The following is a 57,982-nucleotide window of genomic DNA, read 5'->3' on the forward strand; positions in this document are numbered from 1 at the left end:
GCAGCCCTGGCCACGAGCAGGGACTTCTTCAGCCAGGCCAGGTCGCTCAGAGCCCCCTCCAGCCTGGCCTTGAGCGTTTCCAGGGATGGGGCATCCACCGCCTCCCTGGGCAACCTGTGCCAGTGCCTCACCACCCTTAGCATCAAACATTTCTTCCATCTGGCGGATGCTGGTGCTCCGGCAGAGCCGCGCTGAGGCGTGAGGCTCCGCCGGCCCAGGCCGCGCTGCCGCCGGCCCCTCTCAGCACGTCCCCGGGCGGGGGACGGGCCTGGGGGCGGGCAATTCCCCACCGTCCCGCAGCGGCAGGAAGGGGCCGGCTTTCAGGCACCAGCCGCCCCCCGCTCCCAGGGGATCCCCCCCTCCCCTCCCCGGCGCTGGCAGCGGCTCCCCGCTCTCGGCGCCCGCCATTCCGCGCCGCTCCGCTCCGCCCAGGAGGGCGGTCGCGGCCTGGTTCCGGCCGTCGCCGCGGTTTTTTCGGCCCGGGGCGGGGCGGGAGGAGCCATGGAGGACGCCGATTACTTCGAAGGCAGCGCGGCGGAGTGGGGGAACGAGGCGGACGGAGGGACGGTGAGCGCTTGGCGGCGCGGAGCTCCCCGGTCGTGCGGGGGGAGCCGGCGGCTCGGCGTCGGGCCCGAAAGCGGCCTGTGAGGGGGAGCGCTCTCCCTCCGCGCCGCGCCGGGGAGCGGAGGGCTTCTCCCGAGGGACGCCGCCTGCTCCCCGCTCCGGGGCTCCCCTCTCCGGGGCTCCGAGCCGAGGCGGGGAGGGAGGGCGGGCGGGCGGGGAAGGCTTCCCTGTGGTGGGGCCTTGGGGCTTTTAACGGAGGGGGTTAAAAAGGAGGAAAACAACTGCAAGGCGGCGCTTGTTTTTGCGCCTTCTCCGTTACGAAGTCGTATTTGTCTGGGGAGCAGGCGGCTTGGTGTGGTGAAGTGCGGCGTGTGAGCTTCTGTGGGCAAAAATAGCCCCAGTGTGGGAGTACGGGGGGAAGCGGGGCGAGAGCTGGCTGACCTGACTGTGCTTGCAACAGCAAGATGATGAAGATGGAGAGGGAGAAGATGATGCTGAAGTCCAGCAAGAATGCCTGAAGAAGTTTTCAACCCCAGACTATATAATGGAGCCGTCTATCTTTAACACGTTAAAGAGGTGAGCGTACCCTTATGTGTGTTACAGTGTATGTGTTATAGATGCAGTGTTACCGCTTTGTATGGAAGTGTGTGTGAAGATAGATAAATGATGCTATTGTTTTCCCTTTATTTAGCGTTCAGTTGGTTTTGGTTTTTTTAATATAACTTTCAAATAGTTCTTTTCCAATCCTTTCATCAGGTATTTCCAAGCAGGAGGTTCTCCAGAGAATGTTATCCAGCTCCTCTCTGAAAACTACACGGCAGTGGCACAGACTGTAAATTTGCTGGCAGAGTGGCTCATTCAAACAGGTATAAGTGATACAGTAGAATTTGGGTCTGTAGGCTTTCTTTTGTCAGAAATATCTGAATTGGTGGCAAATTTGATCATACTCGGGAAGTGGATCGTTATGAAGTTGTCATCCTGTATGTGACTAAATTCTTTATAGTAATAAGTTTATTCTGCTCAGAGAAAGAGTGATCTGTTGATGCACAGCTTGAAATGCCCATAGACTGTATTATGAAGGGTAATATAGTTGAAGCAACTGCATAAACTGTAATTTCTTTTTGTTTTCATGCACAAGGGCAAGGGTACTGTTACATAGATACTATTAGCGATGTTTGATATTTTGTAATAGTGTTATATAATTAATATTGAAAAGAACAATTACCTTATTACTAGTTACTATTCCCTTTCAGTGGGTCAGTGGTTAGATGGAAGGTTCTCATTTGGGTGCCTGTGTTACCAGTCTGCTTATGAATTCTTCAGCAGCCTCTTACAAGACATGTTCAGCATTAACTTGTGGTATCTTTGTCCCTGAGCTAGTATAATATCAGAAGTATTATACTCTGATCTCAGAAACATAGAACTACTTATTACTACTTTGTGTATTGTTTTGTAGTATACTATCAAACCTACTGATAGCCAATATATTAAAAGGATGGACTTTAGTCTGTAGTAAGTGTGTTTGTGCACCAATCCTGATAATCCCTTTTGTGTTTAAGTTATACACATTTTGCTATCGTGCCCAGTAGCAGTCTTGTGAGATGCCTGGCCTTGCTGTTTGCGTGACTGGTGAAGAGAGTAAGAGGAAAAGGACTAGTGTAACCTGCCTGTGATCCTAAACGGTCTGCATTTAGGGAAAAAAAGATTGAGAATCTCCAAATCTGTCTGTATCAGAGTGGCTTGGTAGCAGAACTGATGGCTCTCCTCTCATCTTCTGCATGTTGATAAATTTCTGAGTAGTTTCTGTTCTTGTTGAAAAATTTAAGATGTTGCTGCTATGTTTGATTGGATTGCACCTGCCAAGTTTTTTGTTCCTTCTATACAGGTGTTGAGCCAGTGCAAGTTCAGGAGACTGTAGAAAACCATTTAAAGAGCTTACTTATCAAGCATTTTGACCCTCGGAAAGCAGATTCCATCTTTACAGAGGAAGGAGAGGTGTGCATGGAATCCGTGTTGCTGTCTTTACATGAGTGGATCCTACATAGACGCCGTCATCTGATGGAGTAGTAGATGGTGGGGGAAGGGAAATTGTATCTTCAAAGCTCTTTTGTTAAGACACAACTGGTTTCAGAAAACCAACTGTATTTCACTGGAGTCTTCAGAGGCTTAGAGAACTTAGAAACTTTGACTGTATCCTCCTTTGTAATAAAGTCCTGTATAATGACTCGCAGGACTCCCGAGAGGTAAAAGGCTTACTTTTAATGATCTTGACAACTAGATATTCTTACGTTTCTCTCTATTGCTCTGATCTTTTCAGACTCCAGCCTGGCTTGAGCAAATGATAGCACACACTACGTGGAGAGATCTCTTTTACAAGTTGGCAGAAGCCCATCCCGACTGTTTAATGCTTAATTTTACTGTGAAGGTAGTATACTCAAGTCTAATAAATGAGAATATTCATAAAGGGCTAATTGTTCTGGCATCAAATATTGGGTGTGTGGTCTTGCCTGTATCTTTTTATGTATTCCTGCATAATACTGCTTATTCAAATGCCAGAACAGTACAAGTACATCTTGGTGGGAGGAATTGTGTTACAGGTTGCAAGTAGGAAGTATAGTTTTGCAGTTTGAAGGACTACTTTTTGAGTTTTTTGTTGAGCTTTTTTGTTTTGTTGTGGTTTGGTTTTTTGTTTTCTTTGATCTGTATTTGAAAATTCTGGATTTCCAGTGCAGTGGAACACTTCAGTCAGTTTTGTATGTTTCCGTGACAGGGAAAGAATATTATGATATGTTTTGGTGTGCTCTGAAGTTTTCTTAGATCATTATGGTTTACTTTCTTTTTGCTACATCTTTATTGGTTCCCTTCTCTGTAGTCTAAAAGATGAATGTGAATTCCAGTAAGCGTATGCAGAGGCAAATCTTACATTCTCTGTGTTCTTCTGGACTTGTTAGGATATCTAAAATATAAATGTAAATAATACAAGTTTTCTGTGATGTTTTTGTTTTTATAGCTTATATCTGATGCTGGATATCAAGGGGAAATAACCAGTGTTTCAACAGCATGTCAGCAACTAGAAGTATTTTCCAGAGTCCTGCGTACATCTCTGGCAACAATTTTAGATGGAGGAGAAGAAAACCTTGAAAAAAACCTCCCTGAGTTTGCTGTAAGTTTTTGTTTGTTTGTTTGTTTTATTTTTTCCTTTTTATGTGGTTTATGTGGAAAGAAAATAGTGTTTTCCTTTCTGGTTAGGATATACAAATCATTGTGGGATTGTAGAGAATCTTGACATCTTATCAAATCTTACAAAATCTTATGAAGGGAAGGTATATCTGAGTTCAAAAATAGAAATTTATGCTTTTTTGGTCATTCTGTGACCAAGAATTCCTTGGGTTGCTTATGTGACGTTTCTTATATTTATTAAATGGATTGTAAAAAGGTGAAGGCAGGCTGTTGTCTTTCACTTTTAATGCAAGATCTGAAGATCAGTCTAGTCAATCCCCTGGCAAATTAAAATAATTCTTTTATCATCCACGTCAGTGAGAAAGTTGCCATCTGAATCAGCCCAGCATATGCTCCATATTGTGAAATAGCATAATGACTTTTGGATGGCTATTTACTTCTCTCACTTTTTAAATATCGTGGAGAAAGTACTGAGTGTAAGTAGGATGGAATTTCCTCTCAATTTTGGCATTTAAGAAACAAAGTTCTCAATTTAGCCATTTCTTCTTGCATGGTATCAGTCCGTAGTGATACTATTCTTTTCTGTACTTTCTTCTTGGCTGTTGGGTTTTTGGTTTTCTTGTTTAGATGTTTGTGATATTTTGTGTTTTTGTTTTTTTTTTTTCTTTTGATTAGTAGATTTCAGTGAAATCTTTCTATTATGGCAATCACAGAAGCATACTTGGATGTTTCTTGTTGACTGATAAGATTTTTGATGTGTGCTTCCGCAGAAGATGGTGTGCCATGGAGAACACACTTACCTTTTTGCTCAATCTATGATGTCCATATTAGCTCAAGAAGAGCAAGGAGGGTCAGCTGTCAGACGGATTGCTCAGGAGGTTCAGCGATATGCTCATGAGAAGTAAGTGGGAGTTATTATTAGTGAAATGTAAGTCACCGGAATTTGTAAACTGCTGTCTTTTGCTCATTCTTGATTACTGTTTATCAGCAAAAGGAGAATTTTTAGCTGCAACAGAGCAGTTCTTGTAGCAAGCTTTAATTCATGGAACGACAGAAAAGTTCAATGTCCTGTACTGGGAGACCTGAAATAAGAAGAGCAAAGAATTGAAGTTTCTGTCTATTAAAAAATACATATTTTTGTTATTCTATGAACATTTTAGAAACAAACAAGGGAAATACAGGCCTGTATTTCTGTAATTACCCAGGATAAAGGGTTCTGCCCTGAGGCATTACATTCCATACATTTGCCCTGTTAACTCAGTGAGGCTAAAATGAAAATGTCCGAATTCAGAAAATAAGTCACTATGTATGTTTGCTCTTCATCTAGAGGCCATGATGCCAGTCAGATCACTTTAGCGTTGGGTACTGCAGCCTCCTATCCTCGAGCGTGTCAGGCTCTTGGTGCGATGTTGTCCAAAGGAGCTCTGAATCCAGCAGATATCACTGTCCTGTTCAAAATGTTTACAAGCATGGACCCACCTCCAGTAGAACTGGTTAGTAGTTATCTTTTTATAACCTCTGAAACTTACTTCTGTTACAGTAGCACTCGGAAATATGAGGTCGTCTTGTGTTAAGTGTTGTATCGACACAAAATAGAAGTTAGCACTCAGACTCATCCCTCTATAATTTGAAGTAATGTCTAAATGTGAAACTACTACTTGTATTCTATTTTGCATTAGCTTGTGGATTTATTTATTTACTTATTTTTAATCATTCCAAGTTGGTTTTTTACATATAATTAAATTAATTAAAGAACTTCTCAATAGGAGATAAAGATGGTAAGGAATTAATTAACTTCTTTTAATAAAAAAGCCCACCCAGTTTTGGAGTTTGTTATAAGTAGGCCTGAATTCGGATTTCCCACTGCCTCGTTCTAACATGGGTTCTGGTAACAAATGGTGGCATTTGGATGCTTTAGCAGTATAGTCTGTAGCTCTGTTGTGGGGTGCCGTTTTTGTTTGGTTTGGTTTTGTGGTTTTTTCTGTGTATGTGTCAAAAGTTTGGGTCTCTTCAGAAAACTAGCTAACCTACTCCCAAGGGGGAATGTGTAATATCTCATTCTATGCAAGGTATATCAGATGCAAAAATTATAGTTTTAGTCACCTCCCATAATTCTCAGGCTCTAATAAACCATTCGTTTTCTTCACAGATTCGAGTACCTGCCTTTCTGGACCTCTTCATGCAGTCATTGTTTAAGCCAGGTGCTAAGATCAACCAGGACCACAAACATAAATATATTCACATACTGGCATATGCAGCTAGTGTAGTAGAGATGTGGAAAAAGGTAATGTTCAGTTCTGTGAATAACATTATTTTTACCTACAGTGGCCTGACTGTGCTGAAGAATATATATGGTCATGAAGTTACTCAGTTTAAAATAATGCATTCAGCTTGATTTACATATTTTAATATGAAATGTTTCTGGCTTCAACTGAAATGACTAAAAAATGTTGATCTTGAAGATCCCTGAGGATCAAATAGTACTATAAAAGCCTGAGCGCACTGGGTATTTTTGCTCTTTTCCCTCACCACCCCCCAAAGGTTATCAGTAGCAGTTCTCTGCTACTAGAACCATATGTGCTTTCTCAGAGGAAGAGGAATTTAATTCTATGAAGTGGACAGAGCAAGTCTTAGGGAATTAAATAAAGCAAACATCCTTGTACTTTAGCTCATTGATACTTCGTTCTTCTGAAACTTGCATTTGAGTCTGAATTTTGAGAAATATGATGTAATCTTAGGCTTATCACAGGTTACAATTCCTTTCCTTAAATAACCGAAGGCATCCTGTATGTTCATGACTCTTGCATTCAAACTTTGCAATTTTTCAGAACAAGAGAGTCAGCATAAACAAGGATGAACTCAAGTCAACTTCAAAAGCCATTGAAACTGTTCACAATCTGTGCTGCAATGAGAACAAAGGAGCATCAGAGTTGGTTGCAGAACTGAGCACTCTTTATCAGTGCATCAGGTGAGCAGAGAGACTGGTCCCAGGCCTCAGTTGTTGGAAGGAAAGTATTATTTAGAGAGGCAATACTGCTAAAGGGAAATGCCTTTGTGGGCTACTCTGTGAGGACATCCTCGTTGTGGACTACATGAAGATGTGGTCTGAAAGCAGCTTTCAGAATTGTACATCTGACTTTTTGGAATCTCTTTCCTGAGGACATAGATTCTGCCTTTCACTGACAATTTGTCCTTGTGTCACAGAATATGCTCTTCTCTGCCGCTGGAAACAGATGTCAGATTACTTTGTCTTCCTAATAAAGCTTTCCTAGCAATAGAGGCTTTTAAATAGACGCTTTTTCTTCTCCTTTTAAAAGTATGAAATAGCAGACATTGAATAAACAGGAACAAACTCGGAGGGTACATGAATCTCGTTGCTTATGTTTTGCATTTTGTGCTGAGCAGGGAGTGTCTTTGTAGAAAGAATTTTGCTCTGGCCTATCCCACCCCCCCCGATGTGCTGGCAACTTTTCAAACAAAACTTTTGAGCTTTATTAATTCTGCTGTAAGTTAAACTGAAACTTGCAACCATTAGAATATACTGAAAGGTGATTTTTTTTAAATTTACTGGGAGTTTTTTGTTTTGAGGTTTGAGGGTTTTTTGTCTTTTGTTCTGGTGTGGGGTTTTTGGTTTTTGGTTTTTTTTGATGCTCCTGTGCTGAAGTGATCTCTTCTTCTGTAGGTTCCCAGTGGTGGCAATGGGTGTATTAAAGTGGGTGGATTGGACAGTGTCAGAACCACGATACTTCCAGCTGCAGACTGATCACACTCCGGTTCATCTGGCATTATTGGATGAGGTAAAAGCGCATATAAAATCTTGCTGGAGAGTAAAAACACTTTTGATGCTTGTAACTGGATGTACATCCAGTTCACTGGATGCCTAGCATTTGCAGTAAGTCAGTAAATATACAGAGATGAATCTGTTTCTGTTCAGAGTTAATTATTTGGTTTTGTCATCTCAGCATTATTTACACTAGGAAAACTTAGGCATCAAAGAAGGAAATGGTGGAATACTTTTCTAAAAGAATTTACATCTGGCACTGAACGTCAATGTAAACTTGTCTAATAAAGACTGGGGCATTGGTTTTTAAATCGAAGTTCTGAGGGTCTAACTTTATTCTCTTCTTTGCAGATCAGTACATGCCATCAGCTGCTTCATCCCCAAGTTCTGCAACTTCTTGTCAAGCTCTTCGAAACAGAACATTCGCAGCTTGATGTAATGGAGCAGGTAATTCTCAAAGGATTTGGTATTTGTGTTCCTTCATGTTAGTTACACTTCCTCAAGATAACAGCTTTCACTGTCACAGGGGTTTTAAGAGTTTAATTTAGGAATATGGTCACGGTTAAAAAGTAACGTAGCAGATATTGAATCAATAAGAAGGAGCACTAAAAATTGCACGCTTTTGAGAGGAAGTTCTAATCTGTTGTTTTCTTCTCCTCCCCCTCCCACCCCCCTGACCCTCGCCATCAGCTGGAGTTGAAGAAGACTCTCCTGGATAGAATGGTGCACTTACTCAGCCGAGGATATGTCCTGCCTGTTGTCAGCTATATCCGCAAATGCCTGGAGAAGCTAGATACAGATATCTCTCTCATCAGATATTTTGTTACAGAGGTCAGCAGCAAAAATTGTGTTTACTAACATACAGAAATAAACTTTAATATCAGTTGTATGTGTTTGGATATTAAATCAGCTTGCCTTCGATTCAAAAATATTTTAAGATATGAGATCAGGTTTTGAGCAATGTGTATGTAATATCAGTATTCACTAAGATGTGACTTCGTCCTACTGACTCCTGACTTCTGAGAGTGTTAAGGTACTGGGTAGAGCACCACAAGAATACATAATTAATTACTTGTATGGAGAACAAGAGGTCTCAAGTGCAACTACGTGTATGCTTTCAAGACTAGTATTGTGAATTAAATATTGTCCCTGCTACCCCTCTAACTGGAAGAATAACCCATTTTTGTCTGCTGTTTCAGGTGCTGGATGTGATTGCTCCTCCATATACCTCAGACTTTGTACAGCTTTTTCTTCCGATCTTGGAGAATGAAAGTATTGCAGGTACTATTAAAACAGAAGGCGAACATGATCCTGTCACTGAGTTTATAGGTAAGTCACATCTATTCATTGTGTACCTTCTTCCTCTTGTATTTGCTACAATTTGCAAATAAAGTTTAGGAGGAGGCGTGCTAAAAATAGGAATGCCTGCCAGATATTTCCACAGATTACTTCCCTTCCTATCCCTTCCTTATTACAGCGCTTGTTCTCAAAAAGCAGTATATATCTTCAAGTTCCTCACTACTACCCAGAGATTCTTGATTAAAGGAAAATTGTTAAACACAGGCCCTCAAAAGGGAAGTAGTCTGTCATAATACATTCCTATCCTAAAACAACATCTGTCCAGATTCTAAAATCCTGATTATTTACATAATGCAGAAATCTGCATGCAAACAGATAAATCAGAGTAATGTACTGAACACTTTTTTTTTCTTTTCTTTTAAGCTCATTGCAAATCTAACTTTATTATGATGAACTAAGCAGTGGAAAATATCAAGAAGGCAGAGCACATGATCACTACTTTGCTACACTCTCCACCAGTAAGGTTCTATAACTGGGCAACACAGCAGAAAAAAAACCCCCAAAAACCCAAAACAAGGAAGACAGGGCTGAAGGGCATCTGATTGACTTGCGTGGTGACCTTGAGCTTCATAGCAGAGGACTGTTCATGTACTTTGGAAGATTGAGTAATACTGACGGATTTTCTGTTGTTAGACAAATCAGTATAAATCTGAATCTTCTGATGGGGATAGCAGGAGAGAAACAGATTTATTTGCAAGAATGCTATTTTGGTTACTTGCAGAATGTGTCGCTGATACTTTGTGTAATATACAAAACCTGAAGAATGGGGAACGTAGTTCCTAGTAAAAATACTTTGCAGATAGTTCTCTGAAGACTAAATCTTGAATGCTCTAGCTTTTGATGTTACGCGTTGTAAAAAAGGAATTTGTTTGATTAGCTCTGTGCTGCAGAGAAGCCATAATGCCTCTTTCTCACCTTTGCATTGTATTAGAATTCTAAATATCCTACATATTTACTGCTATGAAAAAAACCTGTTTTGTGTAACACAAGTGGAGTTTTAACAATCAAGGTTAGTTTTGTATTAACAGGTGAATCCTATGTGTGTGTGTTATCTTTCAGAATCTATTTTTTTGTTAAATAGATGCATCAGACGTTACTGGTAAGTTTCATTACCATGTCAGAATTCGACTGCGGTCCAAAAACATGAATGTCTGCAGAGATTTCATTACTGCTTGTTGTGGCTTGGTTTTTATACTTATCTCCACTCTGTCCTGGTTGATGCCAAACAGTGGGGGATACACCCAAGATTATAATTTACCTTTAAATAAAGGTGTTTTTCTTTTCCAGAGATTTCTTTCAAAGTTTCATTAAGACTGCTCTTTCCGTTCATTGGGCTGGATTTGTCTTTGTACAGGCAAATAGCTTGTTTAAAAGTGAGGGGTATAGATAAGCCCATTGTGCTTTTCCAAGCACATCTGTTTTCTGAAGAGCCTGCTTTCTGAAAGGTAGTGACATGGATGTAAATTTAAAAAGGACATCACTTTGTTCTTCTCTGTTGTCACTGATCCATGAATGGGAACTCTAAAGTACCATAATTCTTGAGACAGCAGCCAGTTGTATAGGTTCTTAACTCCTTTTAAAAGGAGTGCATCTTCCCTTTCCTCAGCTGGTCCCTCACCTACGTACTCCACGGTGACTGAGCTTACCCTAACACCACTTACAGTGCTCTAACGAACTTAAAGCACAGCCTGAAAAGGGCAAAACTTGCTTCTGCAGAAGCTGTTCTGAACTTCTTTGTGTATCTTTGAATAGAAGATGTACTGTCATTCCAGCTAACTCTCACCATTCAAACCTGCATGAGACCTACTTTTCATAATATTTGAGTAGAATTAGCATACCTGTTTGGCTGTTTGTAGCCCCTGACTTCCTTTCTCTTGTGGGATTAGCTACAGAAACAATTCACCCTATAGGGCTTCATATCACCTGTATCATCTTTTAGTGATAAGAGCAGTTTGTTCCTCTGTCCATTGCAAATTTGCCAGCTGTTCAAAGTATACTTCTGCTTTCCTCTGCGTTCAGGCTTGGTATTGCTTCCTCTAAATGCTTGAGCTCCTCTGTACTTACCCACACAGATGACTTTTAACTAGTTAAAACTTCCGCGATGCTGTGATCAGTACTGTTACACTACCACGTTCATAGCTCAAAGGAACTTAAGTTACAGCAGGCACTGCACCTTGGCAGAATTAATCCTTATTGGCACTAGTCTGCCATGTGAGACTGCTTGTTAGGTACAACAACAGAAGATGACTAAAAACACATTAATAAGCATACAGTCATGTAAGAGAAAAAATGTCCGTTTATTAAGTGCAATTAACAATGCCAGTTCGTAACACTTTATATGGCACTGATTGGCCACTTCAAAACTGAGTCAGTTACCAAGAAGAGAATTTGCTACCTTTCTTTAAATCAGCAAAGAGTTCTGCCATTTTACGCTTGGCCTCTTTAGGAGAAATATGGCACAGCCAATCACAGATTAAAGCAGGGAATTTGAGCAAAGACTGATTAAATAACTGAGAAGTGTTTATACTTTGTCTTTTGATCAAAGTAATTCCTGTTCCATCATTGTGGTTGGACAAAAGCAACTGCATTACATGAGACTTCCAACCACAGTTTCACCAGGAGGCCAAGGAAACAACAGGAGATTTAGTTTTTGTATATAACGTGTCCAGACTTAGGGTTTTTTTTTCATCTGCATCATTCTGAGATGCTATTTGCTCAATATTGTCAGAGAATTTAATATAAGCTCTCAACCCAAATATTGAGTATACTTTTTCCTTCCCAGTATGTCTACATAATTTGTATTTTAAAAAAACCAGAAATCTACATATACAGTTTCTGTGACTAAGTCAGTATGATTTAAATAGTGTGCATTAAGGCAGACAACTTTTTCACGGGTAAATTACCTTTTCTTAAGTTGTAAATAATTATCTAAAGGCAGTTCTGTTTTTATTTTACTTTGAAGACATTGTGTGTTGCTATCTGGGCTAATTTTGCAGAGCTGCCTGATGGTGTTGAACTGTAAAAGAGTTTTAGACTGCAATCCTTTAAACAGAGAAAGGTGGTTCTGGGAAGCTTTGAAACAAAGTACTTCCGAAACAGAAAGATGTACAATGTAGAATCAAGGAAGTACAACATCTCCATATGCACAGTCCTCTTCAATAGCAAGGTTGTACTGTGCTCCTTTTCCACCTTTGTACGCGCTTGTCACAATTCTCAGCCACCCTCTTTCACCCTGTAAAGAATTAATTTGCATTGTGAGTTAGAAAAAATAACTACAGAAAATGCATGCTATTGAGTCTGTTCTGTCTTCTAAAGATGAATAATTTAAGGAAATCTAGGAATTCACTCAAGATGAAAGGTTGGACCAGATGATCCTTGGGGTCGCTTCCAACCCGGTATTCTATGATTCCATGAAGTGTAACGCTGGGTTCACAGGGCAGCCTTGTTTAAAGGGGCAATCTGCTTTGGCGAATTTACATCCCCCTCATCTATTCCAGGTATGCAACCTGATTTTTGCCTACAACTAACAGTAACTTACAGTTGCCCGTAACAGGAGCTGCATGTCCGTGGAAGGGCAGCATTTCAGATTGAGTTGACATTACTCAAATAACTTTGCCTGAATATCCTTGTCTTCAAATTAGTTAAGTTTCATTTTTTAATTGCTAGTCTAGTTCAAAGAAACTTTTACTTTTCCTGTCCACCGGCTTTGCAGCCTCCTGTTTGCAAGTGAAAACCCCCACCTTTCCTCTAAAGTCATTCTGCAAACACGTTTGTTCCCAAGTTTCCTTACCCAGGGTTCACCCCATGAGTTACGAACAATCCAGTATTCTACTCCATTTTCTACACCCCAGCCAGCCACAGATACAATGTGATTCACCACAGGCGAGGGGTTGTACTCTGTATAAAGTCCTCCAGTGTAAGCATCCAACTTTTCAGTAGCCATTATGCCGCAGCTGTAACAAAACAGAGAAAGCATTTTTATACAAGGGGATCGGGGCAGGGGCCTGGCTAAAAAACAATTGGTTTTCTTGCATTTTGACTTCAGAGCTCAATTTATCTACAAACAAGCTAAAGTCTGCACACTAGTGCAGAGCTGCTAACGTATGCTAGAGTGGAGAAGTACACTTCAGTCACTAGAATGAGTTTCAAGTATTTAAATCCCAATATTGCTAGTAAATAAACAACTATTCAAGATTTTTTTTATTACCTAATTGGTCCATTAGTATAGATTTCTGCCATCATTTTTTCTCTTCCCCTGACAGACCCGTAGTCAGCAACTTTCCAGAGAGTGTAGTTCTTTATCACATGGCATTCTCCAAAAGTGACACAAGTTCCACACTGGTTAAACTTCTTACACTCTACAAAACAAAAGTGAGATTAGCACTGCAAGAGAACGCTTTTCTTCACGTGAATTAATGATACCTCACTGTCGGGGTTTAACCCCAGTGGGCAAGAAGCACCACGCAGCTGCTCGCTCACCCTCCCTCCCCGCAGTGCGATGGGGGAGGAAATCAGAAAAAACAGAAGTAAAACCCATGGGTTGAGACAAAGACAGTTTAATAGGACAGCAAAAGAAGAGAAAATAATAATAATAGAATATACAAAACAAGTGATGCACGATGCAATTGCTCACCACCCGCTGACTGATGCCCAGCCCATCCCTGAGCAGCGATCGCTGCCCCCCGGCCAGCTCCCCCAGTTTCTGTACTGGGCATGACGCCATACGGTATGGAATAGCCCTCGGGCCAGTCTGGGCCAGCTGTCCTGGCCATGTCCCCTCCCAGCTCCTTGGGCACCGGGCAGAGCAGGGGAAGCTGAGAAGTCCTTGACTGGTGTAAGCACCACTTAGCAACAACTAAAACATCAGTGCGTTATCAACACACTCTCATGCTAAATCCAAAACATGGCACTACACCAGCTACTAGGAAGAAAATTAACTCTATCCCAGCCAAAACCAGGACATGCACCAAGCTTTTTTCCTTTTAACCTATTTGAGGCAGATATTAATAACTTAATTACTAACACATACTCTCTCTGGTGAACTAAATTCCTTTCTGGAAACCACATTTGAAATCTCTCCAATCACTAGTTACTGTTCTTTACTTCATAGGCACAAGCGCTTTAATGAGGAAACGTTTCAGATGTGCTTCTCTACAGATACAGACACTATTCCAGTCATACCTGACCAGACAAAGCTTACATTTCTCCTTTGTTTAGCTTGAGGCAACACTTGTAAATATTTCAGTACATTAGAGATCGTATATCACAGATGTAAGAGATTAAGTTTAAACAATTTAGCTGTGCAAACTTGTTTGGGCATGACTTAATGCTATGCTGTCTGGCTGGAGTAAGACAACACACACAGGTCTGTAAGGAAAACCTGTTCTGTCAGTCGAAGAGCAGGTACTGCACTGAAAGGCAGGAACCAGTACGCTGAAAACCCCCCAAAATATCTTTTATTTAATATCAAGATCTGCTAAACCTGGGATGAAGCCCTACAGCAAAGGAAATAATAGGCATCGTACTTTGATCCTTCGCTTGGTAGTTGTTGCAGGTCTCATCTGGAATGCCGTGGTCATGGGCATACATCCAGACACCTGAGTGGTCGCCGCCTTCACAGGATCCCGCGTCAGCACAATCAATCACATTCTGAACAGAGAGGTAGGCAGAAGGCCATGCACCTTTTCTCTTTATGTTGATTCGATCTGTAAGGATAAGAAATGGGTTTTCGTTAGTGGAATACGTGGGTGGTTACACATTGCAACTAGTGTTAAAACTGTCTCTCCTTCCTTGAGCCTGTAACTGTTTGCAGGCAACTGTACTTGCAGTTGGAAAAGCCTCTGCTGTCGACAGCGAGGCACATAGCACCACCCAACTCACACCGGCAGGCTGAGTTATTATCGTGGGTTTCCATTAGAAGTTTTTTCCATTAAAAACTCAGGAAAAACATGCAGATGAGTAAGATCTGTTGAAAGCCTTGAAGTGCCCTAGACCTCTTTTAATTCAAATCACTGCTTCTGAAAACTTCCAGATCTGTTTCCTGGCTTTGACTGCAAAGAGTTTTCAAATACACATCATAAAGCCAGCTCTCACTAGCCTCTTTTACAGGAGTCAAGATTTATGCATAAACCCATGCAGAGAGTCATAAGCCCACGCGGCCCAGGCTGAGAGACAGTCTTCAGCCACTTAAAGCAAGGAAAAGCTTTCAGAAATATATCCTTGTGGTTATGTCAGCATCTCGCTGTTATCCTGCCATCTCAGACAGGCATCGCCACCCTGCTGCCTTATTTTGTCAGAAACAACGAGCTTACGTGGCAGAAAAGCGTCCCGGTTTATAAATAAACCGCTTCTCACAGTGCATTAACAGTCTTAACTGATGCCGCTGTAGTACTTTTAATCCTATCAGTACTAACAACATTCCAATTATACGTGACAGAACTGGGAGGCATCATCCCAGCCTAGTCTTCCAGCAGCAAGAGGAGTGAATGCTTTAACTATTCACAGCAGTTAAAAAAATATTCTGATTATTAAAAATCAACCTTTTATCCTTACAAAGATGCACATACTGGCATACCTACCTACACAATTAAGTTTTAACTAAAGTTATATAAATGAAGAAGTTGATATATTTTATCTACCCTAGTACTTTACTACATCACAACAGGTTTGGTACACGTCTGTATTCTTGTACTGCTGAAGAACAGATCCTTCGCAATTCCTGCTGGCTGCTCACCCCTGCGTTCTCTTCCCATTTCTGCACAATTTCCTCTATTTCTCCTTCACAGCTAATCCTCTTACAGCCCCCCTGCACAGACAGCACTTCAGCACGTTACTGCTGCATGCAAATCATCGCATATTCTCTCTAGAGAAAATATTTCTCCAGCTGAAGCAAACACCTACTTCCCTTTCCCCAAGAAAAATGCTGATAGAAAGGCATCTGCTGCAACGGGATTTGTCTGTACGCTGTGGTAGTCAGTTCATTCGAATGACGGGGCTCTTGAAGCCGATACCCTGCAGGCCCTTCGCACGAGAGGCAGCTGCTTTCGTTTCCTCACATCCCGGCATCACTGGATCAGCCCCTTGCTGCTGCAGGCGTGGTGCAGCAGGCTGAGGTACCACAAAAAGGGAAGGAGACACGATAACTGCTTTCGCATCTGCTGCTACCAGCACCGCACCTCCAAGAGGAGGGGCAGAAAACCCAGTTCTTGCTCCAGGCCCCAGCCAGCAGCTTGGCAGGAGCTGTGAACGCATTCCCTCTGCAAGCAGCTGTTTAACCGTGCCAGCGTTCCCCCCTTGCGTGACTTTGAGAGGGTGGGGACAGCCTCCCTGATTGCTTTCTCTATTGAAACCAAACCGCCTTCAGCTGCCAGCTTGGGAATTCCCACTGTTCCTGGTGCATTCACAGACATCTCAACCTCGGTTTTGCTGCGTTAGTCACTGCAGTAATCTGGCGCCTCTTCTTTATACCGGCGATTTTGTAAGCTGAAGCTTACCGAAAACCACAAATCACGGGGGCAGCCGGCAGCAGGCGGCCCCACGCGCGGCGTACCTGCCAAGGCGCTGGTGCTGCCGTGGGCCCAGCAGGACCCGCAGTACTGGGGGATGTGCTGGTTCCGAGTGGTGCTGGCGTAGTTGATGCCGTTGACGTTCCTCCAGTCCCAGCTCGGGGGCAGCGCCGAGACGTCCAGGTACTCGTGCGGGCGGGGGTAGGTCCTGTGGCGGGGCACGAAGAGCTAGCTCCCCTGCCGCCATGCCTGTCTTTTCAGGCAAATGAGGGGATTTTTTTTTTAAAAAAAAAAACAGCTTTTATGGAGTTTCGCAACGAGGGACCGGCGACGGGCGCGGGTCACGTGACAGCAGGCAGCGTGACCGGTCCCGTGACCGCGGAGGACACCCCCCCCCCCCCCCCCGGGCCGCCCCGGGGACCGCGGGTTGCAGAGCCCCCGGGCCGGCGGAGCGGAGCGGCCCCGGCCCCTTCCCGCGGGCTCCCCTCCGCGACGCCGCTCCGAGGGGCGAACCTCACCTCAGCCCGGGAGCCTTGCGCGGGGCCGGCTTGTAGCAGCGCTGCCCTTCCCTGAAGTAGAGGCCGGCGCGGGCGGGCGGGCAGAGGCAGCCCCACAGCAGCAGCAGGAGGGAGGCGAGGCGCCGGCACGGCCCGGCCATGCTGGCGGCGGCAGCACCTTCCCTCGCAGCGCCGCCCCGGCCCCGCATTTAAGGGCGGCGGGGAGGGCCCGGAGGGGCGGGCGGCTGCGGGGCGGGGGCGGCACCGGCGGGCGGGGCGGGGCGGGGCGGGGCGGGGCGGGGCGGGGCGGGGCGGGGCGGGGCGGGGCGGGGCGGGGCGGGGCGGGGCGGGGCGGCGGAGCCTCCCGCGGCTGCCTGATGTCGCGTCTCTGTGTCCGGTGGAAGCTGGACTCAGTAGTGCCAAGTACAGCGTCTGCGTGGCGAGGTCCTTCCTAATGGTGTCTAATTAATTCCTTAGGGAACAAGGATCAAACGGAGCGGGGGACCCGGAATGGCCGCGTTCGCGCTCCCGGCCCTTGGGCCGTGGGGGCCGCGGCACCCACCCCGCGGGCAGCCGCCCCGCCGGGGCACGGCAGGGAAGGGAGGTGTCTGCTGGAGCCCCAGCTGAAGTCTCCATCTCACACGCTCAAAAATGAAAAAAATTTTGATCACATTCCCCCCCCCCCCCCCCCCCCGAAAGGAAAAGCAAAATCTATTAAAATATTGCGATGATTCAATACAAGCAGTTGCTGCCCGCACAGGGCCTGTGACAAGAGGGCTCGTACCCGGGACTGCCGCAGGCCCTGCGTGGCTGGGTTACAGGTTTCTTTACCTTTGGCCTAACACATCAGCATTGTGTGAGACTTCGCCCAGCGACTGCGTGATTGCATAGAGCAGGCAGGCTGGTTGTTTTGTTTGGTTGGGGTTTTTTTGCTAGTCCTAAGTTTTGAATTTCTCAAGCCCTTTTATGCTAGAATTTACAAGGGAATACAGGCCTGTGTCTATTTTTTAGGCTATTCTTTAGGGTTCCGGACGTTTGAAGATTCCTTATTAGCTGCTACAAGATTTAGTCAATAGTAAAAATAGTTTTCTAATTTTCCTGCAGAAGGTTTACGTATCCATGTGAGTCTCTTTTATCTTTTTTTTTTTTTTAAGTATCTGTTCCAGTCTCTTTTCTATATGTTGGCTAAAGCTTTCACGTTTGGTAAAACCTCAGCCCTTGTAGCGTCTCTTCCTTAGCTCTCAGCACTTATTAGAAAAGACATGAGGTTTATTAGCTCCACATTATGAACAGAGAAACCGAGGCACAGAGAACCAATGCCAACAAAAGGAAGAGCAGAGCAAGGACCCGGCCTGGCTGCTCTGCAGGTGGCCTTTTTGGCAATTCATCCCATGATCCAAAACCAGCAGCAACTGCGGTTGTGGCAAGGGGGCCCACTAAGGGCCCTACCCAGCACGTGAATTCACGTGCTGCAAGCCCCAGGTTTTTGCCTGGTCATAGATCTGCAGTGTGGGGAAGGTAACAAACTGCTCGGTTATCCACTTCGATTGTACCAAAACCTATTTGTTTAAACACACGGGCTCGTTACGCTGATGGTGACTTAAGGGAGTCCTGCCTTATTTCCTTCGGACTGCGTGCCAGACGGAGGCAGTCTTTAAATAGCTTTTCTTACTAACTGAAATGAAAATGTGAAGTAGGGAGTCTTTATTGCCTGTTGAATGCAACGTTTTTGGTAGCATTCCTAAGGACGATGCAGGTAGCCCAGATTAGCTGAGACTAGCATCCGCTCATCTGGTAGCCATTCACAGGTCTCTTTAAAATTATCTGGTGGCCTGTAGCCAGGCTTATCTCACACTGAATAGGCTTTCTTCTCAACAATCTTCTCTGCTACTGTGAAAAGCTAGTTCCTCCCAAGCAAACCATATTAAAAAAAAAAATACCCCAGAATGCCTCCCTGCACCATATGCGTATTTGGTGCTGGTGGGTACTGTGGTGGCATTAGAAAAAAACCAAACCAACCAAGAAAAACAGAAACAAACAAACAAACAAAACAGTAACAAAAAAAACCCTGGCGTGTTTGTGGTCTTAGCTTACGCCCATCGCCAGGGCTTTGGTATCTAGGGCCCACTCCGAAGGCGATGGCAGCAGTGGGCAGCCTGATAACAGGCACCGCGGGACAGGCTGGTGAGAGCTCTGCCCGGCGGCGGGCTGCTCCTCAGCTCCGCCGTGCCAAAAGGCCCTGGAAGCCAGCCCTGCCGCCACCGTCCCCTCGTCCTCTGGTGACGCTCGCGCCGCTAATCTGCAGTAGCACATGGTCGGTGGCTGTGCCTGGGGAGCGCGCTCGGGCAGTTCACAGGCTTGAGGTTTCGCAGAGCTGAGGAGCGCCAGGCCTGCAAACAAAATCTACAGAGAAACAGGCTTTTCATGGCCCAGGTTTGGTGTGAAGACAGACGGGGAGGTTCACAGACGTGCAGTTGGGGAGGAGAGGGAGAAGAGGCACAAGCCCACCTCTGTTTCACAAAGCGCCTCGGGTGCTTTGTGTCCTGTGCCATAATCTTTAAGACGCTATAAGGAAGTGCTTCAGAGGAGGCACATGATTCCGGGGAGCTACTTTTAGCAAGAGAAAAACCAATGTGAAGTGATTGCATGTTTCTTTCACTTCCTTTTTTTTTTTTTTTTTCTTTGCTTGTGAGATGCTCTCAGTGCGTATATTTATTGCTGAAATTATTTTGCCAATTTTTTGGATGGTGAATTAGCGTCTTCAGCCTCTTCGTAAGTTGTGGCTGTTGTAGATTAATACATTGCGTATTTTAAGCAGTATTTATTTAGTGTCAGTAGCTCTCTGACACATTGTGTCCATGCAGCTCCCGTTCAGAACGCAGCAATTGAATATACAACTCGGAAGCGCTCTATTACTTTTAGCTAAGCATAGTTGGAGAAAACAAATATGGAATGCACATGAATAAAATTAAATTTTATTACCAAATTACCAAACCAAATAACCTTCCCAGAGTTTTGTCTTAAGAAAGTGTAGAAGATACCCAATGCCTTTGTAGAAAATAGCTAGAACGTGGAAGTGGAACATAACTGTTACGTTGTCTTGCTGAGTAAACTAAACTGTTCAGAGAATACTTATTTTTTGGAAAATGATATAACTGTTGCGTTTTAAGGAAGCAAAATTAATCTACCTGAATTTTAAGTCTTGCTTTTATTGCTCCCGACTGAGGACAGCTCATGGCTTGGCAGAGCGTTTGCTAGCTGCTTTTTTTGCAATGCACTTCTGGTGCTAAACTTTGTCTTAAGAGCAGTTGTCTGTTCCTCCATTGGCTGGTGGAAGAAGTGGAAGTCATCTGTGGTGGGGAAGTCTGGGATAAGCTGATTTTTCTTCTGGAACAATATGGAAGCTCAGAGATTCCTTATCTCCAGCAACCCATGAAGTGGTAAAGTAGTTACTTTCAATGAGGCAAGTCCTTCCACTGTCGTCTTTTTATACAAAATAATTTAAGGTGCTTTCCTAATTATAGTTCATTTTCCTGTCCTTAAAAGGAACACTTGCAAAGCACTGATAGTCGTCTGACATGTAATAAAACTACTACAAGCTTCCAGAAGACAGTCCGTTCTGGGTTTCTGTTGCTGAGTGATATTAGCCCTGTTTATCAGCAGGCAACAGACTGGGTCGTGTTTTGCTCAGCCTTGCATTGTTTCCTTTAATGCAGCGAAACATTTCACACAGTCAACATTACAGTTAACTTCAGCCGAACTGGGTTTTCACCTCTAGCATTTTCCTGGCAAGTTCTGAAATGCTACATCTCAGATATAAGAAAATAAGAAATATAAGAAATACCGTATTTCTTAATGGCAGGAAAGGAAGAGAGAGAAAGAAAGAGAGGGAGAGCATCTGTGCCAGTTAGTCACAAGTCGATTCAGATTTTAGATTGGCTGAAATCGATGGTTTCTTATTAAGTGTTTAAGGAACATATATCACCGAGAGTGCAGTGTTATATTTATGTTTTACAAAGTATTTTTTTTTGTTACTGATCCTGTCCCCCTCCTTCATGCGGTTAGGCACTGAGAATGACGCTTATTAGTGAACTGCAAGTTTGCCTGGCAGTGCGCTGAATGTTGTGATTACAGGAGGCTACTGCTCAAAGCTGTTATCATCTTTATTATGGATGTTATCCTGTATGACTGATATGATGTTAAAATTCAAATTATGTGGCAGAAGCACATGTACTTAATAAATTAAGATCACTCACTTCTGGCTATAATGTCTATATGTGCATATATATTTGTATATATATTATGTATAAAATAATGAAACATGAATACAATGTGCACAGCTATTCATGAATCACACTGTTTGCTGCCCAGAGAACTGGAATTAATTGTAAAGGGATGCGTGTGACAGTTTTCTTTTCCAAGCCACTCAGTAATGTACCTGTGCTCTTGTGCCCTGTACACAGGCAGGGAATAGGCACTTTGCCTCCTTGTGAAATGCTTTGATGAGCAGCCGAGTTACTGGCTACTCCCCTTGCTGGCTGGGTGACCGTCCCAGTAGTATAAAAAGGCCCCTTGGGGCGGTCTGTGCTGGGCGTAGCTGATACAGCAGCAGAAAGAGGGCTTGTTCTGGGGACTGCAGCCAGAAAACCTGTGTTAGGTTGTAGCCACCAACAGGTCTAAGCTACGCAAAATGCGTGAAATTGTGCATCTTCAGATTGGCCAGTGTGGGAACCAAATTGGAGCTAAGGTAAGGTCTCTTTTCAATATTGGTCGTTAGTAGTAAGTGCTATCAGTGGTAGCAGGTCAAACGTCATTAACGGATGGGGACTTTTGGGGGGAATAATTACTTTGTTCACGCAATGGTAGGATGCATGGCACGCTAGCGAATGTGAGCATTTTGATGTGAAAGTCGTAAGATGGGCTTGCTCCTCGTGCGAAGGTTAATGCTAAGATTGTCAAAGAATGAAACATCTGCAAGAGCTACGGCACAGTGATTCTGTTAAGTGCTCCAGAACATCCCGCTGGGACTGACATTCCCGGGGCACTACACTAGTCTGCAAAATACTGGGACAAGGGAAGGAGCCGGTAATTCCAGGGTTGCAAAGTTGTGATGCCAGTGCTTTAGTTCAGCCATACGGCAGTAACTCCGCCACGTTATAATCATTACTATGGGACTGTATCAGTCAACAGAATGACCTGTGCTATCAGTGACCAGTTCGGTTTTTCCAAGAGTGGCACAAAGTGCAGTTAAGGATTCTGCCTAACTGGCCTCCGGCGAGAGGCAGTCATGTTCAGTTGTAGGGTTCAAATACTGGCATGCTGTTACTTAGAAGTCGCTCATTGCCGACTTTGTGTGCTAGGAGAAAAAAAAGACCCAAACATTGCTTTTTGCTGTGTGATGCCTATCTTTTTTTTTTTTTTTTTAATTGATTAGTAGGAAGTTGTCAAAAAAAAGTATCTGGGTTAATTTGGATCTGGGAGGTCTTTGAGGACACATGGTAACCGAAGAATTGTTGTTGTGTTCTTCGTCCATTCCTTGCTCCCACAAATCTCACCTTGATTCCTTTCATTGGAACATGAAGCTGTGGATGGCCAGGGAATGTCATGTTAGACCCAGTGTGATAGTTGAAAGGTCTCTATTTTTTCTGTTTGTCTAATAAGACCCGTAGACAAGCGCACACACGCGCTAAACCACCATGCACATGTTGGCAATGGTGTATTTGTACACTCAAAATGAGACTGGATGCTAAACCAGAAGACCTTTAAAATTAAAATAGCCTGGTCATTATAGCAGGTGGGTGTGTCTACATTAACACTGCTGTGGCTGCTGCCTAGATAAGAGCCCCAGTACAAGACATCCATATGAATGTCAAGATAGGACATTTAGGACCAACATCTGTTTGTGGAAAGCATTGCTCGCATACAAATTTGTCGGAGCCAGCTTTGCCATGCCACAGTCCCATTTGTGCATGACAGGCCTCAACGCAACCCTCCCCAATCCACCCCCTGCCCCGACTTTTTTGTTAAGCTCATACCAACCAGCACCTGTGTTATTTAAACTAATATAAATTTTCCTTTGCTATAGAGGGAACAAATTGAGGGTCTCCACCTGTTAGTGCATGGGTGATAGCTGAGCAGCATAAATGGTCTACTAAACTTTTCCCTTGAACTTATTTGGGGAGGGGGGAGAGGAGGATCCCCGCTCTGATCTAATACGTAAATGGCAAAACATCCCCCGCTCCAGGCACGGTTCCCACTTTATGTGCCATCAGGCATGAGCACAGCAGAGCTGATGCTGAACACATCATGCTGGGGAAAAAAATGTTTGTGAACCTCTTTTTCAGTTCTGGGAGGTGATAAGTGATGAACATGGGATCGACATCGCTGGAAACTACCGGGGAGATGCATCGCTGCAGCTTGAGCGAATTAACGTGTACTTCAACGAGGCTTACTGTAAGTGCTCCGCACTGTTAGAGTGTTGGTAGAGCAATTTGCAGAGCCAACATGAAGGTTAAAATAACTACTTTAAAAAAAATAATATATCCCCAAATCACTGTAGGTGGGTTGGATTTTTCAGAGTAGATGATAAGCCTGTCTCTTTGACTTCTAACAGTAACTGTTCGCATTCATTTTCTTTTGTCCTAGCCCATAAATACGTGCCCCGTTCTATCTTGGTGGACCTGGAACCTGGTACGATGGACAGTGTACGGTCTAGCAAAATAGGCCCACTCTTTCGACCTGACAATTTTATTCATGGTATGTACAGCATGCTGTCAGCAAACTAACTAGAGTCAACTGTCCCAAAATGGCCTTTTAACTCCCATCTTTGTAGCCTTTAAAAATTCTCGTTAACTTTGTGGCTGTTCTTTCTGTAATTCTGTTTACAGGTAATTCAGGCGCTGGAAACAACTGGGCCAAGGGCCATTACACAGAAGGCGCTGAACTGATTGAAAACGTCATGGATGTGGTCAGGAATGAGTGTGAGAGCTGTGACTGTCTTCAGGGATTCCAGCTCATCCATTCGCTTGGAGGTGGTACAGGCTCAGGTATGGGCACGCTCCTCATCAACAAAATCAGAGAAGAATATCCCGACAGGATTATGAACACTTTCAGTGTTGTGCCTTCACCCAAAGTATCCGACACGGTCGTAGAGCCGTATAATGCCATCCTCTCCATCCATCAACTAATAGAGAATACAGATGAAACCTTTTGCATTGACAATGAAGCTCTATATGATATATGTTTTAGAACTTTAAAGCTCACCAATCCCACCTATGGTGACCTCAACCACTTAGTGTCCCTAACAATGAGCGGTGTCACAACCTCACTCCGTTTTCCTGGTCAACTGAATGCAGATCTGAGGAAGCTGGCTGTTAACATGGTGCCCTTTCCTCGCCTGCATTTCTTTATGCCAGGCTTTGCTCCACTGACAGCTCGAGGTAGCCAACAGTACAGAGCCCTCTCAGTGCCAGAGCTTACTCAACAAATGTTTGACGCACGCAACATGATGGCAGCTTGCGACCCTCGTCGTGGACGTTACTTGACCGTGGCATGCATCTTCAGAGGCCGAATGTCTACCAGAGAAGTGGATGAGCAGTTGCTGGCTGTTCAGACCAAGAATAGCTCCTACTTTGTGGAGTGGATCCCTAATAATGTCAAAGTGGCTGTGTGTGACATACCGCCGCGAGGACTGAAGATGGCAGCTACCTTCATCGGCAATAACACAGCCATTCAGGAGCTCTTCATCAGGGTTTCTGAACAGTTCTCAGCTATGTTCAGAAGAAAAGCATTTCTCCATTGGTATACTGGTGAAGGTATGGATGAGATGGAGTTTTCTGAAGCAGAAGGTAACACCAATGACCTTGTGTCCGAGTACCAACAGTACCAGGATGCCACTGCAGATGTAGAGGAATATGAAGAGGTAGAAGTGGAAGCCAGCCCAGAAAAGGAAGCACCGTAAAGGCAATGGTAATATCAAAAAATTCTCCAAATAAGCCTATTGACGCTCACTAAAGAGAAAGCAGTAGCCATCATCTGCACACCAAAAATAACACCTTTCTTAAGAATTTTTTCTCTGCATCTGGCCAAAGTATATCCAATATTACAACACAATGCTTTTGAAATTAATAGCAGTTATGCTTTACTTTCCTAAACAACTGTTGACACTGAATCTCTCCCAAAAAAAGAGCAGCTATGAAGACAGAGTGTCTCATGTCTCAGAGGTCTTTTCCAAATGATTCTATGATTCTATTCCATAACAGCCTTTCTTGTAAATGTATTCACTTTTAGGATATTATCACCAGACATTGAATGTACTATGTAGCCTCTCTGTATCAGGATCATAAGCAACAGCAAAATATGCTGTCAACTCATCAAATTTATTTATTCTCAGGTGAACACAGGTCGTGTTTTCTTTGTGAACTTCTTACTGTTCTAGGAACACAGGCACCTCTGTAAGGCCTATACAGGCAGTATCTATTTTATTACACACCCCACAGACTGATCAAAATCTGCAGGCACGTTCAGTTCCTTAAGTTGCGAGGGGAGGGGAAAAAACATGGGGCAAAAGACTGAATACGTATATTCCTTTTTTTAAAGTAAGTACTTTAATAGTTCTATCGCATTGCTGGCTTATATTATTGCAGAGCTTGTATTCATTGTCATTGTGTGCTTTGTTTCTATTTCAAACTATAGACTGAGTTATATTAGCGTACAAAGTTGTCAAAATTGTGTAAAAGTTTTGGTGTGGTATTTTTTTTCCCATGTGCTAACTACTGTAAATTTTCTTCTTATCATTCAGTACAGCAAAATGGATGGAATGGTTTGCAGATATAAGTTCAATGGCAATCATTAAATCAAAAACATAGCTTTGCTTCAGGAAAAAAGTTTCTTGCCATTCACAGCCATCTACTTAAGACTGTATTTATAATATTATTTAAAATAAAAATTATATACCGTTCTATAAAATACTTTCATACTTGAAACATTTGATAGACAAAAATCATAGTTTATTCCTATAAGGACTAACTTCAGATTACATGAAAAAATTGAGCTTGTTTTATTATGCTCTTAGAAGAGAGAGTTTATTATACTGTCAAGAAAGCAATGCCTCATGTTTGAGCCAACAGCAGAAGTGTCTGGACGAACACAAACCTGAGGCCAATGCTGTAAGCATGCTGGAGTCCTTCCTGGGCGGTGGGACAGCATTAGACTCGCTGTGAAGACTCGCAGCAGCAGGAACATGCAAACAGTTCCCCCAACCCGATACAGCTGAAAGTACGACTTCCCCTGCCCCGGCCAAGAGCTGGTGGACAAACAGGACAACCAGGGGATCGGGCCAGTCGGCAGGGGTTTATTAGAGGCAGGTCCTGCTCGGCTAACCTGATCTCCTCCTATGACAAGGTGACCCGCTTGGTGGGTGAGGGGAAGGCTGTGGATGTTGTCTACCTGGGCTTTAGTCAGGCCTTTGACACCGTTTCCCACAGCATTCTCTGGGAGAAGCTGGCTGCTCATGGCTTGGACAGGCGTACGCTTCGCTGGGTAAAAAACCGGCTGGATGGCCGGGCCCAGAGAGTGGTGGTGAACGGAGTTAACTCCAGCTGGCGATCGGTCACGAGCGGTGCTCCCCAGGGCTCAGTACTGGGGCCGGTTCTGTTTAATGTCTTTATCAATGATCTGGATGAGGGGATGGAGGGCACCCTCAGTCAGTTTGCAGATGACACCAAGCTGGGTGGGAGCATCGATCTGCTGGAGGGCAGGAAGGCCCTGCAGAGGGACCTGGCCAGGCTGGGTCGATGGGCCCGGGCCAACTGTGTGAGGGTCAGCAAGGCTCAGTGCCGGTCCTGCACTTGGGTCACAGCAACCCCAGGCACTGCTACAGGCTGGGGGAGGAGTGGCTGGAGAGCTGCCTGGGGGAAAAGGACGTGGGGGTGTTGGTCGACAGCCACCTGAATATAAGCCAGCAGTGTGCCCAGGTGGCCAAGAGGGCCAATGGCATCCTGGCTTGCATCAGGAATAGTGTGGCCAGCAGGACTAGGGAAGCGATTGTCCCCCTGTACTCAGGACTGGTGAGGCCGCCCCTCAAATCCTGTGCTCAGCATTGGGCCCCTCACCCCACGAAGGCCATGGAGGGGCTGGAGCGTGGCCAGAGCAGGGCAGCGAGGCTGGGGCAGGGGCTGGAGCCCAAGGCTGGGGAGGAGCGGCTGGGGGAGCTGGGGGTGCTCAGCCTGGAGAAGAGGAGGCTGAGGGGAGCCCTCATCGCTCTCTGCAACTGCCTAAAAGGAGGCTGGAGCCAGGGGGGTGTGTGGTGTCAGTCTCTTCTCCCCAGTAACAAGCAATGGGATGAGAGGGAACGGCCTCAAGCTGCGCCAGGGGAGGTTTAGGTCGGATATTGGGAAAAATTTCTTCACTGAAAGAAGTCAGGCCCTGGCCCAGGCTGCCCAGGGCAGGGGCTGAGTCCCCATCCCTGGGGGTATTGAAAAGCCAGGTAGACGTGGTGCTTAGGGATGTGGTTTAGTGGTGGACTTGGCAGTGCTGGGTTACCGGTTGGACTCGGTGATCTTACAGGTCTTTTCCAACTTAAACGATTCTAATGGAGTGTCACCCTCGTCCTACTGTTCCCCAGTGAACGCGTGTCCCTCTCCCTCCCAGTAAAGTGACAAAGTGATAACAAGGACAACCACGAGCTGAGTGATCAGGGTACAGCCCGGGGGTTTCTGCGCCTCCTTCCCCACCTCGTAGATGAAGGCAGGTCGCCAGCTCCCGCTCACTGCTCAGGGTTCCAGACAGCTTCGGAGATGGGATCCCGTGCAGCACAGCCACGGCGAAACATCCTGCTTCCAGTTCAGTCTCAACGCTAAGCCTCATCGAACGGATTTGCACTCAGTTAGTTTTGTTCTAAGCACAAATGGAAGATGGACACCACAACAACAGAGAATTTTAAAGCCAACAGCGTTATCATCACTTCCAGCAGAGAGAACTGACAGAGGTATTTTTAATTATTGAAATCATATGCCTATATTCTCTGTTGACATAGGTTCTTGTGAAGAAAACTTTTTCCAAAGTAATCATTAATCATTGAAATGAAGTAGGCAGAAAAGTTCTAAATAAATGTCTTACTCATTGATGTACCTCAAATATCAGCATGAAATCCAACAAGAAATTTGCCTTAAAAATAAACATATGTTGCCACTGAATGGTAGACTGTGATAAAAACAGGCTTCTATTTTAACACAAATGGAAGATAAATGTCTCTGCAAAATGGAGTACTTTTTGTTTCAAGACGAACAACACTTTCCACACATTCATTTGTTTAACAGAAATTACATTTATTAGCATGCTGATTTACATAGAGGCAAGTTTTACAGTTAACGTGATGACATACTGCAGAGTCTTGAGCTTGCCTACAGCTTTGTAGTTTGCTGTTAACAGTATTCACCACAGATCAGCTCCTATGAGAGATTTAAAGTACAAGTTATTCGATTCAAGAATATGTACAAGGTATGCTTCAAACAAAAGGTAACAATATTTAATCTCAGATCAGGAATAGAAGCTGTTCTACTTAGAATAGAAGAGATTTCAGCTGCTCGTGATGTATGCGATGTCACGAATACAGGTACAAGCGGCATCTGTCTTTCACAGACAGCAGATAACCCTTACACGACTAAGTCTGCTGATCAGGGGAAACAGTAGGCTTCATAAAGTAAGAGACAGGAAACCTATGAACACCACTGCAGAAACTCAGCTGTTTTGCAGAAGTCCATAACAACTTTGACCAAACCCCAAATTGTCCAAAGCAGTGCTTGATGGAGAAAGCACCTCATTTTGCCGAGCTGATGAGATCACGCAGTTCCCTATCCCACACGCAATCGGGATGCGGACACATCCGCACACAGATGCGCCAAACCAGTGGGGGATCCGTTCCAGTTTCACGCACGAAGATCAGAGCCGATTTTCCACATACAGCACGAAATGAGCCACGCAGACCGCCACTAACCCGGCTCATACTGGGAAACCAACACCCGTCGTACAAAAAGCTGCAATACGGCACCCCGGCCCATCCCCTCTACTTACATTTTATTCCTTCTTGGGTTTCACGGTTTTCACAGTGGCCATCGCCGCCCTCTCTGCCTCTGCTTTGTACTGAGGCTTCATGGCTGCTCTAACAACCTGGGCGCAGATCTGGGAGTAGCGGATGTAACTGAAGACAGGAGAGAAAAGGGGGGAGAAAACGCGGGTGAGAATCAAACACCTCCCCAAGGCTCATCCACCCCCTCCGGAGGCGCGGCTGTGACCCCGCCAGCCCTCCCTGCCAGGCCCTCGCCTCCGGCCGTTACAGCTATCGCAGGGAAGTCGCGAGAGGAGCCCCGCGGCGCCAGGCGGGTACCTGAGCCCGGCCTGCCGCCAGTACGCCACCATGGCTGCGGGCTGCGGCTGCGGGGAGAGCGGGGCGAAGGGGCGGCTCGGCACCGGCAAGGTCAGCGCCCGCCGGAACGGGAAAGACCGCAGCGCTGCGCCCGAGCCAATCAACGAGCAGGAACGATCCCTCCGCCAATCGGAGTCCGAATTACCTCAGGGAGGCTGACCAATGGCAGCTACCCCGTCGCTCCTCCAGTCACAAGCGTTCTCCTCTAGCAGCGACCAATCAGAGGGCTGAATTAGGCACGCGACGCCCGGGCTTTTCCTCCTGCGAGCCCCGGCCGCGGCGTGGTCCCTTCCCCGCCGCCGGGGGGCTGAGCGCTGGCCCGCGGCGGGGAGCTGGAGGCCCAGCGGGGCCGGGGCGCTGCCCTCCCGCAGGCGCAGGGGTGCGGTTAGCACCACGCTACACCGACGCGTTCCTCCCAGTCCGTCCGCCCCCCGCCCCGGGAGGAGCTGTCTGGGAAAGGTTTGGGGCCTTCGCTGTTTGGGAAGGCTTCGGCTCCGCCTGCAGGTGTGGCCAGCCGGGACCTGCCTCGGGGGTCTAAAAAAGTGTGTGGGGGGGTCTTCCGTGGGTCAGAGCCGGTCATTCGCCGGGAAACACGAACACTGCACGTCAGTTACCTAAAGAACAGAAATTAAAGCCTGACTCTTGTATGAGGCTAGTGGCTAGTTCTATCGCACTTATGTTAGGTACATATTAACTCATTCCTGCGTTACTGCTGTTGCAATCTAAGAATCCATGCAAGTGGTTAAAAGCATGTTTTTTTCTGGCTAACTCAGTTGCCATTACCCGTCTATGCCATCAGTTCTTAGCTTTTTCTAGGTAAGACTAAAGAAGAAAATGGTTTACAAGCATGTGGAGGCAATGATTTTTCTAGCACAGGTTGTTCAGTTTGGAGTTTTAATCCGTGTGTGGCCAAGCTGTGCCGTATTCAGAGTTTTATCCCATTGGACATGATGCCTTGGCATGGGATTCTTTTAACTGTAAGACCATTTATGCATACACCTGAAATTATATTCAGTCATTTACTCTAAACAGATTGATAAAGACAACATAGCAAACAAGAAGCTATCGTCATCTGTTGACACTTGATGGAAAACCAGACAATTTGCCATACATAATAAGCAAAAAGTTACAAGAAGACTTGAATCATGTTTGATAAGGAATCAATTTGGTCCTAATCTAATGTTCATTTAAATAATTAGGACTAAGGATTTAAGGAGATTATGGATTGGGTTTTTATTAAATCCTTGCACTTAAGCATGTATACCTCTTCTCTTAAGCGTGTATACCTGTTCCTTCCGTTCAGAGCCAAACCACATCACAAAATAGATAAGAATCCTCCAGAAGCTGTACGGGCCTTGAGGAAACACCGGTGACTTTGGTCCTCTTTGCACAGAGGCCTTGTGTCTTCCTGCCGATTTTGGTATCTGCTGAAGTGCAGATCCCTGGAAATCGCACAGCAATGTCACGTCACTCACTACACAGCGATGTGTTCACTTACAGTACGTTTTTAAAGCACAGAGTAATTTTCAGCTTTATTAGAGATCTCACTTAATCCAGAGCCATTGCAATTAACAATCCACACATCATCACATCAGCATAGATCCATAGAACAAGGAGAGCAATTGTTCACCAGCTACGTCGGAGTCTGTCTCAAGGATCGCATATGACAGTAAGGGAAGAGGGCCTATTAGTGTAATTAGTAGGAGCACCAACCAGGAATAAAGAGTGGGAAGATGGGAAGAATTTCCTGTCCTTAATTTGCCGACTTAATCTCTCTAGTGAGACTACTGAAGAAGACTCTAGTTAGTGCCAGTTGTGGTCACGTGTTGGAAGTGGACACTTCAGGATGCTACATTACACGTGTTCCTTCCATCTGGACCAACGATTTGTGATTATTTTTTTTTTATAACTGCTAAACAACTTGGCTCCTATTGAATTTGGGGCTCATTTCTAAAGTCCATATATTACAATCTTTCCTACTTAATTTTAAAGAAATAACTAGTATTAATGAGGCAGAAAATAATTCTTCTTTCATGCATTTATTTCCTTATTTATTTTTTGTGCGAGCCATTTGTGTCCTCCTAATTTTGAGACCTGCATGGCATATTGGAGCAAAGCTTTCCAACTTGTAAAAATTAAATCAATTAAAAATGTTTGTTCTGACAGGCAGTGTTTTTAACACAGAAGGGTGCCAGTGATATGGTATTGAAACAAAACATGCTTTTTTTGTAAAAACCCAGCCATAACAATGATTAAAAAAAAGGTACAAGAAAGCACCAAAGATTTAAGGAAGCCCCTCTCTGCTACCTGTGCAACATATTTGATGCAACACAAGTAACTGCACTACTTACATAGATTGATAAAGGGCTGTTATATACAAATGCTGTTTTAGTGGTACCACCTGATGATTTGATAGGTAAAATAGTTATCAGTAAGATTATTTAAAGCCTCATGGGCAGCTCAGGCCACAAATACGGCTTGGCAGAAAAACATTACGCTAGCAGAGATGGACACCTTTCTTCCAGCTGCGTGTCCCTCTATTCCCGCTCTTCTCCATGCAGCTGTAAACAAGGCACTGTTAGAGATTTGTACGACCTGTTCTCATGCCCAGTTCTGTTTAGATGCTAGGATATATTTGTAAAGTGCCAAGCTTTCCTCAGGTAAGAACTTCCAGAAACAGAACTTAGGAAAGAGGACATAAAGGAGGAAAGTTTAGAGAAGTATAGCGAGGTTGCAGAGAGAAAAAGGGGTATGTTAAGAGGGTTAGATGCAGAGATCAAGAGAAGCTGAAGCGGTGCGATTAGCAACATCCAGAAATGTGAGAGTGGATAGGTCTGGGGGAACTAAAGATGTGAGATTAGAAATGTCCAAAGAGACTGAGGAAGTGAGGGCAGAAGCATCCTGAAAGGTGAGACTGGAGACATCCAGAAAGGGTGTAGAGATGAGATTAGAAACATCCTCAGAGGTTGATGAGGATAATTCAGAGGAGCCCTGAAACATGAAATAGTTAAAATCCGTGAGATCCAGTGATTCTGAAGAGGTTGAGGAGGGGTGCTCTGAGCCACCTAGTGAGGATGGAGGGATTGTACAGGAAAAGTCCAAGGAAGCTGAGGAGGTGTGACTGGAGGGTGAAGACGCGAGACTGGAGAGGTCTAGAGAGGGTGAAGAACTGGGACTGGAGAAATCTGGGGAGGGTATAGAGGTGGGACTTGAGAGGTCTAAGGAGATTGAAGAACTGTCTCCAGAGAGATCCAGAGAGCCTGGTGAAGTGAGACTTGATAGGTCCAGTGAAATCGAAGAGGTGAGACTGGAGTGCTCCCAGGAATCTGAAGAGGTGAGACTGGAGAGCTCTAAGGAGATTGAAGAGGAGGTACTGGAGAAGTCCGAAGAGGCTGAAGATGGGAGACTTGAAAGGTCCAGAGAAGATGAAGAAGTGAGACTGGAGAAGTCCACAGAGGATGAAGAGCTCAGACTGGATAAATCCAAAGAATCTGAAAAGGGGATTTTAAAGAGTTCCAAGGAGGCTGAAGTCTTGACACTGGAGGGGTCCAGGGAGGCCAAAAAAGTGAGACCAAGTAGGTCCAGGTAGATTGAAGAGATGACACTGAAAAGGCAAGTAAATCCACAACATGACCGGTGTTAAATCAGAAGTATTTTAAACTAAAGAGCTCTAATAACATGCCAAAACAAAACAAAAAGACATAGTGAACCCAAATAATATTACTTTTGAAAATAACTAAGCATACAGTTTTAATCTTTATGTCTCTTTGCGGTTTCTCCTATGGTGCAGAAAACTGTAGTAATAAGAGCTCACGGACTTATTTAGAATATTGCTCCTTCACAGAGGACCAGTACAGAAGTACAAGTACAGAATAATACGTACAGTAGCAGACTTTCTTCTGACCTGGCATGTCTCTCCTTGTTCAGCCAGATTTTAGCATCTATGACAGCCTGACAAAGAATACCCTCCTGTCAGAGGCCATCTCTCTGTCCTGAAGGTCTGGAATAAAATAATAGTTATGTAGTAGAATGGAAATTAAAATGTTTTTGTTATTCTTTTCCATTTACCATAGGATATTCAGATACTAGGCTGCTTGCTGATTATGGAGAGAAATTTAAAAAAGAAAACACAGCTGTAAATGGCAACTACAAGTCAAACCGGGCCTCTGACTATGAAGGTATGAAGGACAATTTCCTTTTGATTCATAACATCTAGCTAAAAAATGTGAATCTTCCTGAGGATGCTAAAGAAAATGGCAAAGAAAACAGTATTTTTCTCTGCAGCGTGTGCAGGATTTATTTTTGGAAGCTAGCAGTATGCTAAACTGATTCTGTCACTAAGAAATACACGTTTTAGCAACATCAGTTCTACTTGCTTTTCAGATAAAGAGAGGTCTTATTTTATTACTTTTATTTTGTACCTCTGGGCATAAAACCTGTGCTGTAATAACAGTCATTTTTAATTTGTGGTTAGTTTGAATTGTTTAATAAAAATATACTAAAGAGCAGTTCTGATTGATAGAAGGCAGACATCTAATTAAAAAGGGAACAGAACAGCTTGTATTTCAGTTCATAAAGGTGCGTCTAATTATAGTATGAGTAGATCAGGAGGCTGATCTACAGCTGCCTTCTCTCGTCTCGAGACTGTGCTGCAAAGCAGAGAGCAGTTGAAACCTGCCGTTGTCTTTCCAGATGTAGGCACTGGAATGCACACGAAGTTTTTCAGAGAGTCATCACAAAAGTATTTTATAGATCAAGAAAGTGAAAGATAAGATACACACATACAGGAGGCAGCAGCTTCTCAGGTGAATACACCCAAGCTTTGCCCGTGTTATTACACAACCGATGTCCAGATGCGTGGATAATGGATTTAACATAATCACCATGGGTGGAACTCCCACTGAGGTCACCTCTTAACTGAAGCAGGTGTCTGCTGAACATGGACTGAAGTTGACAGCAATGATGCCTTACTATGCAAATATTAAAATTGTGGGGATTTAGCACAACACAAAAATTACCAGACTAAAAAAAAGCTGCTTATGTCCCAATGATGAGACCGGAAATAGTTCTTGAATACACTTAATACTTATTCATAGTGCATCTGTAACTTTAGAGCTCATGCAACATGGTTGTAATTCTGTCAAGGGTACAATGTTTATAGATCAAAAGGCAAAACGAATGAATTTTTCTTAACATGCACAATTTGTGATGAAATTACAACTTTGCTTGCTGACCTATATTCTTAATAAAACAACAAAAAACCTAACCCCTTAAAAAAAAAGCCCCTTGCTATCTAACAGCACTATCATTTTGTGACTGACTTTATCTTTCTTAAAAGATTCTCAAGTGCATTGTACAGGGGAGAACAAGTAATTATACAAAAGGCAAATTACAATACAATAAAAAGCCAGTATCAACACGATTTCCAACAGACTGCAAATTCCATCATCCCTTCACTGCGTTCCTTCTGCCTTAATTTAAAATGGCAAAGTTATTACACATTTTCCTATGAAATAACACTGCCAAGAAACATGGAATTATGGCCCCTATTGTATAAAATGTACAGGTCAGTAATAACGCTTCCTACCTTTGATAGCTGTGGATTTATCTCCTTTCTCTGCCTGTGTAAGCCATATTCGGCTGTGCTGGTAAAGCCCTGCTGTTCTCTCTGCTGCTGACCCTAATCTGTTCTACAGCTACTGGAAGTCATGCCATGCTGATGACAATACGGGTCATCTCCTATTAAATCTCCTCTTGTCTAAGTAAGTACAGCACTCAGCACAGAGCACCAGCAGAAAACACACTCCGAAATCAGCTGTAATCTTAAAATAAAGTTGCAGTTCTGTGCTGTTTCCTATTACAGGACAACATTTTGAAGGTTAGTTGATGAAGCAGATGACGACATTAATTTTTTACTTTTGGACACCGGGGCTCAAAGTAAAAATAATTTTGCGGTGTCATCCAAGTTCTCTGCTGTCCATTCTACAAAATCTAGCGTAAATGGTCTCTGGAGGGACCCAGGATCTGCAGAGCAGAATTCAGGTACACTCAAGTTTTAAGAATCTTGTGCATTACTTCCTATTTCAGTGTGTTTAGTAACTTTTATTAGCTATGTTATTTTTTAAATGTTATGATAAAATAGCATGATAATGTAAAACATCCTGTCCGCAGCTGATAATAATATTGTATAAGAATTTTAAAAACACCTAGGTGACATCAATGGCTGGAGCCTGTTTTCAGACATTTTTTAAGTCAGTCAGTCTCATAGGTGCTTACGCTTCTTTGAAAGACAAGGGAGACATAGGATCCTGGATAAATAAGGGCCATTATTGCACCTCACTTTGCAGACAGGGAACTAACGTCTGTGCGGTAGCACCCTGCTTCCATTTGTTCTATCTACCCTTTCCCAGGAAAAGCAGTTGCATAGCTTGCTGAATGTCCCTCAAAACTGGCAATTATAAACTGAGAAAACAAAACTGTATAGAGTATCAGGCTAAGAAGCTTAAATGCTTCTAGTACTTCAGCTTCAGAATATGAGACGACTACGAAGTATAAATAAATTCCAAGTACGGGTTCGGATACACGCTTCCTTACTCCCAATTTCACAACATACCTACTAGACTTTGTTGTGGCTGCTATATGTAAATGAGTTTAAATCTAGATAAACCAAAGCAGTTATCTCACAGGTAAATAATATCTACATAGTCCCAAAAAACCTGTGAACAAGTACTCACCCAAATTATGCTACTTGCCTTATTATAAAACAGATTTCTTACCAGAGTATCCACGAAGCTGAACAGGCTCTAGGCATATTGATGTTCACAGCAGGGGCAATTGTTTCATTTAATTTGGTGTAAAAAGGATGGGGTACGTGATTAGGAAAATATTTACTATACATGTTGTTCATTGTATTATATTCTAGCTGATACATTCAGCTAGAATATATACTATATATATATATATACACTATATATATATATAATCTAGCCGATACTATTTTTTTAGTTCAGTGTTTTTAAACTTTTTGATTAAAGGACTGTCAAACCTTTCTGGAGAAAAATAAAATGTAAAAAAGCCATCTTGTGTTGAACTTCTTGTGATATGTGTGTCTGAGAAGAAAGCTTTAACTTAACAATGTTACTGTTTTACAAAACTGTAATTTTTTCTAATAGCATACACTGTTTACAGCATCGAATATTCTTTCTCATAGATGGAATATGAAATTATTGTAATATACATTGTAGAGGCAATAGAATTTCAGCCCACCTAATAGCTTCCTATAGATATGGAGAGCCTCCATTTCTCCTGTTTCAGTGTCTCACCTTGCTGCTGGCTGCATAAAAATGGTATCACTTCTCGTATTTATGTTTTTTTGGCTCAACAAGTTGACTTGGCTCAACAACGTGTGTGAAGACCACTATCTTCAGTGCAAGGGAGAAAGTAGGACAGCACAGCCAGGAACAAGAGGCAGGCGGACAGACACAGGGCTGTTTCCTTTCACTGAAGGTAAGCAATTAGTTCAGCTTAGTTGTAGCATATAACCTCGCCTTTAGAATAATTCAATTTTATGGCAACATATAAAGCAAAGCTATCAAATTATTTGAGAAAGAAATGAACAGGTCCTGTGCAAGTGAAAGAACGACCTTCACCTTGAGAAATGGAAGGATTCTAAAATGACTCAGTGCTTTCACACAAGCTCTCTTTATCGGCACTCTTCAGTTCTTGTATAAACGTGAACCTCAACAGGATGCTGGTCTTTCCTTTGAACCAATGATCTGTCAGTGCCAGGGGGCTTTGAAAGGTTGCGGTTACTAGACACTGGGTGCTTAGTTTTACCGTATATGCCATTTATTGGAAATATGCTAGACTGTACAGTTTAACTGCAAATATAGACCACAATAGACAGATCAGCAGTTTTCCAAAACAAACAACTGGTTTACATTTATAGTTAACTGCTCTGTAACTGAACAGGTGCTGACACCCATTGTCGGCAAGAAGAAATACTTCTCAGGTAAATTAAGCCTTTTTAAAAGTATTTCATTTCTATTGCCGACTGAAGAAAGCGGTATTATTTTAGTGTTCATATAGACACGAGTCTTTTCAGTGTCACAGTAAATGTAGGATTTTGCTTTCTTCCACAGTAGCAGCTTTCATCATTTCAGATTGTCAAAAGCAGTACCTTGCAGAACACAAGAGTAGTAGGCAATTAGCGAGGTGCACAAACACAAGCCTTTACCAAGTTCAGAGTGCAGATGGGTACATGGAAGCCAGACAACTACACAGCACTGAAAAAATTTAAAACCCTATAGATGTGTTCTTCTTAGAATGCCTTGCAGTTAATGTAAAACAGTTAATCCATTATACTGCTGCTTTAGCCATCCCAAGACTGTTTAAATCAAGAAGCGAAGGACAAGGTGAGTGTAATTTACAGTAAAAAAATCTTTACTAAATTAACACCAAAATCCCACTACGGGTATGGCCAATTCTTGTATCAAACCTGGGGAAAAGTAATTTTTGCGTTCTTTGTTTCAACTTTTAGACACAAATCAGGTAAGCAGTTCACTCAGAAGAATCTTTCCATAGGCATACGGCTGCGTCCATATAAATATTTGAGAATTCAAGAGCACTGTGTTTCCATTAGAACCAGCAGATGATGCAAGTGTTCACTCTCAACAGAAGAGGGCATTAAGCTTGCCAAGACCTCCACGTCCAGCTACTGCAATTTAAACTTCTGGTTTTAAGTTAACTGTAAAAGCATTTCCGGATGCAGCTTGCTTTAGAAGGATGCTTTGGAGACTTGTAGCGTGTCCGTCCTCCTGGCAGACATCCTTAGTAGCTGTGTTGGAGTACTTAAGTACTTAAGGAACATGAGAAAGTAATTCAAAATAATTAAGACCATGAACAGCAATGAAACCTAATGATTTATTACTGAAAACTTCAGAAGGGGAGCAGTGAGAACAGGAGATTTAACAGTGCCATCTTAAAATATTCTCCAGGCCATTGAACTTTGGATCTAAAGCTTACTCACTTCTGTTCTATTTCTCAGCAAAGTTATATGGGCGAGTTTGAAGTTTCACTGATTTAAAAGCCTAAATCTGCAGATAAGGTATAACACGAATCCATTTAGGCAAGCTGAAGCAGGTAGGGATCCACCAGAGACCACATCACCGATTCATTCACACCCCATTCCTCCACCTCTGCCCCTTCCGTCCCCCTCCCCTCTTCCATTTTTCCTTTTTTCTGGTCCTCTAGTTCTGTCCCTCCAGCTGTAGCTCCTTTCTCCTACCCAACTCCTCCAATTCCTTCTAACCACCAGAACACACAGCTTCTCCGCACTACCTCAGGTCACACTCACTGCAGTATCGGTGCATTCATCCATAGCACCCTACAACGTTCATCAGAGCGTTGCCAGCCATGACACAACCCTGCAGTGCACTGCGGCGTTGATCTGCAGGGAACATACGCCTTGCTGAAGTGGCTAGCAAAGAAACCATCTGACCACGTATGCATCTACTTCTTTCTCCTGCGATGGGACAGCACAAACTTGTAATTGCTGCACACACAGTCCCCCACTCCCCGCCAAGCAAAGCTTCTTTAGGTGGAGTCTCCTATTGTGAGAATTGTGGGCGAACAGGCAAGCTGTTACGTGACTGTACGGACCCAAACATTCTGTTCTCTTCTGCTTTTAACAATAGCGAGCATTAGATTCCACGTGCAGAGACACATTCCTTAACAGGTCAATTGTAGCGTACAAATCTCAGTCTGTAGACTGAAAATCTTGCCACAGGATCTAGCAAACTGTGAAATCTGGTCACTAGTTATTGTGTCAGATTTGTGGAAAAGCAGTTATTAAGAAGCAAAAGAGACCACAGCAGCTGTAAACGTGCATTTTAGGATATGCATTTTAGGATATGCATTTCAATAAAAGAAGCTATTAACTCCAGAGTGTTTCTTCACCTTCACCCTCCTGATTTTAGGTTACTCGCCAAGCAGTTAAAAAAACCCAACAAATAGATCAGAAAGTTTCAGGATCTGGCCAGAACTCAGATAAAATTTTATTTAAAAAGCGCCACGTACAGAAAGCTATACTCCCTGACAGAATGAGAATGCAGGCATATAAATAAAATAGAACAAAGAAAATCATGATCTTTCAAGAAGTTGTTGAATGCTTGCAAAAATTAAAGTTTTTTTCAGTGCAAGGGCAAATGGTGAGTTCATACTATGCAGTCCTTAGTGCAGAAAAATGAGGAAAAGAAAAAAATTGACTTTAAAATGCCAAGTGATGCTAATGGCTAAACAAACATTTAAAACCAGTTTCAAGCATTGAATCTTTATCAGAAATGATGGTACAGTTTGGCAGAAGTTTCACATACACTTTTTAAATTTAAATGCTATTTCAATTGTAATAATGTCCTGTAAAAGCATGGCAAACCTCAATGATTTCGATTTATTAAGGTAGTCTCAAACCATTTCTTTTTAGAAAAATATTTAGAATAGTTAAATTTTTAGAAGTTATATATATACCTGTTCCCCCCCCCCCCACACAAATCTTACAGAAGATTGTGTTCCCATGTGTTTACCACTTAAAGTAAGTTCTCGTTCTCTATATAGCAGACACTATTCAATAGGCAATTCTGATATAACAGAAATGGCACGCAACATAAAATGTGCTGGAACAGGTGACATTGCAGTTCTTAAAGGCTAAGAGAGAGTCTTGAAATTACTTGTAAGCTTAGAATCAAAATTCCAGGAAAAGCCTCTGGCACCAAAATACAAGCACCAGCTAATTCAGGGCTGCGTCTTTCCATTTTTCCTTCACACTGAAGGAGCCTCATGGGGCAGAGAGCCTCTGCTGGAGTCAACGGGACTCCCAGCAGACTGGTACGCTACGTGAGGACGGATGTCAAGGTCTGACCGTTAAGTTCCCACAGCTAATGGCTGGTGACAGTACCAAGAACCTACAGCGAGTACCAAGAAACAAACACAAACTGTAGAGAACTTTTTATTCTCAAAGTCTTCATTTTAAGAGCCTTGTATTATGAGCAAATTAGTTCAAAAGGGAAAGGACCTTCTGGAACCTAGAACACTTATGTTTAAGTTAAAGGACAACACAATATTCAGTTGATGCAACAGGTTATTTTTGGAGCATGATCAAGTTAATGACTGTATCATTAACGTTCTTTAATATTACTTTCTGTTATGTTTAGGTATCTGTCTCTTTAGCCAACTTCACAAAGGTTTTTTAGTCCTTTAAGCAGTTCTTTGAAATTTTGAAGTGAACACCTACTATTCTTAGATGCCCTAGCAGCTTGCAAGATTTTAAGGCTCTACGCTTATTGCAGCCCTTTATTTAATGGGCTTTTAGAAATGGAGATGCTTATTCTAGAAGTCTAAGATAAAATTTTATTTTAAGTTACTGTACGTTCAGCTCATTAATGCCACCTTTAGGAACAGAACTTAGGTCTTAGTAGATAAGAGACACTCTGTATGTTTTACCTATATTGACTGAAAAATAATTTGAGTACCATGCTAGCTCAACCAGTCAAACAAGTTAAAAAGCTTATCAAAAAATACTTTGTACATTATTTTGTATTTCAAGCATCAAGTAATAAACTTTCTATTAAACCAAGTTGTATCACACAACTATCAAAAATTAACAAACAGAACAATGCTGGAACAAACCATTCTGCTTAATTTTGGGCTTGGTCCCAAAAGAGGTAGTCCATAAGTCACACAAAGTTAACCTAACATGCCAGTCTCCTCCACCACATGCAGTCTCATCGCTAAATGAGGCCATTTCGTATCTGAAAACATTATAAGTTAGTGTTCATGTAAATACAGGAACTAGAAAATTATTTCTTCATCTGTAACCAGAATTCGGTCCAGCTAAACCAATATATTAACTAGGCTTTGCACATCTGCCTCATTAGTAAGAATTCAGCTTTTCTCCAGATTAAATTTGAAATGTGCCTAATACACAGGTATGCCTTTAAATAACAAAGGATACGTGTATTTAGGTTTGGAGAGAAGCTTCAGATGGTTAAACCCCTTTAGTAATACAGGTATATTTACTATCATTTCTCTACAAATGCTGCTGCTGCCATTGAATTCCTCATGGTTCCTCTTGCTGAAGCTGTGAACTCTTCAAATTCAGCATTCAGTCTATTAATTACCCATTCCAATGCTTCACGGCCCTACAGTTAAAGAAAAGTTTATCAGTGTATAAATCTTAGCAAATAAGTAAATAGGTTAAACCCTGCCTTACTGAAAATGACTAAAGACACAATAGTTGAAAAAGGAAGAAAAGGTACAGAAATACAGGTCTCTGATATTTTTTACTTCAATAACCAGAGTACTGCAGGAACACGTACCGCCTTACATTTCATGAAAGAATTCCTTACGTCAGCAGTGCTCACGTTATGAGCCACAAAAGACTTTTTATCCAGATTTTTTTATCATTCTTGAGGCTGAACTCAAGACAGCTTTGGAATCCCAGAGCATAAGCTCACAACTAAAACACCACTTCATCACTCCCACATAACTACTTCGATCTGTCTGGATGTCTGTCCTTTTTTCAATAGCAAAAATTAATAGATGGCATCAAGAGGGCAGCAAAAGAATGACAGTGCCAGGCTCTTAAGTGAGTGGAGATGTTTTTCCAGTGAAGATTCAGTGAGCTTTGCCAATAATAACTTATCTCCATTCACAAAAGGAAAAAAAAAAAAAAGAGGACATTTGGCAAGCTGAGCATTCAGTCTCTACAGTAAAGTCAGGAGAACTGTGCGGACCCTTCCTAAGATTGTTGACAAAGCCAAGAAGTAAAATCGAGATTGTTATTCCCTTTGTCATTTAGCCGGCGGTGACACACTTCACATATGGGTCATACTTACTTTATTAGCATTGGAGGAAATTGTGTTTGCCATTAGCCCTTCGAGGTAACTGCTGAGACTGACACCTTTTACAGATATTATTGCTTCTTGTGTCAAAACGGTTCTGAAACAGAGAGCAGGAAACTGAATTATTCTGAGTAGTTTAAAAAAGAAAGCATTGCTGAAAGAAACTCGCTACCTTCCCTCATCAGCTTCGTTCTATAACAGAGAACTTCTTGCCCCATAAACACAACCCACTTCCACAGTGCTTAACTGCTTTATGCTTCTACTCATAAAATAAAAATCAGGAGTCCCCACTAAGTCCAAGTGTCCCCTCAACTATTTCCATCTTTAGCAGCAGCAAGTTAAGAGTGGAAACAGCAGGTTTGGAGTGAAGGTATACTGGGAAAAAAAAGTATTAAGACATCCCCTTCAGCAACAGGGATTTAACATTTATGACTGTCACGAGAGAAAAAACCTCTTACGTTAGAATCCCTAGAAAGATCCTTCAGAATTATCACTAGTTGCAGAGTATAGACTCAGCAAGCTCTAAAGTTGCCTTAAAAAAACCCAAAAAACCAAACAAACCCAAACCAAACCCAAACCCAAACCCCACACCAAAACCCAAACCTCCAAACTTATAGACTAAAGGCAGATAACTGTGCCCCTAGCGCAGGTTCTGTGCGCAGGCTGATGGAGAGATCGGAAATAAGGAGCTGGTAACGGAAGACACGTGCAAACCCAGCTACAGACAGGACACAGGACAACTTACTTGTCTGGTTTGTGAGGGTGTGGTTTATAGACAAGCCTCTCATCTACTGACACTAGGTTTGTAAATGAAATCTGTAGGATATAAGACAAGATTACCCCTTGATAAAAACATTAAAGGAATGTAGTAAATAAACCTGCAGATTCAAAACTCATGCTTATATCTGATTCCAACGTTATACTTTTCCTGCAAGTATTAGGGTTGCAGAACAGGACAGAGAAATCTCCAAGTTCAGCACTTGCTGGTCTCGTTGTCTCTCCTTAGGTTTTTAGATCATTTACCAATATACACTACCACACTCACAAGAACATTTCAACAGTGGGATCAGACAGACGGAGCAGTACAAAGAGCAAAATGTCACACCATTAGGACATGGTGACAGCGTACACCAAAAGGCTTTTAAAAATTTTTTCTTAACACCCCCCCTGCCCCAAAACTACACCTCTCCTGCTCATCGGTATGTTCAGATGCCCCGGTCCTGACAAGTTCAAAAAACCTAGTAGCTCCGTTCTGAAAAATGGAACCTGTCAACTATAAACACATTACTTAAACCTTTAGCTTGTATTGTTCTAATGCCATTTTCAAGTCATCTTCAAGATGACTTTCCTTTTCAAATTACAAAGAATTATTACAACCTGTAATCTATTTCAATTGCATAAACGCAGCTACTTACATTACTGGATTTAAGCTCCATTGTTTTTTTCACCGGGTCAACAACAGAGTGCTCCTGAACGTATGTCTTTGTTCTGCACGTGCCAATGAGCTAGAAGACAGGCAAACATACACCGAATCCGTTACGCTAACCAACTGCAATTTTTTTAGTGCCTTTAAATGCGTAAGTAGTGGTTGTTGTACTGAGCAGAGACTGAGCCAACAGAATTAGGGTTTAGTTTAAAATAAAACTATTCAGCTGAGGTAGATCTCATTTTTAAGATGGAAGCAATCCAAGATCTAGACAATTTTTGGCTATCGGTTAGTCACTATGTGTACTGCTATCGAGCTTTCCCGATACATAAACGCTTATATTTTTAAACCATTAAAGTTATGAAATGATACGCATCTATTGCAACACCGGGTTCACAAGCTTCCCCTCTCTCCCGCATCCTTTTCAAGCTCTGCAATACCAAACGCACCGATTTCACAATGGAGGGTATCCCCCACTCCGTGCTGAGGAGCCTGTGGCTGTGCAGCTTCCCACTGGCGTCCACGTGTCTGTCCAGGACATCGACTCCAACCACGCTGGGGTTCATAGGATTTGGGTATTTCTGCATGGCAGCTGTCGTTACCGTTTCCCAGGGGTGACTGCCAAAACAGAATCAAGACACAAAGTTGTACAGCTTCGTTTTTTAACAGGATTTCTATTAAAAGTGAACACAACGCATCAATCAATTACTATTTTTAAAGCAGTTCAATTTCCAGTTCTCAACCTTACAAACAGCAGTGCTGGGTTAACGGTTGGACTTGATGATCTCAAAGGTCTTTTCCACCCTGAACGACGCTATGATTCTTTAAATGTCCTTCCCTAGAGGGAAACATCTGTTTCGTGGCTTGGACAGTGGTGCATGCAAATTAAGCCTACAGTACACCTGATTAATCAGGACTCCTGAGTTCAATTACCTTCTGGCTCATAATTTGATAAGAACATTCTCCTTGTGACACAACGCTGAAAGATTGCCATGTTTTTTCGGGTTTCAGTAATACTAGAGTAATTCACTAAGCCGTTACTTTCCTCTAACAAGCATTTCCTTCGGATTATTTCCCAACACAGGCGTTCCGGAGCGCCTCAGCAGGCTGCCGTCAGTCCTACCCTGGAAGGCGAGCACAGCACCACGACAGCCCCGGGTCGGCCCCGCACCGGTACGCCTGCCGCCTGCTCTGGTTCCTAAGCGCCTTCCACAGCCCCCCCGGCCGAGGGCCCTCACCCGCAGCCGCTGCCCGCCTGCCGGCGGCCGGGCTCCCAGCGGAGCGGCCTCGGAGCTGCGCCCGCCGCGCTCCGCCACCGGGCCAGCGGCTCCCCGCGGCGAGTGACCCCGGCGCGGCAAGGACGCGCAGCGGGGCAAGGTCAACCGAGGCGAGCGAGCCGCGGCGGCCGGGGCAGGGCTGCGGCGCCGAGCCGGCCCGGGGGGCGGACGGCCCAGAGGCGGCGGAGCCCCCTCGGCCGGCGGGAGGAGCGGCTGCCCTCCCCTCGGGCCGCCCCGCTTCCCCCCTCGGGCCGCCCCCGCGCTGCACTTACTCGAAAACGTGCTCCGAGGTCCAGATCTTCATGGCGGCGGGGATGGGGATGGGAGCGCCGCCGCCTCCGCGCCCCCCTCGCAGCCCGCCGCTCCGGCAGCCCCGGGGCCAGGCGCTGCCGCCGGCAGCCGCCGCGCCTGCGCAGCGAGGAGCGAGGCGCAGCGGTGCCGTGGGGCGCGGAACGCTGCCCTCCAATCGCCGCGCGGCGTCGCGTTGACGTCCGGGGTCACGTGTGCCGTGAAAGTCACGCAGAGGGCCCTGTGCCCCAGTAGCGGCGGGTGACACGCGCCCGCATCATGGCCCGGCCCGGCCGCGCTCACTGCGCCTGCGCGGGGCGGGGCCGCTTCGGCGGCCGCTGCTGACGGAGTTGCTCGTGTTGTCTCGCCAACCGTGACGTTTAAGGGTGACGTTACGGCAACAGCAGTCACGTTTCTCGAGTCCTGCCCGGCCCCCGCCGTGAGCTGGGGTGTGGATAAAGGGTGCAACCGAGTAGCTTCCCTCAACTGAATTTCAGTTACATTTGAAAACGTTTCAAGTTCGCAAGTGTGTTGTAGGATGCTTATGTCATAAATACAGCCGGTCAGGTTTTGTACGGCTTAATGGGTTAAAGCTGGAATTAACATGCAGTTGATACTAACTCCGGCCTTCGGGAGCCCGTCTCTTACGGGTTAAACAGGCCAACGTTACAGTCGGCTGAGGGTACCACGTACAGCACCGTTACGCCACTGACCGTGTGCGGGGTAAAGCGTTACAGGGCCGTGCGTCACCAGTGGGTGCAGAGATCCCCGGCGTCTCACGGGTCGGCCGGGGGCACGTGCCGGATCGACCGCCAGGGCACTTGTGAGCATTACTTAACGGGGCGCGTGAGCGGCGATGCCAGCGCCCCACCCAGCCCTGCTCACCCGCCGCCTCAGCCAACTCGTTTTGTGAGCACTCTGCCTGGAAGTTATTTTATAAACAACAGTTACGAAACAGCCGCTCCGCTATTCTGGTTGTTAAGAAGCACCTTGTGTAACAGGCAGGCCGTTCCAGAATGGAGGGGTTTCAACTAACTGCCCCGAACTCTTACTCATCCTTGGAATAAAACAGAAGTGATTTACACGCTTAATAATGCAGTAAGAAATTAGTAACAGCAACAAACGAACCCACGTGCCTTTCGTGACACATCATCAAGCGTTTTCTTCTAAAATCCTCAAGACAACAATGTTGAAAGTGCCTTGAGTTGTGTAGAAATTGTATTTTTTTCAAACAGGGAGACACCGGTTTGAACGCAGGACGCTTGATCTGAAATGAAAAGTTTTGGTGTGTGTGAAATAGCGGTATTGGCATGCAGTATTAATGAAAGCCATTCAAAGGTCTCGATCTTTTCTTGAGCTGGAAAAACAAGTTCCCAATCCCTTTGTCAGTCTGGCAGTTGTACTGGCCAAACCCAGACATTATCAATGTTTTCTTTTCCAGATATCTCGTTAATGACTTTCATTATACAGTTCTTAATGACAACCCCATCTATAAACACTCTTACCTCAGCGCTCAATCCAGTAGATGAGGCTGTTAATGCTTGGCTGTATTTTCCTGTATGTACTTCTTAAAACAGCTTTGTTGGATAGCAAAGCTCTCTTTCCAGTGCTTCCAGGATCAGCTCTTTAATGCCTTGCAAGTCATTATACATCTCTGTATGAAAAGGTCACCTCAATAATTACCTCAGTTACTTTCAATAAGCAAATACCCTTCTTTTCAGAAAGCACAGCAATATCTCAGTGCAGAATAGTACCAACTCCTCTAGTTTTTGCTCATACTTTAATAGGAGTTTTGTTCAACTAATTTTGATCCTTCCAGATTTCTGATTAGTATCGAAAGGAGACACTAATGGGGAAATGCCACTGCTACACAATGTTTCAGATCCTGAAAACATGGCGTTAGGTGCAAATTTGCAAATGTGTTTCCATGATGATACATTTACTAGGTCAGGACAGAGCTCAATTTGAAGAAAAATCAGATTACAGAAATAGCCAACAAATCCCTTTCCCCTAATCCGCCATGTTCTGGTGAAAATGGCTGTCAAGTTGCATATGAAATGCAAATAAAAATTGTTACAGATTACCATTTTCTTTCCTGAGACTAATACCGATCATCCCCTAAGAAGAGATGAAAAACCAGTAACCATATCAACTCGCAGAGAAGAGTTGCAGGTATATATATTCAGAAATAAGGCTGAATCCATTCCTGCCTTCTGTGTGGAAAAACCACACGAGGGGGCTAGATCCCCACGGCGTTCTCCAGGTGAAGACCTGGTGCTTCTTACTCCCTCGGAGGGAAAGGACTGGGACTGAGCCGTCTCGCAAGCAAGCGCACCTCAAGTACCCGCATCTCTAAGCACTGCCACACGAGGGAGGACAAGATCCCTGCTCTGATCCTGCCTCCCAGCAGCAACCACTCTCAAAGGCTGCCCACCCCTACATCCAGAGCGTATTTTACTGCAGAAATAAATTGTTCCCCTGGTTCCACGTTAAAATGTGACCTAGACAGAAATGCCTAGCTGGAAATAAATTGGAAACATTCAGGACCTTTTTTTCATTACTTCAAATGAATTTATGAATTTCATTAATGAAAACTCAACATAAAAGCAATGAGACATCCCCAAATAAAAAAATAAAGGTCCCTTTTATGTCCTCTAGTTAAGCCTGGATAATTTGGCAGAAACTTAAACCTACAAAAAGGACCTGACTTACTGCTGGACCAGTTTACTGCTATTACTGGCTGCTCGGCTGCATGACTTCAGCAGCAGAAAAACGGAGGAGACAGGAACATAGGGCCACAAACGGTCCTTTTGACCACAACATGATCTTAAATGTTTAAATCATTTTTGCTTTCATTTAAATGTTTAAATCATCATCAGAATGTTTAAATCATTTCTGAAAGTATTGCCTAAGCGGCCCTGCACGTATGCACCACAGTATTTTACACCACAGGAAAGTGCTGCCCCTCCAACATGCTCGTGATCTGTACTCATCTGCTGCTACTGAAAGGACAAAACGGACTGTGATTGGCAATCTGATCTCTGACATAGGTAACCTACAATGAATAATAAACGTATGCATCCAAAAATCCATTGCTTCTGCCAGTGCCTTCCCAAAAGGACTGAAAAAACTCAGAAGTTTTCAGGTAACATATATAAATAACAATCTTCTAGCATCTTTGTATGCTCACCTTCAACATTTGCCTTCATCACAAGGACAGGTGAAATGCAGGCAGCAGGAATCCTGTGAGACTCTAAAGGTTCAGAACACCCGGTTGCCTGGCCAGAAAGTTTCCAAACCACTTTTTTATGCCAGGAATTTAAATCCCATGTAAGCCTATGGAATGGAAATAAAGGACAGAGAACTCGGGGCAGTATCAAACCCAGGCTCGTACGGTTTGATTCTATGTACTATTGCTCACGGACATGTCTTATTGCAGAAATGAAACGCGGTGAGTGCAAATGATAGCATAGAAGTTTGTCTCAGACAGCTCTCCTTGTCTGTTGGGGGGGAAAAGATGACACAAAAGGCAGAGTGTATAATGAGAATTATTCATTCTCAGCTGCCATATTCTATTTCCTATATCATAAAAAAGGGGAGATACACTTTCTTCCTTCTTATGACTAAAACCAAGAAGGTACTAACTTTTTTCCACAGATTTATATGCAGATTCAGAATTTGTTTTCCAATATTGATTGCATAAAAAGATTCTTCCTGGAGTTTCTTAATATATATTATTTTTCTACCGCTTAAATCTTTCGTATATATGTATTCATGCACAACTTGTACAAAGGCTGTAGCCAAAAAGTGCTGCTGTTCTCTAGCATGGTGATACAGGGAGGTAAAAAAAAAGGGGATGTAATTTCTTCACAGTACTATTGCAAGTCTATTTCCTGTTTCAAAATTACGCTCATTTCCTTCTCAGACACATTTCAAACAGTCTGGCTCCCAAAATCATTTCTAAGCTCTAAAATAACATACGATCTTTTGAAAGCCATCTGAGATTTGTTTGTGGGAAGGAGGTCTCCATACTGGTGTTTCCACTCACTCAGTAAAGCAGTCAAATTACTAACTCATCAACATTATCTACCAGGTTGCATAAGTTACTTCAACACTGGACAATTATAGTGAATGTGGTTTGGCCACGTTTTGCTGAGAGCCAAGGAATCCCTCTGTAAGGGCGACAGCAAGTGAACAGGACACCAGCACATCCTTCTCTCGCAAGGCTGCAGATCTCTCTGACGACGTTTTATCGTCGACAATGATCGGCTGCATTTTGGATAGGTACCTGCCCTACAGAAGAGGCTGAGTCTAGAAGTAAGTCACACGCGCTTCCTTTGCTCAGTTTTTACACGCTAACACATTTGCTCTGCTCACGATCTACACAAAGGGCTGCATACGCAGATCCCAGGACTTTGCTGTCTGTGCCAGTAAGTTTGCATCAAGAAACCCAGAAGGGGTAAAAATTACATTTAACGAACTCACAAATATTTATTCATGCAAATATAGGTGTCAAGAAGCTGCTATGACAAATATATAATAAATTCCTAAAAATCAACGGATGGGTAATTTTTAACAAATAGTTTAAAAATGTAGCTTTAAAAGTGTATGTGGCAAGTACGTAGCTACTAGGAAGAGGGAACTTTTGAATAACTGATAACATAGCAGTACTTCAAAAAGCCTTTTGAAAATCTAATGAGGCAGAAAGTTGAAATTTATTTCAGTGAATGAGTAGTGCCGATGGTCGTATATTATCCATGCTAAAACACATTCAGAGCGTCTTATTGATTAGGTTTGTAATCACAGCTGAAAAATGCAGCTATTTTCTCTCTGTTGTACGATCTTTTTATTCTTTGTAATCATAAAGCTAAAATCATATTCACCTTTGTTTAGTATGAGGCTGACCTCATCCATTGCTAAAAAGCAAGCAAAACCGTTTTGCCTTTTCATTGGAACAGATATCTGAATCTTCTCTAACCAGCCAAAAAAGAGCTGGTGCTACCAAGGTGACACTTTTAAAACTATATTTCTGAAGCAGTCAGCTTGAATGCACTGCTTAATAATTGTTTTTAAAGAAACATGGGCATTTTTTTCTATTCATAGGCATCTGATTCCTGCACCAAAGGACTGTCTTAAGCTAAAATAAACACCACTCACCGTCAGTGGAATATGTTGGATTACACACGTTGTCTATGTATTCCACTCTCCATACTTGATGCCTCACATACTCAAGAACAGTCTTTTAGACTTCAATTTCCAAAAGTCCACATCTATGATGATGTAGCTTTTCTTTCCTTTGCAGATACTTGTCACCACATATGCAATTCTACTACATAACTCTCAGTGCCCTGATTTAAATAAAGCATGTACGATGTCTCAGGTAAAGGCAGACTGAGATTTCAAGACAGAAAAACGTGAGAAAAATCCAGAGTGCAAGCTTCTCCTGTAGTATACTGTTGTAGACATGTGCATTAAATGTCAGATAAGAGTGTTTGGTACTTTAACTATGGAAATAGTGAGGTATGCCTAGGATAGCAGTCATAGACTGTAATTTAGTAAGCTCTTAACAGAAGGTGATGCATATTTCAAAAAGATTTAAAGTAGTCTTTGGTTGAAGGGAGAATGGCCTCTTTGTCTTGACCACAGAATTGACTTTTCTTGGAGGAGCTGTGAAGGCAGAATTGCAGTCAGAAACTATATATGAGACATGTAGAGAAGGTGATAAATCTTCCATCCGATTCTACCCTGGATCTCCCATACTACCCACAGAGGGAACAACACACCCCAGGGAACCCCTTTTTAAATTTACAGGATAGCCTGACCGAATGTCACAGGATCAGTAAGCAAATTCATTTACTATTCCACTCAAACTTGAAGTCATTCTTAACAAATAAAAAATGAAAAATTCTTTATAAGATCTTCAGAAACCTCTGGCCATCTGACTGTGAAATACTAGCATGGTATATGGACTGCTAATTGATGATACCGCTACACTGCTGCTAAAGCACACTCATTTTTAGCTAATTGAAGCTAAGAACATCAAGGAGAGACTGAGTTTTTGTTACCTAGCATTTAATGTCTCTCCCTTCCCCAAATAACCCCACACCTTGAAAAAAACCCCAAACCCCACCACCATCCTCCCCCCCCCCACCCCCCCCCCCCCCAAAAAAAAGAAATTCAAACCCAGACATTATCTTTGCTTCAGAACATTTAGTTTAAGTTAGGGTATATTAAAAATGTGCGCTTAATAGAATGATCTGGCACTAGCCCTGGAACAAACATTTGGTTTTCAGATCCGTTTTATTTTATTCTTCTACCGTTAAATGTCCTAAGAGGCTTAAAGCTGCACACCTTCAGAGTACTGCTGCCTCATATGCAAAACTGGCCAGATACCTTCCTTATCAAGCATGTGATACAGCTACTGCAGTTGTGAAACATACTGTCTAACTCTGTCGACACTAACTAGGCTCCAATACTGTTTATATAATTTGAATGCAAACAATTATTTTTCTTATCAGCTTTCTTCCCCACCTGACAACATACAAAATGTGAAGAATAAATGTACCCACAATCACACACAGCTGGCCATCTCATGGCCTCATCATGAGCATACTGGCTACTCTTAAGGTTGGGTCTTCCACCTGCTAGCTGTGCTGGTTTGTTTTAACGTACCCAAATTGCCAGAGTGAAATGATATACCATATTATACAGGTGCACTTGTATTTATGCTTTGCAGCAGAGGTCTTAAGCAGGTCGTACATGGCCCTTAAATGGCTTTTGGCTAGTGAATGATTCGGTTTCGATTTAAAAACTGACTCAAAATTTGTAGCAAGGTATGTGCTGTATGACTCGTTAGAACCGTGAATTTTGACCTTTTTTTTTTTTTTAATTGTGCAATTTCCTTGACTGCCATGGTTCAGGGAGTTTGATTATGGCTATACAAACAGTTCCATCTCGTCCATGTCATTAGTGGGAGCAGCAGCTGGCACTGAGTGTTTGACTTAAGTGCAGATAGACGATGGTGTACAGTTCATGGATGCAATATGACTATTCTGTTGTCTGGGAAACAGTCTCTTAAACTCTGCATAATATGACAGTTACCAGCCAGATAATGTTTTCTCTTGCAAGCATCACAAATGTGCATGTGATCAAGTAGGCAGATGATAATCACATGTTATCACCCACAACTCATGAGCAAGCACAGTAACAGCACGATTAAAGACAAAACCACATATTTTAAAGTACTTGGAAATTGCTGATAATTTTGTGTTGTTTGGAAATAATCATGCTTCTCCCCTACACCTGATCCTTGTTTAACTCTAAAGACGACAACATTTCTTATAAAAACACACCATGCGATCAAACATTTGTTGAATGCAACTTTCTGATGTAAAACCTTGAAGACCCAGTGATGACAGGTAGTGGTCATAACATATTACATGTTAAATCACAAACACAGAGTTATACATTCACTCGTGGCCTTCAAACCTTGCTCCTGTATCCAAAATTTATGTGAAGCTCTTTGTTTCGGAGATCTTGTGCTCGATCAGCTATCTTTTGACATGGTTTAAAGAAACCGCAATCTGGAAATAAAAGTTGAGAATTCTTCATACACAAACTACTGCATGAAAGCAGCTACTTAGGCGTCAGTGCTGACATCTTAACTAGCACAGAGACAATTATCAGATCAGTTATAAATCGAACAGTCTTGAGATAGATACCTCTAGCTTAGATCTGTCAGTGGCCGACCACAGAGCAATGATGAAGGCAAGCCACTATATCATTTTTGTTCAAAGTTTTGTGGGCCAGAGAACAGGTAGATCGTGGATTTAAGTCTCTTTATGGTGTCCTTAGTACTGGGATTGTATCTGCCACCTCTTTGGGAGGGGGAGGATCCAGTCTCAGCAATCAAGAGCACAAGACCTCATCTCTGGGACTACAGTCCTTGGATCTTTAATAGTAGCAGCAAATTAAGGCTCAGTCTCAACCTTCTCAGTTGGGCTTGACAGCAGAATTCCCAACTCCAAGCTGAGAAGACATTCTGGTGCTTGGATGGAACTGACAATCCACAGAGAAACAGCTAGCCTGAAAGTCAAAATTTGCACCAGAAAGTGGCCCTTCTCCTCCTGGGGCCGAGACGCTCCGACAATGTAGAAGTTTTGATATCTTACCAGGCCAGCGGTAGTTTCCTGTTTGTAGCTTCACTGAAAATACGTATCTTTTCCAAGTAGTCTTCTGAGGGTTTTGCATGAGTTTATTTCAGCCAACCTAAGGGACAAACTATAAAAGAAAAACAAAAAAATATTAATCTAATAGGAGAGTTCAAGATGGAAACATAATGCAAGTATCTTCTATGCAAATAAAGTAATAGAATACTCCTCATCTACAGTTGGGACAAAAGTATTTTCTTTCATGGTATTCTGCAATAAACATTTTAAACTAATAAACAGATTCCTTAAAATCTTCATTAATGTAAAAATAATAGATTTCCATTTAGGAAAAATAAAATGCAAAATTAAAGGCAATGAGATGATGAGGTGTGATCAAAATTAAGTGGCAGAGTCCAGCTAGATCAAATGCCTGAATCCGCACTGTACCATCACCACTATCTGACACTTACTACAGGCTATGGGTGGTTTTTTATATACTTAACTGTGAGATATTACAGCATTTAAGGAGAGTGAAAGCAATATGTGGGAAAACTTATAATCTTGCAAGTCCTGTGAAAGAACTCCACTACTACTACTAGAACTGTTCTGATCCAAAGCCAAACGCATTTAACAGGCTTGTACAAGCCTGGTACATACAGAATAAGAAAATTTGAGTAAAACTTATGCAACAACTTAAAGAGAATCTAAGAATTTAGTAAGTATTACAAGTATATACGAGCTGTTACAAATACAGAACAGTACTTGAAGCGTTGCACTTTGCGAAGAATACCAAGTTAATGTCACCACAGCCTCAACTCCTGCCTGGGTATGTAGTATACCGCAACATCCCACGCCTGTTTTTCTCCGCACTGTTACACCTTACTCTGTACCAAGGATGGAAAGTGCTCGGTGCACACGACAGTTCTTCGATACAGAATTTAGGCATGGAAACTCGGACTCTTCTAGGCCTTCCCCCACGCCTATTATTGTTATTAATTTGTGCAGCTTCATTCGTGATGATTAGTTAGAGAGTACTTTGGGAGACAAAAGCTTTTTCATCATCGTACTACCTACCCTTAATGCGATGCTGAAACTCAGCTGTACATATGAAAAAAACTAAGCTGTCTGCAACTTAGTGTTTCAGCAAAAACAATAACTAAAGGAATAAACAGCATGTATAAATGAAAAAAATGTTACATTCAAAGCACTGAGAAAGCATCAAGCTTACCATAGTATGATTAAGCCAACTTGGATTAATGCCATCCATCTCTTCAGGATATATATACATTCTCTGTTATATGCATACAGAGTCCAAAACGTTAACAGCCACAAACTGAAGGTAAAAATATTTTAAAAAGGAATAAATATTTGCAAAAAGTAGTTTTAACAACCTCACAAAACAACCATTTAAAATGTAATTTTTCATATTTAGTTCTTGCACAGTGCACATTAAAGCACTTTCTTACTAGCTGCCTCAATTTATTTTTTTCTCTAAACTTGAGTCATTTAAGAACTACTTCAAGTTTCTGCACAAGGAAATAATATTTATATCAGTTCTACTGCACTAAGTCAATAGGATATGCATTGCTTTTCCAGCAGGTTCATGACTAATAAGATGGCAAAACTCGAGTTTGACCTTCTTGGTTAGTGTCAATGTATGGTTTTCATGCTTAGGGATAAGAATAGTTTTTATATACACTTTCTACTGGTGACAAATTCCGAGCATACAGCAGCTCTCTGACATACATAAAATGCTGTAAATCAGTGATTATTAGAAATCAAGGTCTATAAAAAGGTAAAATGAAGAGTATAGGAGCTACAGCAGCTTTTCTTTTTCATCAAGAAATGCACGCTATTTATCTTCTAAACAAGGGGCTCCCAAATGTGCGGTGGTATGAGTATCATAGGAACAGAAAAACCAAATACTGTCTGAACAGCTGAGCACCCCCCAAGCATATGGACTCAAACAGGGACTGATGCTGCAGATACGTTAGCAATGAAAGCAGCAGGCAAGGCGAGTTCTAGGCACAACTACGATATTAATAAAAAACCTCCACAAAGCTTCATTAAACACAGAACTTGGAGACAACCCAGTATCAGAACCAGCTAAAACATTTAATTTTGTTACTCCAAAATCAGTGGTTGTTCCTTTTATAAATGTGTTTCAGTGTGTCATATATATCTTAATCCTTGCTGATATACTTAAAATTAGAGGAGTACTTTCAAAACCATCTGAACACTCATACAAGGGATCTGCATGGATTTAAACAAGTTAACTACAACTACATGTAAGAAAGACCCTTCTTTACAAAAGTGATGGCGAATATTCTTTTTAGTTCAATAATTAATCACCTGATTATTTAAATAATTGTGAGGATCAAAAACATGAAACAAATGTCTGCAGAATGAGGACTCAGGCAAACCTCAGGTGTTGAATCTCTTCTGTGCTCGCTTAGAAAAGACTTTCTTCAAAAAGTAATTCCGACCTCATCTACTAGTAGGCTTTTTTTTAAGGCCTATATTGAGAGTATGGTGTCATCTGTTTTTAATTACTGTATTTTGGTTTTGCCTCTTAGAGAATCCACTCAGCATGGGCATGCGTTCCAAAAACTGCAATACTAAAAACTAAATATCAGAGAACCTGTTTTCTGAAAAACATGGCTATAAGTGGAGAGAAGGAGAACAACTGTTAGCCTCACTAAAACACTCACAATTTTTGGAAGATGAACAAAATGGGATTAAACCTGTCAGCTTTGTTAGTTAACTTGAGCACATCAATTTATTCTGTCTTTTCAGAAATAATATGAGAAAGCACTGAGAGCTCTGACAGTTCCTAGAGACTACTTACTAAGCCAGCGGGGAATACCAGCACTGCGAAGATGGAATCTTTCACAGGTAACAATCTGGATAACAAACTCAACTCTTTGGCAGTTGTGAATATAAGAACAAAATAAATTATGACACATATCCCAAACAACAAAGCTTGCAGAATCTAAACAGTTAAAAGAAAGTGTTAAGAAAAAGATTTTTTTTTCAGTACTTTTTTTTACCATATTGATTTTCCAAGGGAAAAATGTGAAAGTACCTAGCAATGGCTTGTCCTGGAAATAATTGATATTCCTTTGCCCTTGACTTAAATCCACTTAAACATTTTCCAGGTTTTGGCACATTTATTTGCTAATATTAGAGAGGCTGTAAATATTTTGAAGGAAAAAAAAAAAATTTCTTTGTTGACATCTTAATTGGCCCGTTACATGACCCCAAAGTGGAATGCCAATGTTTCCCACTGACTGAGAGCTTTCCTGCGAGTTTAGTGTTGGCATAGGAGCTGCGCCAGCCCTGAGAGCTCCTCATTTCTGTGACCGCGCTCTCAGACTGCAGACAGTCACGTCTGTGCCCAGAGCAGAGCGAGTTCTAGTTTGAAAACCTTTTTTGGGGGTGGAGATTTGATGGGCTAATTTTTAATGTTCTTTAAGCTGAATTCAAGACGACGTTCTTTAGTAGTTTCGCTTAGAAAAGAAAAAGTGTCTAAGGAGTCAAATTCAAGGCTAAGTTAGAAGGACATAACAAAAACATTACTCCATTTAAATGATGATAAGAATATTCATGAGGTATCATTGCATCACTAGCCTTATGAAGGGAAATTAGCTGGGTTTCAAAACTGCCATGTTTCTGAGTAGTTTTTGTTTTCCTGCTTCCCTGAAGCTCAGTGGAGGTCCTTGAATTTTACCAGTGAATTCATTATGTTTGGATGTTTCTTTACACATGTTAAAATGCTATCTGTAGTTGATGTCTTTGCAGTTTTTCGGTGTTAGGAAATGTTCCCATTACAAGCCATAATAACTAGTATTTTGTGTAGGAATAAAGAGGTAGAATATAACCTTCTTGGTACAGATGATTTTGATTTAAAAAAAAGGTAAAGAGATAAAAGATAAAGACAAAAAGTGTGCATTTACAGTCATAAATTGCAGTTACTAAATAGTATAATCAATATAATTACCCAGGAAACTATTTACATCTGACAAGTTAAGTGATGAATGACCACTGACTCAAATAAAAGCTTATAATTGTGTCACAGATTCTTCGGTGGCTTTATTAAAGAAAATTAAGAAATACTTATGCCCACAGAACTCTAGTGAAATAAGTAAGTAGTAGTATCTCAGATGTTAGAAATATGAAAATGTTGAGGAGATTTTTCTCAAAGCTCTAGGATCAGCTAAGGACTCGATTCCCAGGAAAAAAAACAGTGGGAGTTGAGCTTCCAACTCACACTTATCTTTTTCAAGATCTGTCTTAGATGGCTTTTCCAAGACAAAAGAATGGTTCATCTGTGATTAAAATTTAAGAATTCACAGTTCCCAATTCAGTCAACTAAGCCGCATTTTCTCACTGAACTTTCTTATCTTCTTTCTTTAATTTCCACGCACGCATGCATGTAGGATGAGTGTGCAAAGGAGTCCTTGCACAGAACACACGGCTTAAAAATTTGCTTTCCTGAAGTAGTTTTACTAGTGATTGTTGGTGTGGACAAACCATCTTTTTCCCCAAACCTTTGCAGATGCTAGAGATTTGGAAAGGTAGGTAATTATTGAAAGGGCACTGTGATTTTAATATACATTTTGTTCTAATGCTGTA

At 42.8% G+C, this 57,982-nt stretch overlaps 5 protein-coding genes across 14 annotated transcripts; 2 read left to right on the forward strand and 3 right to left on the reverse strand.

The window, feature by feature from the left end:
* Nucleotides 1-229: 229 nt before the first annotated feature.
* LOC104009596 (negative elongation factor D) lies at nt 230-10,172 on the forward strand. 2 transcript variants are annotated; one of them, XM_087749808.1, is made up of 15 exons: nt 234-567; nt 1,025-1,140; nt 1,321-1,430; nt 2,450-2,559; nt 2,882-2,989; nt 3,575-3,727; nt 4,515-4,645; nt 5,072-5,237; nt 5,894-6,028; nt 6,573-6,712; nt 7,427-7,541; nt 7,877-7,972; nt 8,216-8,356; nt 8,725-8,854; nt 9,248-10,172. In XM_087749808.1, the coding sequence occupies exons 1-15, from the start codon at nt 502-504 to the stop codon at nt 9,280-9,282; spliced, it is 1,752 nt and encodes a 583-aa protein (XP_087605934.1). In that variant the 5' UTR covers nt 234-501; the 3' UTR covers nt 9,283-10,172. The 2 variants fall into 2 exon arrangements, with proteins under 2 accessions (XP_087605933.1, XP_087605934.1); XM_087749807.1 differs by lacking the exon at nt 9,248-10,172 and having other exon boundaries at nt 230-567; nt 8,725-9,204.
* A 990-nt stretch (nt 10,173-11,162) lies between these two features.
* Nucleotides 11,163-17,135, reverse strand: CTSZ (cathepsin Z). The gene is made up of 6 exons (XM_087749809.1): nt 16,908-17,135; nt 16,434-16,597; nt 14,410-14,589; nt 13,092-13,242; nt 12,675-12,837; nt 11,163-12,116 (listed from the first exon to the last, which is right to left on the reverse strand). The coding sequence occupies exons 1-6, from the start codon at nt 17,093-17,095 to the stop codon at nt 12,003-12,005; spliced, it is 960 nt and encodes a 319-aa protein (XP_087605935.1). The 5' UTR covers nt 17,096-17,135; the 3' UTR covers nt 11,163-12,002.
* Nucleotides 17,136-19,052: 1,917 nt separating this feature from the next.
* Nucleotides 19,053-25,855, forward strand: TUBB1 (tubulin beta 1 class VI). 4 transcript variants are annotated; one of them, XM_087749763.1, is made up of 4 exons: nt 19,053-19,319; nt 23,231-23,339; nt 23,532-23,642; nt 23,774-25,855. In XM_087749763.1, the coding sequence occupies exons 1-4, from the start codon at nt 19,311-19,313 to the stop codon at nt 24,844-24,846; spliced, it is 1,302 nt and encodes a 433-aa protein (XP_087605889.1). In that variant the 5' UTR covers nt 19,053-19,310; the 3' UTR covers nt 24,847-25,855. The 4 variants fall into 4 exon arrangements, with proteins under 4 accessions (XP_087605889.1, XP_087605890.1, XP_087605891.1 ...); XM_087749764.1 differs by lacking the exon at nt 19,053-19,319 and adding an exon at nt 19,326-20,349; XM_087749765.1 differs by lacking the exon at nt 19,053-19,319 and adding an exon at nt 19,326-20,326.
* Nucleotides 25,856-28,192: 2,337 nt separating this feature from the next.
* ATP5F1E (ATP synthase F1 subunit epsilon) lies at nt 28,193-29,430 on the reverse strand. The gene is made up of 3 exons (XM_009461574.2): nt 29,272-29,430; nt 28,959-29,085; nt 28,193-28,336 (listed from the first exon to the last, which is right to left on the reverse strand). The coding sequence occupies exons 1-2, from the start codon at nt 29,301-29,303 to the stop codon at nt 28,962-28,964; spliced, it is 156 nt and encodes a 51-aa protein (XP_009459849.1). The 5' UTR covers nt 29,304-29,430; the 3' UTR covers nt 28,193-28,336; nt 28,959-28,961.
* A 26-nt stretch (nt 29,431-29,456) lies between these two features.
* PRELID3B (PRELI domain containing 3B) lies at nt 29,457-45,339 on the reverse strand. 6 transcript variants are annotated; one of them, XR_015702952.1, is made up of 8 exons: nt 45,182-45,339; nt 44,082-44,250; nt 43,622-43,711; nt 42,952-43,022; nt 42,201-42,303; nt 33,194-33,310; nt 30,597-30,752; nt 29,457-29,924 (listed from the first exon to the last, which is right to left on the reverse strand). XR_015702952.1 is itself a non-coding variant. In XM_087749767.1 (7 exons), the coding sequence occupies exons 1-6, from the start codon at nt 45,211-45,213 to the stop codon at nt 41,385-41,387; spliced, it is 585 nt and encodes a 194-aa protein (XP_087605893.1). In that variant the 5' UTR covers nt 45,214-45,339; the 3' UTR covers nt 37,735-38,167; nt 41,383-41,384. The 6 variants fall into 6 exon arrangements, 3 of the variants coding, with proteins under 3 accessions (XP_087605893.1, XP_087605894.1, XP_087605892.1); XR_015702953.1 differs by lacking the exons at nt 29,457-29,924; nt 30,597-30,752 and adding an exon at nt 30,776-32,914; XR_015702951.1 differs by lacking the exons at nt 29,457-29,924; nt 30,597-30,752; nt 33,194-33,310 and adding exons at nt 37,735-38,159; nt 41,318-41,504.
* Between the last annotated feature and the right edge of the window lie 12,643 nt (nt 45,340-57,982).

This window comes from Nipponia nippon, unplaced genomic scaffold (assembly GCF_047370975.1).
Source record: "Nipponia nippon isolate SJK-2023a ecotype South Korea unplaced genomic scaffold, ASM4737097v1 scaffold_13, whole genome shotgun sequence".
Lineage (NCBI taxonomy): Eukaryota > Metazoa > Chordata > Aves > Pelecaniformes > Threskiornithidae > Nipponia > Nipponia nippon.

Excerpts from the sequence above, each read along its gene's own strand:
- TUBB1 (XM_009461571.2), top strand. The coding sequence starts at position 21,577 with ATGCGTGAAATTGTGCATCTTCAGATTGGCCAGTGTGGGAACCAAATT. Across the intron at positions 21,634-23,230 it reads GGAACCAAATTGGAGCTAAG|TTCTGGGAGGTGATAAGTGA; the intron begins GTAAGGTCTCTT and ends CCTCTTTTTCAG. Across the intron at positions 23,340-23,531 it reads GTACTTCAACGAGGCTTACT|CCCATAAATACGTGCCCCGT; the intron begins GTAAGTGCTCCG and ends CTTTTGTCCTAG.
- LOC104009596 (XM_087749807.1), top strand. The coding sequence starts at position 502 with ATGGAGGACGCCGATTACTTCGAAGGCAGCGCGGCGGAGTGGGGGAAC. Across the intron at positions 1,141-1,320 it reads ATCTTTAACACGTTAAAGAG|GTATTTCCAAGCAGGAGGTT; the intron begins GTGAGCGTACCC and ends TCCTTTCATCAG. Across the intron at positions 6,713-7,426 it reads ACTCTTTATCAGTGCATCAG|GTTCCCAGTGGTGGCAATGG; the intron begins GTGAGCAGAGAG and ends CTTCTTCTGTAG.
- ATP5F1E (XM_009461574.2), bottom strand. The coding sequence starts at position 29,303 with ATGGTGGCGTACTGGCGGCAGGCCGGGCTCAG. Across the intron at positions 29,086-29,271 it reads TGGCGGCAGGCCGGGCTCAG|TTACATCCGCTACTCCCAGA; the intron begins GTACCCGCCTGG and ends TCCTGTCTTCAG.
- PRELID3B (XM_087749767.1), bottom strand. The coding sequence starts at position 45,213 with ATGAAGATCTGGACCTCGGAGCACGTTTTCGA. Across the intron at positions 43,023-43,621 it reads TGGAGCTTAAATCCAGTAAT|ATTTCATTTACAAACCTAGT; the intron begins GTAAGTAGCTGC and ends TATATCCTACAG. Across the intron at positions 42,304-42,951 it reads CACCCTCACAAACCAGACAA|AACCGTTTTGACACAAGAAG; the intron begins GTAAGTTGTCCT and ends TCTCTGTTTCAG.
- CTSZ (XM_087749809.1), bottom strand. The coding sequence starts at position 17,095 with ATGCGGGGCCGGGGCGGCGCTGCGAGGGAAGGTGCTGCCGCCGCCAGC. Across the intron at positions 12,838-13,091 it reads TATACTAATGGACCAATTAG|CTGCGGCATAATGGCTACTG; the intron begins GTAATAAAAAAA and ends GTTTTGTTACAG. Across the intron at positions 12,117-12,674 it reads ACTCATGGGGTGAACCCTGG|GGTGAAAGAGGGTGGCTGAG; the intron begins GTAAGGAAACTT and ends AATTCTTTACAG.